The sequence below is a fragment of the Gadus macrocephalus genome, chromosome 1 (genome assembly GCF_031168955.1).
Source record: "Gadus macrocephalus chromosome 1, ASM3116895v1".
Lineage (NCBI taxonomy): Eukaryota > Metazoa > Chordata > Actinopteri > Gadiformes > Gadidae > Gadus > Gadus macrocephalus.
Window position 1 is genome coordinate 11,753,983 of NC_082382.1, and position 55,998 is coordinate 11,809,980.

The 55,998-nt window shown below is 44.6% G+C and overlaps 3 protein-coding genes and 1 non-coding gene across 16 annotated transcripts; 3 read left to right on the plus strand and 1 right to left on the minus strand.

Moving 5' to 3' along the window:
* Nucleotides 1–2,740: 2,740 nt before the first annotated feature.
* On the minus strand, nucleotides 2,741–12,141 carry zgc:113278 (Translocating chain-associated membrane protein 1-like 1-like). 3 transcript variants are annotated; one of them, XM_060039786.1, is made up of 12 exons: nucleotides 11,755–12,141; nucleotides 10,759–10,819; nucleotides 10,496–10,614; nucleotides 10,011–10,127; nucleotides 9,855–9,913; nucleotides 9,357–9,441; nucleotides 8,944–9,014; nucleotides 8,351–8,455; nucleotides 8,112–8,255; nucleotides 7,232–7,392; nucleotides 6,918–7,016; nucleotides 2,741–4,597 (listed from the first exon to the last, which is right to left on the minus strand). In XM_060039786.1, the coding sequence occupies exons 1-11, from the start codon at nucleotides 11,872–11,874 to the stop codon at nucleotides 6,943–6,945; spliced, it is 1,116 nt and encodes a 371-aa protein (XP_059895769.1). In that variant the 5' UTR covers nucleotides 11,875–12,141; the 3' UTR covers nucleotides 2,741–4,597; nucleotides 6,918–6,942. The 3 variants fall into 3 exon arrangements, with proteins under 3 accessions (XP_059895769.1, XP_059895856.1, XP_059895683.1); XM_060039873.1 differs by having other exon boundaries at nucleotides 2,741–7,016; nucleotides 9,366–9,441; XM_060039700.1 differs by having other exon boundaries at nucleotides 2,741–7,016.
* Nucleotides 12,142–12,857: 716 nt separating this feature from the next.
* Nucleotides 12,858–28,499, plus strand: LOC132446410 (MYND-type zinc finger-containing chromatin reader ZMYND8-like). 11 transcript variants are annotated; one of them, XM_060036911.1, is made up of 22 exons: nucleotides 12,858–13,125; nucleotides 14,482–14,546; nucleotides 14,636–14,871; nucleotides 19,528–19,598; nucleotides 19,998–20,161; nucleotides 21,420–21,641; nucleotides 21,968–22,081; nucleotides 22,192–22,290; nucleotides 22,383–22,470; nucleotides 22,567–22,622; nucleotides 22,710–22,787; nucleotides 22,916–23,031; nucleotides 23,166–23,644; nucleotides 23,799–23,927; nucleotides 24,065–24,214; nucleotides 24,576–25,088; nucleotides 25,226–25,735; nucleotides 26,238–26,416; nucleotides 26,583–26,663; nucleotides 26,779–26,857; nucleotides 26,977–27,228; nucleotides 27,393–28,499. In XM_060036911.1, the coding sequence occupies exons 3-22, from the start codon at nucleotides 14,858–14,860 to the stop codon at nucleotides 27,572–27,574; spliced, it is 3,576 nt and encodes a 1,191-aa protein (XP_059892894.1). In that variant the 5' UTR covers nucleotides 12,858–13,125; nucleotides 14,482–14,546; nucleotides 14,636–14,857; the 3' UTR covers nucleotides 27,575–28,499. The 11 variants fall into 11 exon arrangements, with proteins under 11 accessions (XP_059892894.1, XP_059892978.1, XP_059892826.1 ...); XM_060036995.1 differs by lacking the exon at nucleotides 14,482–14,546; XM_060036843.1 differs by lacking the exon at nucleotides 12,858–13,125 and having other exon boundaries at nucleotides 14,272–14,546.
* Nucleotides 13,888–13,960, plus strand: trnak-cuu (transfer RNA lysine (anticodon CUU)). Its single transcript has one exon. It is a non-coding gene; the product is annotated as a tRNA-Lys (tRNA).
* Nucleotides 28,500–28,709: 210 nt separating the features above from the next.
* On the plus strand, nucleotides 28,710–42,860 carry LOC132447391 (death-inducer obliterator 1-like). The gene is made up of 6 exons (XM_060038145.1): nucleotides 28,710–28,843; nucleotides 30,239–30,298; nucleotides 30,426–31,545; nucleotides 31,635–31,899; nucleotides 32,258–32,482; nucleotides 32,657–42,860. The coding sequence occupies exons 2-6, from the start codon at nucleotides 30,244–30,246 to the stop codon at nucleotides 33,173–33,175; spliced, it is 2,184 nt and encodes a 727-aa protein (XP_059894128.1). The 5' UTR covers nucleotides 28,710–28,843; nucleotides 30,239–30,243; the 3' UTR covers nucleotides 33,176–42,860.
* The last annotated feature ends 13,138 nt before the right edge of the window (nucleotides 42,861–55,998 follow it).

The window sequence follows — 55,998 nt, forward strand, 5'->3', positions numbered from 1 at the left end:
GAGACACACACACACACACACACACACACACACACGCACACACCCAAACATACTTGTGCACAGTAACACACACACACACACACACACACACACACACACACACACACACACACACACACACACACACACACACACACACACACACACACACACACACACACACACACACACACACACGCTCTGGTAGAGCTAATTGTTGGCTATTAGCTTGTGAGACTTGGATTACATGTCTTATTAAATACAGAATTTCAAATGAGCTTTGTTAAATAAGAAAGTACTCCCCTTTTAATGAAGGTAATTTATATGGAAATTGCACATAATACTGATGATACAGAGAGATTCAAGCTCATTGGACGAAGGGCTGGAATCCAAAACAGTGGGATCCAGAGTTTCCATAGTCGGTCAATTGACTTGGGTTCGGAAACTCAAATGTACTTTTTTTATTTTACACAGACGCACAGTTACGGCTGCTAATGTTCCGTACCTAAACAGACACACAGAGAAACATACAGAGCCAGGGACACAGAGAGTGACACACCCACACAGAGAGACAGAGTGAGAAAGAGAGAGACATACACACAGAGAGAGAGAGAGAGAGAGAGAGAGAGAGAGAGAGAGAGAGAGAGAGAGAGAGAGAGAGAGAGAGAGAGAGAGAGAGAGAGAGAGAGAGAGAGAGAGAGAGAGAGAGAGAGAGAGAGAGAGAGAGAGAGAGAGAGAGAGAGAGAGAGAGAGAGAGAGAGAGAGAGAGAGAGAGAGAGAGAGAGAGAGAATCTGTATTGACTGGTTTTCACTGATCCACCATGCTGGTTTGATTCGCCCCAAGAAGAAGACATTAAACTAACAGGATGCATTGATTTGCTTAGAGGTTGCAGGTGTTTCTTTGTCTGTCTCCGTCTACCATATGCTCTCCTGTTTGTATCTGTTCTAGATCAGATGACGCAGAACCCTTTGGTGCGATCCTAATCCTATCTCACCCTAATTTGATCAAGTGTATTTTGACCTACATGTTCCTTATCTCTAAATCACCAAGTACAGCTTCTACATTATTTTTGAGCGTGAATGTTGTTTTTTCAGAATTATTATTTATTATTGTGAATTATCTGAATACAATTTGTCACTGCAGCCTTGCCGGTTGCTCCCAGGTACTAAAAGCGCGACGCTACCCCCTGGTGGCAGGGATTTGTGTGAAGTCTTGTAAGTATTAATAAGTATTAACTCATTTTCATATTGAATATTACATTTTTGCTATAAACTGGTCATGATAATCGTGTGATCATATAACAATGTTTTCACATGGGTGGTAAATAAAATATCACCAATGCCTCTGGAAGTCGAAGTTTTCAGTTGAAAAGGTACATTTCTGACACTGCCTCAAACTATTGCCAGCACTCTCCATGTATTATCATGTTGTGCCATAAATCCCTTGAGGGAAATAAACCTAAATATACAGATTCATGCAGGATTTCACATCAAGGCGTTTGTATATCCCACAAATACTTTATTGATACACGTAACAAAAGATAACAAAAAAAAACAATAGAACCAACAAGAATTTTGCATACATACCATCAAAGCATTCAAAAAACAAAACATCTACAAAGCTTCAACCTAAAATAAAAATAAAGACTGTATGACAACGAATATTCATCCATTCTGCAAAGCAGTCTGGGTTAAATATGTTTAGGATAAGACAACCGCTCACCGCCTCTTCAATAGGTTACCAGAATAACTATGAGGAGGGACCTAATGCAGAAATGGATTTTGAATTCATGACTGCAGGTGAATAAATAAATATGGGTAAGTCAACCCAACTTGACAGTGCTTTGACGTGACATGCACTACACATGTATTATACAACCAGTGCATTTGTGTGCTGTGGCGGCTCATCAACTGTGTGTGTGTGTGTGTGTGTGTGTGTGTGTGTGTGTGTGTGTGCTGTACGAGCCAATACACAAGATTTCTTAAATGTTTTTTCTCTACTTTTCAACTTGAATTAAACAAGATAAAGTTGAGATTTGAAGAGGACTATCGATATTTATCTTATAAACGCTAGTTTCCCACCTGCAGTGTCGTGTTGAGTCTCATCCGTTTCTTTGTAACTTTGTTGAATAATACCTTCACCAAGCTAAATAAATGTCTACAAAGCAATGTGCACCAAACATCAACAGGTCCGCAAGCTTCGTTATATATAAAATACTGTCTCCAAACAAATATCCACACATACTGAACAACAGTATTTTTCCCCCTTTATAAAAATAGTTAAAAAATCTGACACATTTGTAATACAGTGTAGGGTTGAGTCAACTTCTCCATTAAATTTAGACAGACTGGTCGGTCGGTCCTTATTCCCCTTCGATGCCACACTGCTATACACAGACCCAGGGCTTCCATGATACTGGACCCCCGATAAAAACTAAATCCTAAACCTTCTGTCTTAATACTGAAATCACTTTGGTCCAAACTCTCTCAACTGTGCAGAGCATTGGGTCATGCCAACTTAGGACTTTACGTGCACAGTGGTTAGGAAAGTAGAGTACTTGACCCACATAAAAAAAGAAATAAAAAAAAAGAAAGAACGGGGCATGGGGTAAAACATTTCGTAGCAATGACAGGATCACTGGCCAAGGTCAACAGGAGTGGCTGAAGATTCCTCCCATCCAAATTCACTATTTGGCAAACAAGAAATCAGAGTCTCTCCCATAGGACACTGACACGGTGCATACTTTACACACACACACACACACACACACACACACACACACACACACACACACACACACACACACACACACACACACACACACACACACACACACACACACACACACACACACACACACTTATAATAATTAACCAATATCTTACAGCAAACATCTAGCCTTTATTTAGAGTATAATTTTTGTTGTTGTTTGGTATTTGAGACCAGGCCAAAATAAATAATAAAATCTGATTTTTCAATGCCGTCAACAGTGTGAGCCTATCAGCGAAGCGTGAAGTTTGATGCGATGCACACGGGTAACAGTGTTTTAACAAGACACGCAGGAATTATACTCATCTTCTGCACTCAGAACACTCATCTCTCAAGGCCATGAAACAAACACATTAAGCATAACGAGACAAGCTGTAGTAACACACACACACACACACACACACACACACACACACACACACACACACACACACACACACACACACACACACACACACACACACACACACACACACACACACACACACACACACACACCAACAACATAAAGTTAACTTTTCCCCTGATACACAAAATACAAATAAAAAGTCCATATGAGAAGGCAAATTAAATACAATTCTCTTATTTCATTTAACTTGTGTTGTGGAGCACTGATATGGTAAGGACACTTGAAGAAGAATCATGTGGTCTAAATAAAACCCAACTGTGGCTGTTGTGGCAGACCCCCACTTGCTCCCCCGTGGTCCGAGGTCCTCCTCCTTTTTAGCCGGGGGGGCCGGGCAAAGGAGATTCTCACCGACCAAGTGTCCTGTTTCAGGTCCCAAGTTTTTTACGCAAAATATTCAAGAGGCTGAGGGTAAAAAAAAAACTACAAACTGCCGTCAATCACCCCCCATAAACAATGGACTGGTAGAAAGGTTCAACCAAACACTGAAGCGAATGATTGAAACAGACGAACACATGGGAAGATATTATTCTAAATCGTGAATGCCCACATGGTTGAATATGATCATGGATAAATCTCATCTGGCAAAGTGGAAGGCTCTGAGAATTTCCTCTGTCGGTGTCTTATGCTCCCCAGAGACCAACGGCCTCATCTGCTGTCAAGAGCAGTCTCTTCCAGAGCCTGATGGATGGGGAATGTGTCAAAACAAGAGAGGATTTGTGTGACTGAAATGTAGACAGCGCTAAGGTGATGGGGCTCATACCCGAGAGTGAGTGTAAACTCCTGGCTTATCAGTATGAAGAATTAGAAAGGTGGAAATGGCTCTGCTGAATTTCAAGGTCCGGCCACCTGGCTGTCACAAGGCCCGTCAGGTCTACCACATGAATTGATTGAAACAGTGGTATGTACCCAAATACCCTCCCCTGTATACATCCATCATCCAAATCCTCCAAAAGGAAGGGCTTCCAAAGCAAAGGAGTAGTTCTCAAACCCTATCTGTCGGCCTATTTAACCAAATACCACAGGAAGACAAGTCTAGCTGCAGCCATCTTGTTCCAAGTGAACCACCCATAATAAAAGAAGTAAAGGTTGAGGCTTCAGTGGAACTCTTGTCTGAACAGAAAGAGGATAGTGAAATCATCAGAGTCCTCTTCGAAATGACCCGAAAATGTGAACTCTAAAAAACAGAGTCTTCTTTTCTGTTGTTCTACTTTAAGATGACTGGTTTGGTTTGTTGGATGAGGACTGTGTGAAGTGAAAACGCCCTCAGACTGCATGGTGGTGCTGTGATTCTGTGAGTGTATGTGGAGCTCCAGAGGGAGGCAATCCAATGGACAGTGAGCCCATAGACTGTGGAAAGAAGACACTACACAGAACAGGCCAGAAACCATTGCTCCCTAGGCATCATCATGGACCTGCCCTTCGAGAGCAAGCAGAATTCCCTGGAGCGGGAAGAACCTGAGTTTAGTTGCGTCCCCTCAGCATTGATATTTACACTGAAATACTTTGTGTTACACTGCCTCCTTTGTGCCTGGGTCGTATTATATCAATCACCTAGTACACCTCTCTCAAGGTGCCCAACACTATCAACTATGGTCTTTGCTGGTTGTAGTGGTTTTTAAAAAGCATGTCAAATAATATTCCCCAGATCCATATTGAAATCTGACTTGAATTCTTGCAGCAGTTTTAAAAAGGCCACCTAACACGTTAGTACGTATGAAACACAAACAGCAGTACTAACCTAACCAGCAAGAAACACGCTTTTACACCTCATGCACTGACTCATTGACAAAAATACACTTACTCACAGCCCACCAGTAATCCTGAGCACATTTCCCACAATGGCATCACAAGGATTGAACTGTATGCATGCTATACAGCGCAACATGCTACATAGCAGCTTCCACTTGGTAGCCTCCATTACCTTGATAATACTGTTGATTGCCAGGCGAGTAGCAAACAAAAACAAAAAACAATTAATGCCCTCAATCCCATGAAAAGTATGGACTTCATATGGCATTACCAAGAACGAAAGTGGATGTAAATAATGCACTATAGACCTCACTTTAGCTATCTACATGTTATTTTCAGTTAAATACTACAGTGATTTTTCAAAAAGCAAGGAGTCATTTTTTTTTTCAAACAGAGCTAGTGGTGATCTTTGCAGGTATTAACCTTAATAAGGGGATGTTTTTACATGAGTTAATATAACATTTTAATTTCAGCCATTAATTTTGTAATAAATATTTGAAATTATGCATACATGTACACAGCCCATACATACTTTCAGCCCATACATACAATCTAATAAAAATTTAAAGATGGGTCACGTTAATCCCTCTCCCCATTGAAAACAATACCCTCTGTGTTTTTTCTTTACTGATCAAATTGATTCCGAGCAGGAAGATATCTCCGGTTTGATTGAGCCTGGCTGGCTGGGTTTCTTTAGACACATAGCCATCATTTCAAATAATTTTGAATGAAGGTGATGGCCGAAATTAAAATTGTAGGTTTCTTAACCCAGAAAATAAAGTATAATACACTGCCCTGAAGTCAAATACCATGATGTAAGGACAATTCATCAACGGTGTATCGTTGGAGATTTGACATGTCGTGTCAAAATGTCACGAAAGTGTCAACACTTACTTGGAACAATGGAAATGACTCACTGTTATATTAAGCCCCTTTCACACATAGTTCCAGGTAAATTACTAGGATAACATTGCAGGCACCGCTAGTGATTTACCTAGCAAACTAGCAACGCTGGAAAAGATGGGCCCAGGGACACTCCAGCAGATGGCGGTAATTCCATCTGTGGAAGCCAGTGGAAGCCAGATGGCGTGTTTATGGTGGTCGAGGAGCTGGTTTTTTCCCATTGCCAATGTTGCTATTAACTTGTTTGCGAGACAATTAATGTTTTTGTGAATTATTTCAATCAGAAACGCGCGTTGGATACAATTAAAGGGATATCAAAAGAGCGTTGGGTGCATTGGCGGTTTAAGATAACAGTAGATAGATACGTACGTGAAATGCGTCATCAGCGGAGTCTTTGGTTCAAACTTGTCCTACCTCACACCGACATAACTTCACGTGCCTCTCCCGGCAAGGTCACTGCTTCAGTCACAACACAGCCGTACCGGCTGGCAAATGGCTAGGGCAGATATCCTGGAATATCGATCCCTGTTCCCATTGACACATGAACCCATGCAGGAAATGTTCAGGAACATTGCAGGGTAACAATGCATGTGTGAAAGGGTCTTTACCCAACAGCCAATGTTCAGACACTTACTTACTGAGCCCCGCCCACCATGTTAGAGCATCGAAGCCAGACTGGACAGTAGCCCCCCCCCTCATCACATCTCTACTAGTCTTGGGGAGTCAGAAATACCTTCAATTGATTACAAAAAAAATGTAGTATAAATAATTGATTACATATGTATTGTAATCCCACCATTCAAGGCGGCATAGTCATCTCTGGCTCCGCAAGACTACATCAACAGAGACCTCAAATGAAGATCATGATATGGACCATATCTAACGCACCTAAATGTATGGATACTGAGAAGGATCAGGTAGGTGGGAGATGGTAGTTGAGTGTGATTAAACGGTTGTTGTTGTGAAGTCACAACATGGAACCTGAAGCAGTAAGAAGCTATAATATCTCTAGAGTGCATCCTGATAGTGGATCGTTGAACTGTGTACCGATAATAGGTCCCGATAGCGTGTCACCACCACATCCGCCACATACACACCCATACATACACACAACCACCGCTCCTCTGTCTCCCTATGACGCTTTGGCTTTTCTGGCCCGCGGTGATGTCCTGTCGTCTGACTTCACGATGCCGTTAGTAGCGCCACCTATGGAGACGAGGGGGAAACACAAATATCACACATCTTTGAAAAAGAGCGGAGATAGGCCACACAATTATTTTGGTGGTGTAGTACGGGACATGGCCATGGCGATAATAAATAATTCTGAATATAGGTGGTAGAAAATAAATGAAAGAATGCCTTGTTATGTTTAAGAGGACGGTGATTGAGAGTGGAGGGACGGAGGGTCCTAGCAGACTCACCCCTCGCCGGCTCCCTCTTGTAAGGCTTGCTCTTGGGACTGGTTGTCTTCTTCTTGGACCCCTGGTTCTGACTGTGCTCCCTCCACTTTTTCAGCTGAAAGTTTATAAATTTCCACATCATCCAGGCCTGTGTGAGGCAAATCGCAGCCAGGCAGGTCATCCTACGGGAAGAAAAAAAGGTGCCAAATGTCCACCGACGTTTCGAACCAAAGTTCAAATTAAAATTAAAAATGCAATTAAAATCACACCGACGGTCGGCCAGATTAAGCCGACGTGTGGCCAAGCAAAAGAGCAGTGTTCGAAATCGTTCCCTATCACGGATATTTTTTTTGTGGTGGTGTTCAAATATTGAGTATATATATACACAAAGAAATACCCAGAATTTGAGTGTATAAAAAAATACCGATGTACATACGATGTTCCCTACATGTTACTCCCGTATACCACAATGCAATGCGGCCGTGGTTTTCCGGAGAAGAAGAAGCTGAATAACCGCAAAAACAAATACATTTAATGATGTAGTCTCCGGCTTTTGTTTAGAAATGTCAACAATTTATTTGGGATTTAACAAAGAAAATGTAAAATTCAAAATTAATAAAAAAAACCTTGATCAAGGAAATGTAACATTCAACATCAATACAACCTCCAGCTTTCTTCGTGAGTGCCCGGTTTGTTTACATGATGTGGGCGCATCTGTCTGTGTCACCCAAATACCCGGCGCATTTACTGACGCAAATGACGTTTAGCAATGTTCAGCGTAGTGTCCGAAATCTCGTTTGTTTTTTCACTATATAGTGCACTATATCATGAACACTATGTGGGGAATAGTGAGTGAGTGAATAGGGAACGACTTCGAACACAGCTAAGGAATGAAACCTACCTGATGGTGAGCACATTGAAGTTCCCTTCAGCCAGAGAGAAGCCCTGGTTGTCCGTGCGGGGGAGCCCAAATCCAAACGTCAGAACCGAGACGGTGAGGGTGAGCAGACGGGCAATCACGAACAGCAGCGCCCATAAGGTGAATCTGAAAGCACAGGATAGATAGTGTAAAGCTGAATGCAATGATCCATCGGACAGCAACGGACCCAATCGTATTGAAGGTGGGGTGGAAGTACAAACCCCTTCTGCTTGTTCTCGTCACTGAAGTAGAAGAGACGCGAGGCGTGAAACAGGAGCTCCACCAGGTAGTGAGGCACCAGCAGCACCAGGCCCAGTCGATGGAGGCTGCACACACACACACACACACACACACACACACACACACACACACACACACACACACACACACACACACACACACACACACACACACACACACACACACACACACACACACACACACACACACACACACACACAGAGTGAGAACATTAGCTGAGGTCAACCCAGAGTCCAAGGGAACAAAGTAATTTGTCCGTGGTATTTTTAGTTTCTGAAGTGAGGAGATGAGCTGAGAGGACGTGATTAAATAATCACAAAGTCAGTGGTGGGGGATAAAGATACTGCCTGGGCTCCATCTTACTTTCAGAGCGATGTATTCACTTCAAACGAAGGACACGTTGCACTTGCATTATTCCATAGGAATGTGTTTTACAGACATAATTACTGTCTAACTATTATCCAGACAATTCAAATAGTGTAAATAACAACAATGCAATAGAAAATAATAATAATGCCGTCTCATGGCTCATACGCCTTGAGGGGTGACTCACTTTAAGACATAGGCACCAGTGATGTGGACAACATAAAGGCAAATGTAGTAGAGTTGGCGAGGGATGTCCTCCTGCAATACAATAGAGAATTGATAATAAAAGGATTATCTAAAGATATCACACAGCTATTCACAGCTAAAGACAGTTGTTCAGCGTTTTACTTACACCCTGGTACGAAAACATAATATGCTATTTGAGAACTGTGAACCATTTACAATAGATCACGGTAAACATAACACCTTAATAAGCTCAAGCAAAAAACAAATACACTCAGTATTCTGAGACACTTTGGATAAAGCAACCGCTGAGGATTGTGTTACCTAATTAAATCGATCAATGTAAAAGGCACTACAGCGTTACACATCATTTGCATTGTTTGGGGTATTTGGATTTGATTTACAAACGAACATTACCTTTCGTACTTTTTGAAAGTATAGTTCAGGAAGTGCGTGTAGCCAATAGGCAATTTGGCAAATGTAGAAGAACTTCACCTGAAAGCTGTCAAGGAGATACATTCTTAGATAGTCATACCACTAAACACAATAACATATACATAACACATATTGTCTACAAAAAAAGCCAAACAAAACAATATGACAACAGCAACCTGTGAGAGCAGATGATAAAGCGTAACGCATATATGACATTTTAAAAGATGATAAACAACATCAATGAGGCTAAAGCTTCGCCATATATCTGTGCTCCGTTGGGTCTTTAAATCTCTTGATGCGGGCGCCTTCATACACATGGGCAGTAGCTCAGCAGACAGAGCACCTGTTCGCTCGCTAGAGTGCTGTTAAGTTGTTGCTCTACATCAGATAAATCTGCATAAAAATGTCAAAGTGCGTTGAAGAGTAGTAGTAGCATCTTAAGAAAGGCTCTGGGCGTTCGTCTCTTGAGGTCCAACTTACCCCATGTGGGTGTGTGGGTAACCTTCCCACAAGAAGGTGGGATTTGTGGCAAACTCCGCCTGGAGAAAAAGAAAAAGAAAAGAGACAACAGCATGAATACTACATATGTCATTGTGCCTCACTGGGTTTCCAGTGGTGTCAGCTGGGTCCTCTTACTGCCGTCAGGATGCTGCAGCCCCACGCGAAGGAGAACAGGTAGAAGGCAGCCAGCTGTCCAGATTCATTAAACTTGCTGTGCTTGGTCTTTGAGAGGTGTAACCTCCGGTTCATTTTCTTGAATTGAAAAGAGGGGAGACATTAGGGGAGTGCATTCCTTAAAGAATAATAATATCAATGCAGAGCAAATATATTCCCACACGGTTCGATCAATACATGTTATCTCTTACGAATGCATTTTACTTGCCAATTAAATTGAACTATCCAAACCCTCTTATCAAGTTGAGAGTACAGTAGACCATGCATTCACTTAAAAAGTATGTTTCAATTTGTAAGACTAAATGCTATATTGATTAGACTGGGCGAACATGTGGCTAAACGACAGAAGTTACTTGTCACTCTGCCTGGATTAGATTCACTCTTGCTACAAACACACACTAAAAAAACTAAACAAATGTGCATTTTGTATTTGAAATTATACATACGTCGAGAATATATTCTTGTATCAAGGCATGCAGTATGACTGCAATGAGCAGGTAAAAGACAACTGTAGCTGCATCTTTGGGGCCATACTGGTAAAAGTTCACTGGCTCCTTCTTTCCCTCTATTCCAAAAATGAATAAAAACACAAAAAAAGGATTGTTAAACAGTGGTTCACAAAACGAGGGACTCTTCAATAAATTACAGAAGTATCCTGCCACAATGTTAATGCCTGAATAAAGCAATAAGATCCAACATGATCCCTCACCTAGAACTTGTGTAACATTATACTGGACCGTAATGAACATGATCGCAAACTTGGCTGTCACCTGTAACAAAAAGAAAGTCAGAAACAATTCATTGCAGACACTAAAAGGGGGTATCACATTAACAGCTCCATTACAATGATATAGCTTATTATAGAATAATTAAGAGGGTCAATAGCAGTTCATGTAATTTTATTCACATTTATGAATTACAATGGATGAATACAATGTGGCAGTACATTTTTGAATAACAAAGGTATTATGGTAATATATTTACGATTTTTTTTTATTATTATCATATTATTATGTATTATTATTAGACATAGCAATGACCAGCAGCTGCACACTCATTAGGGTATACTTTCATTTGAGTTAAAGTGATGTGAAATCAGTGTACTTGGAACATTTAGACGTGCTAAGCCTCTATCATGTAATGTTGAATGAGTTACAAATTAAACAGTCCACAAGATTGCCAGTGGCTTCTGTGCTGCAGCAGGTTTCATGCAAGTCTTTGATCATTTATTTTTTTTAACTCAATAGCTGACATGAAGATGACCTACAGACATGACAGGGGAAAGAAACGACAGCACCATGCCTCTTGTTGCCATGTCAGCTAGCTAGAAGTGGCTGGTACCCACAGATATATTGGTGCACCTGGCCGCTAATAAACAGTGCATAGGATGAGAGAATGTCATCAATTGTATCGTTATCCCGGTCTGCTAATACTCCACTTCCGGTCACTTACTTCCTAAGAGCTGTGTACGCTAGTTAAGTCTCCGGAGCGAGAATAATAAGAACATGTCATAACAAGCAACGACATGCAGAAAAAATGCTTTTCGTTGGATGATTAATTTGACAAAGCAATGTCCGAAACATGCTGGTTAAACGTAAATCTCTCAATCGAAGTCCCACCCCCTCTCTCTCTTGCCCACAACGCCAATTTTGAGCAGCCCGTTACAGGCGTTCAGTCGTGAGATGAGAACGAGGTTAAACAGTACCTCAAACATCAGACCAAGCAGGATGACCATGGCCAAGCAAGAAACCATGTCGGCGTGGTTCTGGATCACAAACTCATGGCTCAGAACCGGTGGGCTCTTGTTCTTCTTGCGGAAACCCATCTTAGCGGCACACTTCTATCTTCCTCTGGAGCTTTGAACCAACGTCGGCGTCTGGTGGTCTAGCTAGCTGTTCCTACAACGCTGTCTTAAACAAATTATCCTTTTGACTGCTGCTTTCTGAAATGCAATAAATGAAGAAAATGTTCTGCGGATAAAAATAATCTAGTAGCTGCATCGAGCTAGTAGTACGAGTATCCCAAAACACCCACTTTTCCGGGCAGGTCTCGATGACGCGCCCTCCCTCTCCAGAACCAGAACCCATTCATGATGAACTGCCCATCATTGATGACACTTATTGGGACTCTTTTTTAGAATGGCATTTTTGGGGGGATTATCGAATATGATACTCAATTGTTTTGTCAATTTTTTTTATTCTAATGTCCCAGCCTCCTTTTTTTGTTTATATTTTTGGTGTATTTACCCTCTGTTATTGTGTTTTGGAATGTCTCTTTTTTGTATATTGTGTACTATAATTATTTCATATGTTATTCGTCAATGCTTTTCATGTGAAAACTCGAATTTGTTTGGATTTTTTATTTGCAAAATTAAAAAAAGGAAAAACATTAAATTATATGAACCTCCCACCAGCTAACCTCGTTCCCAGGCGTCCTCGTTTAAAGACGGAAGGCCTGGCAGAGGTTGATCCAAACGAGCGTTCTGTCGAGAGAGGCGGGACTTTGAGTTTATATGGGTTTAACCCATGGACAGTTTAGACCCCCAGAAAGTTTAACCAGAAACGGCTAGAGGCGAGAGAGAGGGAGGGACTATATATTTTCATTTATGGTACATTTTTCGGATATTGCTTTGTAAAATTAGTCTACAAAACTCTCTTTTCATTATTCTTGTCGTGGACGTGGTGGTTGTTCTTGTCATGTTAGTATTATTTGAACTCCGGGGAATGTTAACTTGCGTAAACGGTTAACAGGAAGTAGAATACCGGAAGTTCAGTTATCGTGTTGCGTTTCAGGATAGAACCGCCCACCGGCGTCACGGAGACCAGAAACACTCGTAACCACCGAACGGTTATCCCGAACCGAACACAGTTCCCATTCCCAAAACTTTGCAATCAGGTTTCATGAGGCATAATAAGGGCCTGCATTAACAAATTGATATAGAAGTTAGTCGTAATGTTTCAATGAGGAGAGGGATGCAAGAGGAAATGTTGATGCTCCTTGTGTTAAAACAAACATATTATTATATGACCCGACTGCAAACAGATGTGTCACCGATCATCTGAACGGTTACCAAAAGGTAGGCCTACGTACTAACGTTGCATGCTAATTGTATTGCAATGTACAATATATACCGAAATATGTATCCTTACCAGCATTATAACATGAACTTTGTACATATGTCAGTACTCTGTTACTACGATGGTTAAATTACATTTGATGTGAAACTGACACTATTGTGTGGACCAGGCCCTCGGGGTCAAGAGCTTGTAACCCCCGCTGATACGTCAGTGGACCACCCGAGAGAAAGATATGCGATTTCAAATGGCAACAACTCTAATACAATGCAACTTAATAACCCGATTATTTCATTCACTTTTAAAATTCGTTTTAAGGTCTTTGTAGCCCATATTTCTATCTGCAATATCGAGCCATACTATCGAGGGCTTTAGCTCCCGTTTATCTTTACCTTTATGTTTGATTATGTGCAGAATCAACCAAGGAGCCTACATGTGGATGATTAACTTGCAGGGACCAATTAGGTGAATTGTTTATCTTGTACACAAGAAACTGTTAACTATTATTATGTTATCTACCTTGCAATTCAGGGAACACTTTGCTCATACATGCTTTATAGCCGTTTGGACACTAGAGGTCAGCATTTTACAGGGTAGGCCAGTCTATGGGCTTACAACAGGATGTGTGCACTCGGATAATGTAGGGCAACGATGCAACGTATCTGTCTTGCAACGGTCATTACTTGCCATGATCGACATTTGTGTTTACATATTAATCACTCGAATGTGGAATTAAATTGAGAGTTACATTCTTAAGTTTTCAGGCCCGGCTAGCTCAGTCGGTAGAGCATGAGACTCTTAATCTCAGGGTCGTGGGTTCGAGCCCCACGTTGGGCGCAGTACTTTTCTCACCCCTATGAAACAGTGTGTCTTGTTATTCCTCCCCTCTCACGTTAAACGAGTTAGATAGGATACCATAACAGCAAAGCTGACATATTCATGGCACACACCCCTAATGTAAAGAGAATTTGATGAAGGTTATACACACAAATCATTCAACAAAATCATTCGATTTTCTGTCCTTTAATGGTGAATATGAGATTTTTTCTGAACATGTAGTTTACTTACTCATTTATTTTATATGGTTATCTGAGGTCTATGGGTTTTTAGATCTTATACATAAAATATTTATTGTACAATTGTAGGCTTCCACATAGTGGGCCTTTTTAAAACCTCGTATAATTGGACATGTTTGGTCTTTGTATATCGTGTATAGCTGTAACCTCTATTTCCTCTGAGGAGTGAGAAGGAGGGAGGAGTTAGACAAAGGCCCTATCCACACACAAAAAAATGGAGGCTTGTGCAGTGCATGGTGTCCTGTTTTCACATTCTACATGCTGCCAATTCTACCTCTGTAGGCTCCCAAATTAAGCAGCCAGCACCAGATGCAACCTTGGAAAGCGTCACAGTAATGGTTTACAGGGTTTGTATACCAATACTCTGTCGTTTTATGTGTTATTTTGTCATTTAGGCCTCGCTCATTCTTTCTCTCCCTGTCTCTCGCACTCACAGAGCTGCCCCTGCCTGCGCTGAACAAAGATAATTACTCAGGAAACACAGCGGCCAATGGGGAGCCGCCTTGCATTCTGCCTGTGAGGGAAGCAGCCAGTCAGAATCTGGCTAACATCACTCAGGCCTGATCGCCTTGCCTGAAGAGCGGAGCCTTCCCCGGCTGAGGGCTGAGAGTGTCCTCCATGTTTTATAAGTGTTGACATAACAGTGTGTCAGGCAGCCATGCATCCACAGAGGTAAGCCCCGTCTTTTTCATCTCGATTCCTATGACAACAGGGCTTCTTTCTCTTGCTGTGACTGTGTTGCTTCTGAATACTATACCGAAGAACTGGGATCTTGATATCCCAGAAGGGAAGGGGAGGGGGAGGGGTGTGGGTGGACTGAAGGCCTTGCAGGCCTCAGCTGCACACAGTGCTTAGTGTGGGGGGTTGGGCGAGGACTCTCACCCCTTGGTCTCTCTCTTGTTTGTCAGGGTCACATGGGTGGCCCAGACGAATACACTGACCTGCAAGAGGCAGAGTGTACCATGGCCAATCATTTATTCGTCTCTTTTGATAATGCATAGGGAGTGAAGATTTTATGTTCATAGGGAAAAGGAAAATGGCCCCACAGTTCTCCTTGTTCTGCTTTGGAAGCCTTGGTTTGCAAACTGGCAGAGGAGACGTGGGGGATGGGCACTGGAGGAGCAGGGGTGTGTTGTGTACTCTTTGTAAGCAGGTCTGCTGTGTTCTTATCTTCTGTACCATTCTGAAGCCAGGGAATGGACATATGGAGGGGCATGGGGCCAGGGGGCAAACAGATGTGCCTGTAAAAAGAATATGGTTTGTGGTGGCCTCAAGTCATTCTCTAAGAGCTGTACCTGAATACTCTTAGTATTATAGTTATACTTTATTTTTAATGAATACCTGCCGTGTGCATGGAGATTTTGGCTGTTTGGATTTTTCCTCCCTCTGACCGCTGAACCGAGATGAAAGGGCATTGTTGGTTTTTAGTCATTGTTGGAAAGTGACTGTTTATCTTGTTCCATTGGAATTTAATGTACACGTCTTCTTTATATTCTCCCTTTCTTTAATTTTTCCTTTCAATATATCGTCACTAGGCCGTACAACGTGCTGCTGCATGGTTCTCCGGTCCTGGCACTATGAAACAGCCCCCTGCTACATTGTTTCTAAAGCACCATCCACCATTAAAATGTTTCATCGACATTATGTTCACCAACACATCTTGTTCCATATTCAAAGAAGCTTCATAGTAAACCGTCATTTGTTTATTTATCTTCCCTGGGATCAGAGCAGATCAAACTTCATGATCTGTTCTCTCAACTTCATGAAAGTGTAAAGATGAAAATTGAAATGAAGAAAGCCAATAGAGCCATTACTCAATTTCACTCTCACTTCCTATTTTAAGGGGAAAACACAAGAGCAATGCCAAGCTTTTTCTCTTCAGTTTCAGCAACGTTATTTCTGACACCATTTTAATTTAACCTAAATCCTTAAAAGATAAACCACTCGCATTCCTATGACTACCTTAATAATTAGTCATCATGCGTGGTATTTTACAGGAATGGCGTTCGACAAGTAAAGAACAAGATACAGTCAGATGAGTGTGTAGATAACCACCCACAGGTTGACAAAACGACCCTCCAACATGCTCCACAAAACCCTAGATATGATCTACAAAGGAATTTTCCTGGAGCTCTCTGGTTAACGTTATTCATGTTCAATACGGGGTGAGCTAAACTGATTGGAAATAAACAGATGCAGGGGAAATCTCTGCATTGCAGCAAAATGCTTTTTAAGAGGAAGAGGGAAGCTCGCACACGGGGATCTGTGTGGCACAGCACAGCCGACCAATAGTGTTCCACCCTGTTAGACCCGCAGCCAATTGCAGCTGTAGTTGAGGTTAAAGATTGACAATCGGAGGGAGAGCAGGAGGGAGGGCAAGGGCCTTCTGGAAAATTCCACAGCCATCTTTGAATCACCTTTTTTTTCCTCCATGATATGAAATGAAGGTTGCAAGGGTTTCATTTTTGTTTTCTTTGCGTAACAAAGGTAGATTTGACGTGTTGGAATATGTGAGCCATAATGGCGGAGTAACATTATCGGTATGTTTTAAACAGACATTAATACATTGTCCAACCAGTTTTCTTTTATTGACATACTTTCGATTTAATGCAGGACATGTACTTGACCACGAGTAGACACGCGTTACTGATGTATTTCCTAACAACTTGGTAATCCAAAAATGCACGGGTGCATTTGTGTGTCTGCATATGAATGTGCAGTTGTCACGGACGGTTGCATTTTCCTCCTGTTAGTTTCTCCATTCCTATTTATACAAGGACAATGCTTTTTCTTTGGGATGTGGTTGTACTGATCCTAACGGTTGTTTAGGCGGATAGGCCTTCCTGAAAATAAGAATGCAAGTTCGCACCTCCTGCTACATTTATGTAACTAGGTTATAGGTATGGTGTACTAAGATGTTACTAGGACGGTATCCAATACAGGCAGTCAATCATTCTCTGAAACCTCAGCATCTTTTTTTTCCTAAACGTTTACTAGTTGTTTTATATGGTTTTCATCCAATTGTAGTTTTTCTCCCTCTCATGCTCATCGGTTCCTAGGTTTGCCCGGTTCAGCGTTGAACTGTAATCTCCACCGAGCGGTGGTCCTCCTGCATGGATGTGCCCGAGACTGAGCCTCCGAGTGGGGGATGGGGGAGAGTGGGGGAGGAGGAGGAGGCGGCGGAGGAGGAGGTGGTGGTGGTGGTTGTGGGGGGGGGGGGGGGGGGGGAGCAAGCTGTGGCCTCCATTTTCTGTGATGAGAAAACCCTGCTCGGCTCTCACAGGAGTGGAATTTCAAGGCATCGAGTCAGTTGTTGTTTCCCCTCTCCTTTTTTTTGTCTCTCAGGTACTCAATGATAGGGCTATGCTGTCAATGTTTTGCTGAACCTGGTCTTTATGGAATATTCCCAGAACCTGCAGAGGATTTATTTGGTCTACCACCCTTATAGCATTACGGGCAGTGTTAGTGGAGCATAGGTCCTGGTCTGAGAATGTATTTTGGAACAGCCCACGTCTTCTTCACTTGCGTCTGTTTATTCTGTCTATTTTCCTTTTTTCGACAAGAAGATTAACGTCACCGTTGCATTGGTACGTCCATTGGTGATAAACAAGACGTTCTGTGGGCGTTCTTGCAACCAAAGGCACAAGAGTGCTGTCCCTGCTTTAGTAACGCGTAGCAGAGGAAGCTGGCTAACGTTTTCTCATTTTCATGTGGGCCTCGTTTGTTCATTCGGTCTGGAACAGGAAGGCCCTGGAGCGGTTTGTGGGTGTGCATGCATGCGCGCGCACGTTTGTGTGTGTGGGTGTGTGTGTGTGTGTGTATGTGTGAGTGTTTGCCTGTGGGTGTAAGTAATAGGTATGTAGTTTGATTCTGGTTTCATGTTTTATGCTCTATAGGTGATCCTGCTGGTGCCTGAAAGAAAAAAAAACAGTTTCTGCGTTTGCCTAATGATGAGAGGATTGGTAAAAAACGTTTGGAACCACAATCCTGGTGACTATTAATCAGGTTGTTGCTGAGTCAGGCTTTCTGTAATATAGTATTGTATTTCCCTCCATATATATCATATGTGTCAAACAGATTGTACTCGTCTATTGTTTACAGCTTTGGATGCATTCCAGCTTCTCAAGCTACTATTGCTACTAGCGCTTATTTTTCTTACCCTTCACTATCTGTGCCTTTGTAATCAGCTAGTTGACTCGTTTGATCATCGCTTTGTGGAATTCCACCCTGAAAAAGCTTATGGAATCTCTTTCTGCCTCTCTTTCAATGTGGTTGAACTTTTTTGTCGGTTGACCATACGACCCATGTCTCAACTGGAAACCAGAGCTCTGAGGACCCGGGCCGATGCCTGGCGAAGTGTGTGACCTGTCAGGGGTCCTGCCTAGGATTTTTCTCTTAAGGGTCGTCTCAAAGAGAGGGACATCCTTGGAACACGGCCCTCTGTGACTCTGACAAAGGAGGAGCCGGACTCTGAAAGAGCCCCATTCATCAGCAGGCGTCCCCTTTGTTCTCCTCCTCCTCTGCTCAGGAAGTACGCAGAGAAGGGGTGACTCCAAAAAAAAAAAAGAACCAGGATTTATAACCACTGCTGGGGTTGCGTTTTTGTGCGTGTATGGGATGGTAGGGCTCTATCTTCTTTTGACAGATTCAATATTGGATGATGCAGATGAAAACAACCAATCTGTATGAAAGTAATGGAACACTCCTTGTTGTTGTTTAGTCTCCGACCTCATTGTTTCAGCCAAAGCCAGAAATGTTTACCAGTGCCAGGGTTTTAATCCCGGGAGCCTATTTGAGCGTTGTGTTGCTATTTGTCTCTAAGAACAGCCCCTAGAGCCCTGAGGTCGAGCTGTTGTTGGAGACGGGCCGCTGGAGGCGTCACAGGTGACTGCTGTGAATCACTGTGAGACCTTGTCGGCTAGGCATGAATCCAGGGCTAGTGTTGCAGACTTTGGGGATTTGACCAAACAACTGATTCATACTATTGAGGAGGGACATGTGGGCTGCGGGCCTGTTGTAGTGTTGTCATGGAGAGATATACTTTTTGAGGTGGGATATGTTGAGGCTTGAGCGGTGGTTACTTGTGATCAAAAGAGAACGATGCGAGCCGTATTCATAATCCTAAAGACCCAACCAAACGATCGCACTGACAAATAACCGAGAAGTGTGCAATCGCTCTCTAGTGACACCTCCCCAGGGCATGGGGGGTGCCTAGGGTGATGTACTTGTTTACTGTGGCTCTCTTTCCTCTGTGAACGCTTGTTGACTTTGTCCCACCTCCTAATTCACCCCCTCCCTCCTTTGTTGCACTTGTTCTCTGCTTTGCAGCTTGGCTGAAGAGGAAATCAAGACTGAGTCCGATGTACTAGAAGGGATGGAGGTGTCCGTGCCAACCAAAGGTAAGCCCCTCACATCACCTCCCTGTGCTTGAGGTCTAGGGTCAGTGGTTTCGTTTTTGTTAATTTAGAGATTGTGTGAAAGTTCCAAGGTCAGGGTTGCCACACTGGTAAACAGATAACATTGTTCCTGAAAGCGTGTTTTTAGAGCTTGTGTCAGGAGTCAACAGATATGCCGCCTGGTGGTCTGGGTGCATCTCTTAAGCCTCTGTTGACCTTGTATAGAAAAGCTGCAAGCCAGTAAAGACGAATGTCTGCAATCAGCCAAATTGAGTACCGTTCTGTTGTTGAATGAAATAAAATAAATCCTTTCCAATAACATTTGTCCCGATGTTAGGAGAGCGGTGGTGACATTAGTTTGGTGTTTGATCAAATATTTGATTTCCCCTCGTCCGTGTCCAGTCCCTGACCCCCCAGGGTCAGCGGAACGGGTGCTGGTACCTCAGAAAAGGAAGGTGTCGAGTCCCACCCATTCCTCCAATGGCCACTCCCCGACCGACACCTCCCCAAGCCCTGTGAAGAAGAAGAAGAAACCTGGAGCCATGAGCTCTCACAACAAAGACCAGGTAAGGATGGAGAGACCTGTTTGGTTGAAACTCGCTGGGCAGTGTTGAGTGGTTTTTGAAGAGTTGTACTTCCTGCACCTACTCACAATGCTTTTTCCAGTTGATTTTAATGAAGTGTTAGATTGTTATCGTGGTATGCATGTTGTATGCATTGCTTTTTAATCACTTTACATATAAAGATCCAATGTTCAGAAAGCTGATTAAAAGGACAATATTCACAAAAGGTTTTCCACTGATGCCCTATGTTGTCTCTTTGTAACTTGCATGACAAACACACTTGCATAAAGGATGATTCCATCTTTTTACATGAGGTACTGCAACAGGACTACCTACGTATCAATGGGCTTATTTGTTTTTTAATTGGCATATGAATACACAACACCGCCACGACCACCACCGGCCGCCCCCTCTCTTGAAACATGACTTGTTTGTCATGATATCAGTGGGGGAGGGGTTGGTGTGTCGTGTGAGTGATCGTTAGTGACCATTAGTAAACTGATTAAGCATACTCCCCATGTTCACCAAAACCGCTCATTTGCAACACAAAATCAGGTTTCACTAACAGTATTCAGTTTCATTAGTTTCAACAGTTTCATGCCCAATGAACGACAGTAGAATGCTGCTCATGCTCTGTTTAATCATCGCCATGGGGCCAGCTAGGCTTGAACTTTGAACTTTTTTTTTTTGTTGAAACTGTTAACGTTTACAATATGTTGTTGCAGTGGGCAGATTTGGCTAGAATAATGAACAGATTATGACTGTTCCGCAATGTCTTATGATTATTCTGCAAGGTCTTATGACTACTCTGCAATATCTAGCCAAATCAGCTCCATTTTTCCCAATGCTTAAACTGAACCAGTCACATGATCAGGGCATTCAGATGTGCTGAGGTGTTCTGATCACTAAGTTGACTTGTTTATTAGAAGACAAACCCACCTCACAGGCCTTTTCGTTCTATTGACTCCACAAAAAGATCAGTTGCTTGGATTCTCAAGTTTATATTCCACTATATCGTGGAAAAGCACAATTAAATAACATACAGCTTTGCCTCTCCATAGTCCAAAGCACACCACCAGTTGAACCAGCCTGTGGGTCGGGTGTCAGCTTGGTTGCCCCTTTGTTCCTCCTAACCCTGCCTTATTGACACTTGTTGTTGTTGTTGTTGTTGTGGTTTCTGTTGCACTGCACCTCTTTTGTTTGTTGTTTCGGCCTGTGTTTTTGAAACCTGCCCCCTTGTTTCTTCTCACCCGCATTCCAGTCAGAGCTAAGGCACGGCCCCTTTTACTATGCCAAGCAGCCGGCACTCACCACAGACCCTGTTGATGTTGTACCGCAGGACGGCAGGAACGACTTCTATTGCTGGCTGTGCCACCGCGAGGGTCAGGTGCTCTGCTGTGAGCTCTGCCCTCGGGTGTACCACGCCAAGTGCCTCAAACTGCCCGCCGAGCCTGAGGGCGATTGGTTCTGTCCAGAGTGTGAGGTATCTCATCAGAGATTTGTGCACTTGTGGGTGTTTGTGGGTTTGTACTGTGGGCGCGCGCGCCCATGTGGGTGCGCACATCATTTGCACGTGACCTATATGGTGGATGTGTGTACTTGCAACGCAATTGATTGTAGTCCTAATGTAAGGGTATTGGGCCTATCCCTTTACAGGTTTAAGCTACATACCGGTACATTTATTATTTTATTACTTTTACTGATGCTAACTATTTGTTTAAAGTATACGTCTGGTTTTGCGGGGGATGCTAGCCTAAGTTATACTTTTGTTGTTGCCATATTGAAATTTGTCTGCCCCTCCTTTTACAGAAAATAACCGTGGCAGAATGCATAGAGACCCAAAGCAAGGCCATGACCATGCTCACGATAGACCAGCTATCCTACCTGCTTAAGTTTGCCCTCCAGAAGATGAAACAGCCAGGGGTATGCCCAGAGACTTCATATTTACACTCTTCAGGCATGAACTGTGGACATTTAATGAACGGACAACATGACTCTGTCTAATGGCTGCATGTGTGTTGGCCACTGTCTAGACGGAGCCCTTCCATAAGCCTGTGGCTTTGGAACAGCACCCAGATTATGCAGAATACATCTTTCACGCAATGGACCTTTTCACCCTAGAGAAGGTACTTGTATGTACACGTATGAACTGAAACTACTCTTCACATTTTTATTTTCTTTATTTTGTGTTAATCACACTGATTCTGTTCATGTTCTTCTACAGAATGTCAAAAAGAAGATGTATGGCTGTACTGAAGCCTTTCTGGCTGATGTGAAATGGATCTTACACAATTGTATAATTTATAATGGAGGTAGGCAACCTGAGGCTGATTTCGTGTATACATCACTGTGTTTTACTGTGAAAGAATTGGAGTTCAAAACGTGTCATTTTTTTCAACCCCTTCTAGGTAATCACAAACTAACCGCAACAGCAAAGGTCATTGTTAAGATTTGTGAACATGAGGTAAGTGATTTGTCCCTTCCCTTCATCATGGAAAACTCAAGTTGTTGTGTTCTGTATGTTAAACATTCCTACTTCTATTTCTTACAGATGAATGAGATAGAGGTCTGTCCAGAGTGCTACCTGTCGTCCTGCCAAAAAAGGGATAACTGGTTCTGTGAGCCATGTGTGAGTCTCTATCCATATCCAACCGTGTGTATGCGTGTGCGTAAACCCGCCCTTAATATTTTTTAATGGAAACCATATGGACTGTAACTAACCGTGGCCTATCGATTCCTCTCCCTTGGTCCCTGCAGAGCCCGCCCCACCCTCTGGTGTGGGCCAAGCTGAAGGGCTTCCCGTTCTGGCCGGCTAAAGCACTGCGGGAGAAGGACGGCCAGGTAGACGCACGCTTCTTCGGTCAACACGACAGGTGAGTCTCATACACCATGAGGGTCAGACTGATGGATCTACTCACACAAAGCTTAGAGGATCAATGTTTCTACCTCCACATCGTCAAAACGCTGTTGTGACATTTCTTTTTTCTGCATCTCTTTCTGTTTCTAGGGCTTGGGTGCCGCTCAACAACTGCTACCTCATGTCCAAAGAAATCCCGTTCTCGGTGAAGAAGACCAAGAGCATCTTCAACAGCGCCATGCAGGAGATGGAGGTCTACGTGGAGAACATCCGCAGGAAATTCGGCGTCTTCAACTACGCGCCGTTCCGCACGCCCTTCACCCCCAACAACCAGCTGCAGATGCTGCTGGACCCGTCCAACCCCGGGGCGGGCACCGTGAAACTTGAGAAACCGGAAAAGCTGCGCCTCAACTTTGACATCACCATATCCCCCAAGATGCTCCTGGGCAAGAGCTCGGCGCCCAGCGGCATGAGCCGGCGCATCTCCATGACGGACATGCCGCGCTCCCCCATGAGCACCAACTCCTCCGTCCACACGGGGTCGGACGCGGAGCCGGACGGCAACGACAAGCCACCCCGGAACCTGCCGTTCCACTACAGCACGGGAGAGGAGTCCATGGATTTCAGCGGTACTTCATGTTCCTTACGCCTTAGGTTGAGTGTGTATGTTGGTGGTTGGGGGGGGGCCTTACCTGTGGGGGGGCGGGTATTATCTGGTGTGTTTACATGACGTGTTCAAACGATGGACGATCATGACCCGGTTTGTTTTCGGTTTATCTCCAGCATCCCCCGCCTCGTCGAAGATAGGCCCAGCAGGCAGCGCGACGGGCAGCCCGAAGCCCTTCAACCCTGGGCTGGTGCCAAAGCAGGAGAGGACGACAGGCCCAGGGAGCATCCTTAATCTGAATCTGGGTCAGTCCTGTTGTATGCTTGTGTGCATAACACTGTGTACATTTACAATTAAGGTTGCATCAGACTGTTGGGAGTTCAGGAAGGGCTGAAATGCTTTCAAAGAGGTTAAGGTTGTCTGTTGACCGCTCGCTTTGTAGACCGGGTGAAGGCTGAGATGGATCTGAAGGAGCTGAGTGAGTCTGTGCAGCAGCAACAGCAACAGCAGCAGGGTGCGGCGGTCCTACCCACACCGAAGAGACCAATCAGAAGCCTGGACAAGACCATAGAAAGCTGCAAGGCCCAACTGGGTGAGATACCATAATACTTTATCGTCGGGATAGTACTGAACTTGTAGTGTTCTCATGACGGTTTGCGTTTGGTTTTATAATGAAGCGATGTACAACATTGACGTGTTCATCTATTGTTCTGTTTTACGTATCCAAAGAGTTATTTGATATACTGAACATGACTCGAAGACGTTCTCACTGAACATGGCACAAAGTTTCTGAATTATTAACGACGACATCAATACTCTGTGGAATAAGCCGTACTGATCATGTTGTGTGGTTGAATGTAGGGTCAACCACACAGCTGCCACATAAGCTGAAGTACCCTTAAATTGTTATTTGTCCTGGCAAAAACATTTAATCTCTTTTTCCGTCTGTACAGGCATAGACGAGATATCGGAAGATGTCTACAAAGGTGTGGAACACAGTGACTCTGAGGATTCAGACAAATCCGACTCCAGCGACAGCGAGTACCCAAGCGATGAGGAGCACAAGCCCAAGAGCTCGGCCCATGAGGACAAGGAGAAAGCTGAGAGAAGGAGGCCAAGGTCCTTAGGCCAGGGGGAGGGCCCGGAGGGAGGGTCGGACACGGGGGATAAGGTCACCCCCGATCCCTTGGTCACAGAGAAGCAGGGCAGCAACGGCCAGGATAGGGACCCCCAGGACAAGCCCAGGGCGGCCGGGGGTCAGCCCCCTCTGGATACAACCAAGGCCCCAGAGGAAGGGAGGTCGGCTGCCCTTGCATCCTCGGCAGAGCAAGACTCTGATTCTGAAAGAGAGCTGGTGATCGACCTGGGTGATGAGAATGGAGGCCGCGATCGCAAGAGGCCCAAGAAAGAGCCTGCAACTTCTATGGCCAAATTGGTCAAAGATCCTTCTGCTGTCAAGATGGAAGGTGAAACTTTATGAATTTATCTTGGCCCTATTCCTCTGTTGATATGAACTGCAATGATAAATGTCTCCAAGGTGAAGGTTAAATATTGCAATATTAATATTTGTTTGTCTGTCGATTTGCTTTAACTTTGGACCTAGGTAAATTTCCATTGTCTGCTGTAGCAGCCTCACCAGCACAGGAAGCTTTGAACCAAAAAGACTCCTCCCAGCCCCCCACAATGGCTGCCCACAGCCTAGTGTCTGCAGCGGCTTCCGCTCAGACCACCACAGCCCCTGTCTGGAGCCCCCCCGCCCCCTCTCCTTCCTCCACTTCGGCGTCCACCACCAGCAGCACCTCCACATCCGTCGCCGCCGCTCCTTCAGCTGCAAAGAAACAGCGCCCTCTGCTGCCCAAGGAGGCGGGTCAGGCTGTGCCCCGCGCGGTCGTGTGGAATCCCACGAGCAAGTTCCCCACCTCCTTCAAGAAGGTGCACGTGCAGAAAGTTCAGAGCCAGCAGCATCAGCAGCCGCCGCAGCAGCCTGCGGAGCCGGCAGCGGTGGCGGCGCCGGCCCCGGTGGCGGCGCCGCTGCAGGCCCACAGCCCGTCACAGTCACAGCAGCAGAACTCCTCGTCCAGCAGCCGCTACCAGACCAGGCAGTCCGCTAAAGGTACACGCAACTGTGGAACAGGAGGACGTGAACACATGCAGACACGGGGTGATAGGTTAGGTTAAAGTCATTCAGAGCGTATCTTATGTCCGTCGTGGATTGGGGTTTAGATTGGCGACAAAACACTTTAGCTTGCTGTGCTTTAAGGCACTGCAGGCCTTATGTGAGGAAACATTTTATATTAGCAGTGGAAATATTTGCTGCATGGACAAGTTGTTGTCATACATGAAACAGTTTGGCTGTAGACTACAGGAAGGTTGGTTCAGTTCGGGTTTCAGTTTCAGTCACATGTGGGTGTTAGAAAATATGTCCCCCAAAGTTTGCTGAGCGCTCTGCGGCCATCTCACAGTGCACCGGATTTGATTTGGATGTTAAATTAATAAAGACCTTTTATGTATTATATTGTTTAATAGGCAAATCATAGGACGATGAGCTTTTCAGGTCCACTAGTCAATTTGAATTTCTTGTGCTGAATATTTAGTAATTGTATTTTGTCCATCAGTGAAAGACCCCCCTCATAGCACTTCAACCTCGTCTGCTACGCCCACCACTGCTGGCGGGGCCAGCTCCACCTCCTCCTCCTCCGCCGCCTCCTCCTCCTCCTCCTTCCTGATTGGAGACCTGCAGATCCCCACAGGCTCAGCTGACGTGGCCGCAGACATAGCCAAGTACACAAGCAAAGTACGTTCAACCCAGAGTTGTGTCAAATCACCAAATAAACTAATGACGACTACCAACATATTTGGTAGTCGTGAATATATCACAAAGCACATATGCACCAGCCTCAAAAGTGATATCCTCTTCCTCCTGGAGTCTAAAATGCAATACCATTGTCAAATCTTCTCAGATGATGGACACAATAAAAGGGACAATGACGGAGATCTACAACGACCTTTCCAAAAGCACATCAGGAAACACAATCGCTGAGGTCGGTGCTCTGGTTTCTACATCGAAACTAGCTACTTTTAATGAAGTAACCTTGAATTAAACGTTCCACTTTCCTTTCCACTGCTATTGGTAATCCTCTGCCTTTTTTCTCACAGATACGACGGTTACGGATAGAGATAGAGAAGCTGCAGTGGTTACATCAGCAAGAGCTGTCTGAGATGAAGCACAATCTGGGTGAGTAGGCTTCACACGTGCACATGTAACCGCAACCGCACACGCACACACGCACTCGGCACACGGGTTTGCAGCAATGTTAGTCTTTAACATTACAAATGCCTTTGTAAACTCCACAGAGCTGACTATGGCGGAGATGCGCCAGAGTCTGGAGCAGGAGAGGGAGAGGCTGGTGGCCGAGGTGAAGAAACAGACGGAGTCGGAGAAACAGCAGGCGGTGGACGAGACCAAGAAGAAACAATGGTGCGCCAACTGCAGGAAGGAGGCCATCTTCTACTGCTGCTGGAACACTAGCTATTGCGACTACCCCTGCCAGCAGGCCCACTGGCCGGAGCACATGAAGTCCTGCACTCAGTCAGGTCGGCCCAACTGTATGAACCTATTGTCACTTCTACTTTCCATCCATAACATATTTTGTTTGTTTCCTTCTCTTTGCATAGTCATAGCTTCACTGCAGGCAAATTCACAAATCTTCACGAGCGTTCCATTGGCTATTTTTTAACACGCACGTCCCCTTTTGCCCTCGTTCAAACAGCCACAGCTCCACAGCCGGAACCCGAGACAGAGCCCAGCTCGGACCCTACGGCCAAGCCTCCGCCTCACCCCCCCGCCACGCAGACACTTCCCTCCGCCGCTGGCTCCATACCAGACAAAAACTCCTCCCCCCGATATTTGGAAAAAAGCAAGGACAGTGCGGCTGGAGTTACTGTAACCTAATTAGACACTATGTACACATACGGTTTTTCCTTTTCAATATGGCCGCCGCCGGCACCACAAGACGAAAAAGCGCAATGTGTAAACGCCACGCATTGCATCGCTGTAAAAACGGAAAGAAAAATTTGTTAATTTCCCCAGCTCCTGTGTTGCCTGTTTTGCTTGGGGATTGAATATTTCAAATCATCCAATAACTTGGATTTTCACAAATGTTTGTAAAGTTGGGCTCACTTCGTAAACTCTCTTAAACATGTATGCTTGTATATTTTTGGACAAGATATTTTTTGGGAGATTTAATGGCTTTGTTACCAGCTCATTTCTGACCTAAGAAGGAAGATTGTATCAAACAATTGAACATTCATTACATGTCATCAGTGCAGTACCAGTGTACTTAATGGTTATAAAACAAATGTTTTCAAAGCAGCCAAAATAAAAGTGAACCCAACTGCTGGGGTGCCAATATATATTTTCAGTAATGTAACGTTCATCCACTTTCTCATTTACCAATATTGTCTAATAACATTTACATTGACTCATGTTTTCCAATGTTGTTCGCCTCTGTACACATACAATTATGTGATTATAAAAATAATCAAAACATTTTAACTGTACAAAGCTTTTTTGTAATAAGAAACATGAACAATATTTATAGTGTTATGATTGTTATGGGATGTTTCATCAAATCACATTTCTGTGTCTAAAAGCAAAAAATGTTTAGGATATACGTTTAATTGAGATGATTGTCACCACAAAGAGCAAAATATTCAACGTTAAAAAAAAGTGTTAAAGAGTCTTATAATGGGGTAAGTGGATACTGTATTTGTGAGCATGTCTTTTTATATTTTGTCATGTTCTCGTTTACATATTGTACATAGATTAAATGAATTGGTGAAGTATAATAAAACTGGGCAGAATGGCTCTGACTACCTTTGTGTGTCAGGTAACAGTTAGTGAAAGAATGTTATTCTGGTCGAATAGGTACGATTTGTTTTTATTACTTGTATGGTGGGATTTAAAATAAAAGTTCAATCGACATATTTGAATGCAATATTCACGAACAATTATTTAACGGTCAGTAATGTTTTAGTCTTCACTCACGTCAACATGTGATCAGTTCACGTGTGAACGAGACTGACCGTGGGATTGTGATCAAATCACGTGTGAACAATAATCTTACCGCGAGACTGAGCGCACTAAGCATTGGAAACGGAAGGCGATGCGAGCTAGCAGAAGACATTTGTGTGTTTCGGAAATGTAACATTTGTACTTAAGGTATGGGCTTAATTTAAGCGACTATTTCTGAAACACAGCCTAGTGTCCGGTACATGTTTTGAAAACCCGTGTTTGCAGAGCAATATTGGATCACGGGAGCAACTCCAACAGTTAGCCTTGCTGCTGAGAACAATGTACTACTGCCTACGAAGAACAGTCGGCCAGAGGACGCAGCTCCCTGTACTAGGACTTTCGTATTTTACTAGGTGTGGCGTGGTTACGATATAAAACAACATTGCTAACAATTCATGCCTTTTGGTTCAAACTAGTGCAGCAGGACGTTAGCCAACTGAGGTAAATTATTCACTCTCGATAGCGTCTTGCTGCCAAAATGCTTCACGCAAACCTGGTTTGGGAAAGTACAAGGCCTTGCTGACATTGCATCGCTAAACACCTGGCTAGCTTGCCTTAAATACAAATAAGTCTGTGTCCGAAGTTTAGATGAATTCTGGGACTTGTTAGCTAATGTTTAGCTGACTGGACGAGAGGAGTTCGGATGAATCCACATTGTAGCCCGGACGCTCCCTTCGGAGTTTACATCTTATGTATCTTTTCGAAATGATGGACCACGGCTGTTTGCGCGTCTTTTTATTTGAAATGGCATATTGTCCATTTCTTGGTTAGAGGAAAATATATAACAAAACGCAGACATGGTTAGCAATTGTCTCGTTTCAATTTCATAATAGTTAGCCTAACATTTATATCCTATAACGTTAACTAGCTTAGATGTTGAAGGCTACCACAAAAGACGATCCAGATTATATAACGAATTTATTCATACGGAATCCTCATCTGTTATAACAAATACATAATTTATGTCATGAACCGCAGAAATTGTTAATATAGTCCTCATAACATCATAACATATCCCTTTCTGAATCATATACGGTACATCACGTGCACATGCAGTGTAGGGTTTTCAATTTCATACTGTTAGCCTAGCATTTATATTATATAACCATCTTAGATGTTGAACACCACCAGGGTGGAAATATATTAATAAGCCCTACAAATAATTCATGCATCTCATCTCTTTAAAACAAATACCCAATCGTAAAATAGAGAAATAGTGTATATATATATATATAATATATCCCTCATAAGACTGGATTTCCCTTTCAGCAACATGTACATCGAACAAAATCATGCAGAATATTTTTAAATGATCTTGTGATATAAATTAGCAAATACAAATACCCAATCTAGTATTTGTTTTTTATGTTACTTACTTCCACCTTTTTGGCCTGTGTCATATAAAGAACAATTGGTTTATTGTGTAGTAACTGAGCAACAACTATGTACACTAACATACAAAACGTATAGGGCACAACATACAAGTACATTACATTTATTGAACCTATATGTTGACAAGCATGCCTTTTTATAATACCTCAGCTGCCATGGATGCCAGTCTGGAAACAGAACAAGACAACATTGCTGGTGATCACAAGTCAGGTAAAATGTCAGTTGATAAACAACAAAATGAAAATATTTTACTTGACAAGGTAGAGCTAGATCAAGGTATAACTCTTGTGGAATATAAGCGAGAAAAGAGATTAACTTAATTTCCCCTGTTCTATAGAGCAACAAGGTGATCTGGAACACCAAATTGGGATATCAGAAGATACAGATAAGACTGCTCGTCCTAGCCTCTCAGAGTTTAAAAAGTCTTGGGGCTTCAGGCGGACAACTGTAGCCAAGAGGGAGTTCATGGAGGAAATCATTGACCTGGACCCTAACCCCATTCGCAGGGGCAGGAGTCGCCGCACCAGGCAAACACGCCAGCCCGCTGTAGACCCTGAGCCCCCCCCAAAACCTAGCCGCTCAGCCAGTTCAGTTATAGACAACCTAGAATGGTCCGCTCCCTCCTCGCCTGTGGATACAGCAGCCGCAGAGGCCTCCACGGGAGGGGCGCTAGACCCCAGCTTATGGCAGGACTTTGGCTCTGCTTTCCACACTGCCTTCTCGCTTCTCGGTGGGAATGAGGACACGCCCATGGACATGGCAGATCCCCTGCCAGGCCCTGATGATACTTGCGCAATGGATTTTAGTGAAACCCTTAGCTCAGCCGGGGCCGAGCTACCCGAGATGGGAGCAGACGGTTCTGACAGTGTGGAAGGGGCTGAGGATCCTGACCCCCCTGAGTCTTCTCTCGTGGGCGTGGTGGGGGATGAAAACCAGGAAGTGCTTATGATCTCCAGTCAAGAAGATGACAGCGACAACTTGACTCTCCTGCAGCTGAAGGAACAGCTGACATCCAAAGGCCGAACCGGCCGAGGAGGGAGAGGGAAGGCCCGTGGGAAAGGTAGGGGGAGAGGGCGAGGTAGGGGCAGAGGTAAAGGGAGGGGTCGTGGAAGGGGCAGAGCAGTGGAACTAGAGTCCAGCACTGCAGACGATGATGAAGATCATACTCTAGTGAGTCAGAAAGCACTGTCACTGCTGCACGAACAACAAAAGCCAGAAGGCAGTCCAAAGGAGGTGGTGGTGTTGGACTCATCCAACAGTCCCAGCAAACTTATAGACTCTGACTGCATAATCTTGGACAGTGACCCTGAACAGTCTGCCGATGGCACCCCAGGCCAATATGACGATCGAGAGGACGGGAGAGTTGAAGAGGAGAGGGGCTATTCGAGTATTTCCGACAGCGAAGGCTACGACCCCAACGCCCTGTACTGTATCTGCCGTCAGAAACACAACAAAAGGTACTCGTCACTCGTTGCAACGTAAGCGTCTTTAACGTTTGTAAGCCCCTCCTGGCTATCATTTATTTTCTCGTGTCCACGTCTCCTAGGTTCATGATCTGCTGCGATGGCTGCCAGGAGTGGTTACACGGAGACTGTGTTGGCATCAGCGAAGCACAGGGTCGTTCCATGGAGAGGCGAAGAGAAGAGTACAACTGTCCTACCTGCTCCAACAAGAAACAAAGATCACTCCTTGCTGACGTCCCGTCTGAAGATTTGTCTGAGAAAGCAATTCCAGCAGGCTTGCCGAATGTTCTCGCATCTACTGCTGCTGTCGAAACAGTGGTAGAGGTCCCCAAGCAGCAGGAAAGCAAGGTAGGAGGGAATAGAGCCCTGGCATATTAGTTGAACTGCTGAAAGTCTTTTTTTGCCAACAATGTATATCTTATTTTCTAATGTTTTGAGTTCTGTGTTTATGTAACCAAAGAAGAATGAAAAGAAGATTACCATCATGATTGTGAACATGGGAGATGTCGCTTAGAGGCATGTTGTATGCACCTATTGTACTTCTCTTCAGACAAAAGCGTCAGCTAAATTTATGCAACGTAATGCATGTGACCATATTGTCGACATGAACCTCGGCTGGGTGTGACTGCCATCCATCTCAGGTGCTCTCTAGCTGGATATATGATCGTAGTTTAGAACATGGCCTAAGACTGAACTCTGCTTTCAGGGGGCTGCTGAGGTGACGCCGGAGCAGGCCGGGCCAGCGCCTGATATTAAGACGGAGACGGGCAGCTCGTTTCCTCTCTGCATCGGCCCCAGTTGCCCCAAACAGGCCTTGCAAGACTCTGTGTACTGTGGCACTGATTGTATCCTCAAGCATGCAGCAGTCACCATGAAGTCCCTTACCGAGCCCAAGCCCAGAAGTCGACCACAGAGAAAAGCTGCCGCCAGGGTAAAGAATCAAACATGATTTGAACATCAAACAAACTGAACGTGCTCTTTCTGTGCTCATTTTCCCTTGTTTGTGTTTGATTCAACCTTATCATCCTCATTTCCCTGTAAGATACATACTCTGGTCTCGTGAGTATTGGTTCTTTACTCTTTGTTGTCTATGTTTTGTCCACAGGGTCAGAGGTCGGGTGGGGTGACTCAGAGTGTGGCAGAGCAACTGAAGGAACATGAAGAGGAGCAGCAAGGTGATGGGGGTCAGAAAGAGGCAGCGTCTCCCCTCGCCTGTCATTCCAGCCTCAGTGCAGTTGAGGCTGCTCCTGTTGAGGCGTCGCCTGTGTTGTGCATGGCCTGTAGGTATCTTTCACTGCACAAACACATCCAACTGGCTCACGACAGACCCTCAAATGAATCAGTGAAATCACAAACAGGCCAACACCTCCAACTTGTAGTCCCAGGCAAGGGAACACACACACACACACACACACACACACACACACACACACACACACACACACACACACACACACACACACACACACACACACACACACACACACACACACACACACACACACACACACACACACACACACACACACACACACACACACACACACACACACACACACACACACACACACACACACACACAGAGAGAGAAAGATTTTATTTAGCCGAGTTCAGCAATGGGTAAGTATGTTCGCTTTTTTATTTTGCTTTCTTCAGTGAATGTACATCTATATTCAGTACATGTCAATCTTGAGGGGTCTGCATTTCAGTATACCGGCCACACTCAATTTGGTTGCAAATGTGACTCAAAACCACGTTTTCGAAGTACCGATACAGAAGCTGAATAGACACAAACCACCCCGTACAGCAGGAATTGGTCTGAATACTCCAGTTCCCAATATCAATGTGAACACCATCAGCACTGCCACACTACTGCCAATGTAAACGTTACAAAGCATACGCTGTACAATTATTTTATTGAACAGTGAAGAAAGACAGGGCAAATTGGAAGAACTTGACATAGAAGAACCCCCCCCCAACACCTTAACTCGTAACCTAACACCGCAGATTTAGTTATCTTCTTTCACAATTCTCTGGAAATGACAGTTGCATTCAAAACTTGTGAGTGATTTCTCCAGATTGTTAGTAGGCAAGCCCTTTTATTTAGTTTGGCCCTTTCTTGTGGTTTCTGATCAGCATATATTTGTATATGCAATTGTATACTCATCCTCTCAGTAAACCTTTTTAAGTTTTGTACTATACTGTTACTATACTTTTTAGCCCACAATTTTAGTCCATACAGTACATTCAGTAATGATCTGCTATCTAACAGATAGCCGGCATCAACACACTTTCTTTTTGGGAAAAGGTTTAAAAGCTGGGTTGGCCTTAATAGTGCCCATCGATCCTCAACCTTCGTTCCAAACCCTATGAGAAAGCAGACACCCCTGTATACTCAGCATTTGGTGAACACATGACGGGTTGCTTAATGAGGTTGAGTTCTGGGGTGATAACCTGCCCTTGAGGAAGAAGAACATTCAGCGTTGTCCTACTCACCACTACCACTGAATCGGTCCATGGCCTGTTGCTTGGGGATGTAGCAGCAAAACAACGTTGGTCGGCTTTGGATTTCTCTTCTGCTCACCAGTTGTTGTTTTTTTGCTTGACACACAAATTGCTGTGACCTACATAGCATCTGCACCAGGAGAACAAACTCACAAAGCAACTTTCTTCTATATTTCGAAAGGAAGGACACCCACGACCATACACACTACATTCAATATCAATCACAAAACACTTTCCTTGTCCGTTGGAATCTGATGCACAAACTTTTCTGACTGAAGGAAAAGATCATGGATAGTACAGTGCAGCTCTCAGGGCTTTAAGTCATTCATCCTCTTTCACACACAAACATTGACACGCATACACCATTACTCTCTGGCCAGCCATCATACCATACAACTGTCCGTAATAACTTAGGTAAAACTGGGTCAATCGGGGCGAGGGGGGGGTTCAAGAATGAATGACAAGCCACGGTGCTCCACCCCGGCCGTGGAATGGGAGGACTGACATCTGGGTGCACAGACCGATCCCAAGGTGTCAACAATGAAGATGATGTCAGAGAAAAGCATCAGCGGCCTCCACCCAAAAAGCCGTTGGTACCATTCCACAAAGAAAACTGGCAGTTAAAGACGTAGCAGGCCTGAGTGAGTTACATGTTCCCAATTCCTCAGCCCCTGTGGAACACAATCATTTTTTTGGGTTTGGGGCTGCGAAGGTTTTATCATCTAGGATTCAGGATTCAGGAATCATGCATACATACGACCTCTACATGTCATTGCAGGAGCTATCAGGATTCAGTGGTCAATAGCACTTCTTTCTAAGGAACAAAAAGAATGTTTCTTAACACCAACATTTAGGGAAAAGTTTGGATTTCTTGCACAACTTGGCCAACAGCAACAAACTATTCACCCTGTAGCAGAGACTCCAGTCATCTTAATGGTTACATGTTATACCACCAGGTGTGAGTGTGATTAGCAGTTACAAGCCGTTTTGAAAATCTGCGTCTTCTGACATCCCAAGTGGGCGTGTCCACCTAGATGTGTGCTGGATAGTCTACCAGCCTACCCAGTGGACTGAAGCAAACGTTGCTCATCTATCCAGCATACATCTAGGTGGACACGCCCACTCGTGATGTCAGAAGACACAGATTTTCAAAACAGCTTGTAACAGCTAATCACAATCTTACCTGGTGGTATAATATGTCTCCTTTAACTGGTCATCTAGTCCTAACTTCTCTTCCCCAACCTCTGAGCACTGATACATTTTGCATCACCAGGTTTCATGTGTAGCAGAAAGAGAAGTAAATATTCATTGCCTTATAGATAGGTAGTAAGTGGCTTGCATTGTTTCGTGCATCATGGCACATGAAGGTTTCCTAAAGGAGATGTGCAAATTTAAAAAGGCAAGAGTAACTATATTTGCCTTTGGGTCGAACAAGCAAGGGCTATCTTAATGATTTGTGGGTTATGATGCATGGATTTGTCTCAGCAAAACCACATCTGAGATCATTTTATAAGGTGTTATAATAACAAATTTTAGGTAGATTTCCCTTCAGTCAAAGTGAAAATCCTCCTGTGATGCACATGGCATGTGCACTTACATTAATTTGTTTGCAGAGATACAACTCAAACATGCATGCATACATACATACATACTTGTCGTCTGCATACAATGTGTGCGTCATGACACGTACGACTTCTTGATACCACAGGAACGAATTTATGCCATCCAAGTTTAGATTTTTTTATTAAAAAATAAATATACCATGATTACAAGGTACGACAGCCGAAAGACTAGTAAGGGACGAATTACTGCGAGGGATGACCATACGAGTGAGTCAGAGGACACTGGGTTCCGTGGGCCCTGCAGTGCTGTGTGTCTTGTCAGCTCGCTGTAGGAGGAAGGAGAGTGAGAAAGTGCAGCTGGTACTGGGGTATCGATACTGCAGACATTTAGTCACTCAAGAATTCCCCCCCCCCCCCCACACACACACACACACACACCTAGGGACCACATAACATGTATTCAGGTTACTTTATTTTACGACCTCATATCAGGGTCATATGTGGTCCTATATCAGACACTTATCTGATCTCTGGCCATTTAACAACAGGTTGGACTGTTTCATTTCATGTGTTGCTGCTGGCTCCTCTCTCCCCCCCTTTACACATTAATATTAGCAATAGATGCTAATACTTTTTATGCAAAGTTGCAATTAGGATACTTTCTGTTTGATGAAACATAGAAATAGTAATTGTAACTGGCCGCATGTCTAGCCATTCAGGGCAGAGATCTGGTCACACTTTGTCAGATATTGGTCATCTACAAAAATGTATGTAAACGGTGCAAAAGATTGATCGTAGCACAAAGATCTGAGGCTGCACATGGGCCCCTTGGAGTCCAGAGTTTACCGTTGCCCTGTAGCACACAGCCTACTAAATTAAGCATTGCACATGGTGTGACCGTACGTTATTAATGTTTTTATTGCATTTATGATCGTAAAATCGGTGCCAGAGCAGCTTCTTTCTCACAACTCCAATCAGCAGACATCTGACCAGACTTGCTGCCTTGTCATTTCTGGCCGTAGTCAGCTGTGTTCGGACTGGAAACACACACACACACACACACACACACACACACACACACACACACACACACACACACACACACACACACACACAGTTCAGATTGGCATATTGGGATATTTTTGCAATGGAACCTTTTTTTACAGAACTACAACATGCAGACATACACATTGGACACATTGATTTGTGGCTTTAGTTTGGGTTAATGGAGTAGGAGAATATTTACGTCCTTTTAGGTCTACAAGATGGTTGGCTATACTTGGCAGTGGAGGAGATGGTCAACAGTCTTATCCTTTTTCAAAAGCAATTGGCTGTTTATTACGACCGAAACCTTTTGTTCGCAAATACATGTTGGATGTCGTTTTATTCGATGCAGTTTTGAGTTAAAAAGGTCTTGTCAGGTCGTCGTCGGGGATCGTCATTTTTACCTTTTTGTCTTCTCTATATATGTAGTGCATAAGCACCCTCTGCTGGCCGACTGAGAGCTGTACGACCAAAAAACTTCTGTTCAGAGGCCATTATTAAAAATAGTTCCTGCTCAAAGAAAAAACGTTGGAATACAATTAGTTCTGCAAGGGTACATCTTTGACGCATTACTAATGATGATTGAACCTTTCTTTTTTTTCATAATTATACATAAACAGACATCAAAGTAATGTAGCCATATATTTTCTAATGGGAAAACTAGGAGCCAAGAGTTTCTATTTAATCATATTATGTATATTTTACAAATGATTACACAAAGAATCATATATATATATATATATATATATATATATATATATATATATATATATATATATATTTTCTAGCTACCTAAATGTTTGGTAGATAAAAAATTTAAGAGCTTTAATTTGAGTGCAATTGGTTAGAAAGGCCCGAGCAATCAATAAGCTATTATATCTGAGAGGGATGTGATTTTTTTTCTTCTACACTTTCAAACTCCATTCTCATTTCTGCCCTCTCTTTACAACTATTGAATGTTTCCTGCAGCATCTTAAAACCCTCCATCAACAAACGTTTCTGTCCATGCCATTAAGTTCCCTTCATCACCACAGTAGTTGATTAAATCATCAGAGACGATCCATCCAGTCTTCAGCCAGTGTTTTTTTATGAGTGAATCAACTAATTTAACAACACACCCGTCAAACAACCAAAAGGAGTCCTTGTGAATTTGTCCAGTGAAGATGAGTCTCAGAAGGTATATTGAGATTTTTTAGCACTTGGTCGAGAAGGCACTTGGTCAGTTTGGATCCATTTGCATAACAGTGCAACACTTTTCAGCCACAACAACCACCAAGCCTTGCAGTGGCTGTGGAGGATTTGTTCACATCTCTCGAGATGCAGGGAACAGCACAGCTTCACCACCTTTTCAATTTTTAAAGGGATTACGGGTTTTTGCTTAATAATCAAACTGAACTAATTCAATTAAGTTAAGCTGTTTTGAATAATACAATGGAATCTTAGTTACAACAAATATAAAAGTAATTTACGTTAACATTAGTTTCAGCCCAAAAATGTCCTGCCAATTAATTTCTTTCAATATCTATAATATTGACTATACAATATATGTATATACTATACCAATTACTTATTTAAGTAGAAATATCTTCGCACACAATGTACCGAAATGTGTCCTGGTCCTCTCAGTTAAAGAAAGCACAATAGTCTATGATGGCAGTGTATTTCATTTCATATTCGTGTCATACTTCAGTTTACTTTGACATAATTACCATTAATCCTTGTCAACCTCTTTATCTCTCCCTCTTGTCACACTAAGATCAACATGTTAACACTGCACTCATCACAGGTTTCAGAGTTTCCTAGGTAGCATGATATTGTGGAACATTTAGAACTTCATTGAATTCTGGTCCCTCAATCATCTCTGGCTTTAGGGACGGTGTGCTACCTAAACCAACTATTGTCATTGGGGCTCCTCTCTGACATTCTTAACTCTAGTTCTTTGTTGTTTTCTTCACCAACAACCTTCTCAAACATCCATTAAATCACAACATATGTTCTGTACACACAGAAGATCATGCAGAGGGCTGCTCAGCCAATCGTTAAACACAAGCACCAGAAATGCTTTGATAACATCCAAGGCATGCACACTATTCCCTTAGTCCTGGGGTGAAGTCCTGCAGAACAGAGACCATGGCAGAGTAATGTAGGCCTACAGACCAATACACACACCCACAGTGTTTGTGGGTGTGTTTCCCCCTCCCCCAATTCCTCAAACAAACGACTGTGTCCCGTTTCTTTCCTTGACTTGTTTTTTTTAATCAGATGTCAAAAGTGTATGGCAAAATACAAACATTTCAATTGATTAAAATACAGATTTACGATTGATTTCAAATCGAGGGAAAATATAAGTATAAATACTTTTGGTGTTTCTACGTCTTAAAGGTGACACATTATACCACCAGGTGTGAGTGTGATTAGCAGTTACAAGCAGTTTTGAAAATCGGCATCTTCCGACATCACAAGTGGGCCTGTCCACCTAGATGTATGACGGATGGATGAGCAACGTTTGCTACAATCCACCAAGCCCCTGGGAACAGTGAATACTTCCGCAATCCTCCAGTGCTCAGCGGCCAAGCCTGTTATTGCAGCTGTTTAGGTCGGCTGTGGACGGGTCCCACGATTCAATGGGCCCAGAAGTAGATATCCCCGTTCCCCACTCAAGTGGGGAACAGGAATGTGTCTCCGCAGAAAAAAAATTCTGGATATCAATCAAAGGCTCATTATTATCTTTATACCATGTACTTATGTCTGGATATCAATCAAAGGCTCATTATTATCTTTATACCATGTACTTATAAAATGTAAGTTTTTCTCTTTTAAAAAAAACGCCACCTCAAGCGTTTTATAAGCAGTAGGAGGGGTGGGCAGCTGAAAGGAGTCGTAGTAGAACGCATGTTGTTTCGGCCCGGCCTCCGAGAGGGCTCAGTGCACGGCTCCGTTAACTTCTCGTGTCCGGATTTTCCTTTTACTTAACATGAATGACGTCGATGGTTTTTAGGCACTGTGTTGACTTTTTATTACTTAAAGTCGCCGAGGGATGTGTAGACAGACCTCTCGCTTATGATGCAACAATGCTAACAATGCTAGACAACGAGAATATTTCTACATCCGGCACGTCATGCACTAGGGCGTGGCGGGCTCCCATGATGCGGAAGCAAATCTCTCCCTGATGTTGCCCTGCGCCATTGAGCAGTTTTCATAGGAATGAATGGGCGCCATTTTTTTATCCGCTGTCCTTTCTTTAATAGGTCCATGCAATCCACTGGGTAGGCTGGTAAACTGATATAGAGCTCGTAAGTCTGCCCTTGCCGGGAGACCCCCATGGAACCTCAGGGCTAGGAAAATTAGAATGGGTTTCAATGAAGAGAAAGTAATTATTTTCTGGTCCCGGTCTTTATGTGCCCTGGATTACCCATAGGTGGTTTGTGGATTTAAATTATAATTTTTCATGTAAAGAAAACAAAAACAATTAGTGGGGAAGTTTGATAATGTTAGGTTTTGTGTGAGGCCGCTCTTGTACAGACATGGCGATCTCTCTGCTCCACTTCACCGCACTTTTCCAAGGGGAGGATAACAGCATCGAAGGAGGTGAAAACCATTATAAGTCGGGGCATGTGTCGATTTTCAGTTATGCCAATGGGGAGATTGACGGTCTTGTCCACGCCAGTTTCAGGGAGCGTGACGTCACATACGAGACGTGTAGTCTTTCTCATTGTGTTTCCTCTACAGCCTTTAACTGAACAATTGCACAATAAATGGTCAAACTCTTGACATGAACAATTATCATTTAAATCCACAATCAATAATCCAGGGCATATAAAGACTGGGAAGGGAAAATAATCACTTTCTCCATTGAAACCCATTCATATTTTACAATCTCAAAGGTCCCATGGGGGTCTACCAGAAGGGGCGGACATACGAGCTCTATATCCAGCATACATCTAGGTGGACACGCCCACTTGTGATGTCAGAAGAGGCAGATAATGGGATAATCAAACTCACATCTGGTGATATAATATGTCACCTTGGAGGAAAGTCCATCGAATAGCCAGACAGCAGTCACAATACTTTTCCCATAAAGGTACTTGGATTGTGGGATTGCGATCCAAAGTGGGTAGCCTGAAAGCCTCCATTAGATTAAATCGTTATACCAGATCACAATCAAGTCCAGCACACCTTTAAATCTTAGGGTTAACCCTTGATGAATCGGTGATGTGAACGTGAAATGCTACTTTTGGAAGTAACACCAATTGTAAACCTTAGATAAAACTAGAGTAGGGTGATTCTGCTCCTATAGATTTGGTATGGTTTGTTATGGTGAGAACGGTATCCTTGAACCCTATTGTGGCCCAAACGGCCGCGCCGAGGCTACCTGAAATGCTGCTCTCCTTCTGTGAGCAGTTTCATTATCTTGACATAAGAAATGCTGTTTTTTCTCCAAATTAATGCATGGGGAAATCAGACCTTGGATATTCAGAGGTTTAGTTTGTTAGGGCGGCCATCGTTGAAACCATATAGTAGGATATTTAGATAAATTATTTATGTATGGCTTGATGAATATCTAGTATTTATTTAATAGCATACAAAGGCTCAGTTTGGAAGTAATTGATTACTGAGTGACTTTCTTTTTGCCGGACATTGCCAGAACGATTCGCATATTAGTATTAGTCTTCAACTGCTCAGTTAATTTTCAATTTCCAAGGGGTGTTATTATCAATGGCTTCTGGATGCAATTGAATAGACCTACAACCAATCAGATCAAACATGTGACACATTAGCAACAGCCTTCTTGGTTCTAATCGCATCACGCCTGTTCCAATATTGGAGTGGCTGTGATTGGGCCGATCCCGAGCCATGTCTGGAAATCTGTCTGAACTGGAGGGGGGGGGGCAAACATACCAGAGTTAACAAACACGAGCACACAGTTACAAACTTTTATTGGTATGAAAAAAGCAAAGATTTCTGAAGATTGACCATGCACTCAATACCGCAGGCCTGAGTGATGTTCCCAATTTCTCAGCCAATTCCTCAAAGACTTTTCGTTTTGACTAAAGGGTAACCGACCCAAAATGTTATTTTAGGTACCGTAGTTTTTTTTTTTTCAAAACGAAAAGGCAACTGTGATTCACATGGCACTTGCATTATTTTTTTTTTGCAGAGATACAACCTACATGCATACATAGATACATGCATGCATGAATGTATGCATGAATGTATGCATGCATACATACATACATACATACATGCATACATGCATACATACATACATGCATACATGCATACATACATACATACATACATACTTAAATACATAGATCTTTTTACTTTGAAGTATATAATATATATATTAAATACGACCTCCCAAATCAACTGGCTCCAAAACTTTAATTTGTATAAAAAACAACGATTTCTAAAGATTGACCATGCACACAATATCGCATGTGTATGGAACCATATATGTAGCAAAATTCAAATGGCAATGCAATTTGCAATTTGCAATTCAATATGTCATTACATTATGCAATTGACAATTCATTTTGCAATTTAATAATGTAATTTGAAAATACGTTATTCAAAGTGTATGCAAAGTGACAATTAAATCCTAAATTCCATTTGAAAAAGATATAACAATAGAAATAGAATAGCATGTCACATTTTTTTAGTGCCTTTATTAGAATGGAAAAGCTATAGCGCCCAGGTAATTGCAATGCACTTCACCACGCTCTGTGTGTTGCAGTATTCAAGTGACATTTCAATCTGCCAAAGATTTTGCAAAAGATTTTGCAAAGCGTATCGTGTCTGGGCAGGAACTACGTCACTTCCTCGTCAGCCCAACCAAATATTAGACATTCTCTGGTAAAGGCCGGTTTATACTCCTCCGTAAAGTGCTTTACATAGACACGGAGAGCCCTCTCCCTCTCCGTAGCTTACATGCTCATCCTATATTTTTAAACTATCTGTAGACGCAACGGAGATGGCTAGGGCTGTGATTGGTCCTCTAACAAAATCAATTCCGGAATCACTTTGCACCTTATTTACTTGCACCTTGTTTACTCTGCACATTAAGGACCAATAAAACAACAAATAAGATTTGTTATTGTGAAATAGAAATGTTATTCTATTTTTATTGTTATAACTTTTTCAAATTGAATTGACGATTTCATTGTCACTTTGCATATTAAAATACACTTTGAATAACGTATTTTCAAATTACATTATTAAATTGCATAATGAATGGTCAAGTGCATAATGTAATGACTTATTGAATTGCAAATTGCATTGCCATTTGAATTTTGCTACATATATGCTTCCATACATGTGCGGTACAGATGTGCATTGAATGCACAATGCCAACCTGTCGACATTATGTTTGTCAAATTGAGGCACCTATAGAATGTAAGGTCAGGTATTGATTTTAGAGAAGAGGAATTTCGAAAGAAACTGTTCAACACTGTATTAAATCTTTCAGATATAGCTATACAACAAGCTATACTGGACACAAACGATACGGTCCACCATTCCTGTTCATACAAAAGTGTAGCACTTTATCTTGGCACATCAAACACAAAGTGATACCTCTACAGGCAGTTTCTGTTCCTGTGCTTTTCGGAGAGAGCCTTGTGAGACCACCTGATGTTGAGAGTTCAGGTTCTGTTCCTCAGCAGTTCATTCTGGCCTCAAGCCCATCAAAAGCCTCTTTTGAAGATGTCTGATAGGTCCAATGACCGCTTGGGGGAGGGAGTTACGGTTCACAATGAACAAGGAGGATTGCAGTCTGCAAAATAAAAACTAGAAACAATGGCACCACCCAAAACAAACCACGGAGCAATCTTTTTTTTTTTTTTACATATTTTGAAATGAATTGCTGCCCAGCCAAGATATATATGCTTATGGCAAACTTGAATCTTGAATCTTGATCTGGATAGTATCACAATAAATATCTGAGCCGTTTTATAATTATTCTTATTATTAAGAGGGCTGGGGTCATTGATGGCCTTTGCACTAGCTGTAACCCATCAGCAACACCTTTACACAGTAGCTCTTCCTTTCTGTTCAATAGCTCTACAATGTCGGTGTCTTCTGGTCTTTCATACAGACCTACTTAAACCCTTCATCATTTAAATGTTGCATTTTCCACTCAATTACAATTGACTATAACGGATATTGTCAGTAACGCTCTATTTATAGTCGCTGTGAGCTTAATGAGCCCATTATGAGCATAGCCAAGGCATGTGTTGGTCTTCTGTCGGTAGTGATCATGTTGTTATGGCAACTGGCTGTAGCAATAACACACACACACACACACACACACACACACACACACACACACACACACACACACACAGTGAAAATGTAGAGTTCCAACAACATCACTTTTTTAGCTTTTCTTTCAAACAAGAATAATAATTAATTACCAAAACATGTTCCTTCCTTTGTTTCAACGTATGAAGCACTGCTCTGATAATTGAGCCATTGTGTACGGCTCTACAAAGATGCAGAAGTGCTCGGCACAGGGACATTTGCAAAGCACACGTCATGAACCTGCTACTTTACATATCGTCCAATTGTTGCCTGCTTTCTCTTTGTTGTAACCCTTATTACCAGTGTAGATGCTGTACAGAGCCCTGGGCTCACATTTTCACACACGCATGATGGATGTGGTGATAATGCACACTGCACGCGTATCCTGTGAATATGAGATTCCCCACTAGGCATGAAATATTAATGTATCCAATAACCCCATCACAGGGGGACACTCGAAATAGGAATGTTATCAGAGCCAAAACATTTATAAATCGATTTACTTATAATACATTTGGTAGCACATTAATGATCCAATGAGGACTCGTACCGTTCTAAATGCCCTGTTCTCTCATGGTTTTCAGCAAACAAGGGCCCTGAACATATGGAGGCAAAAGGGGAATCTGTACCTTCCGTGCCCCAGGAGCCCAGCACCGCCACTTCCTCTTCCATTCCCGTCACCGCCGACACACCCCTGCCTCAGGGCAGCACCCAGGGCAGCACCCAGGGCAGGACCAAGAAGACACTGACCACTGGCGGTGTCGCCAAGAAACAACGGCTGGGCTCGCCTCAGCACAAGCTCGCCAACCTCAACAAACCCAACGTGACACCAACCCCCGCGGCGCCCAGCCCCTCGTCCTCAAGACCTCTCTTGGTGCCGCCCCTGAGGCTGGCCAAGGGTTCATTCATCATTCCCAAAAAGCAGCAGCAGCAGCAGCAGCAGCAGCAGCAGCAGCAGCAGCAGCAGCAGCAGCAGCCGGCGGCGGCAGCAGCTCCGCCCCCGCCCAGCCAGGGACCCGGCCCTGCGGCGGGCCCTCCGCCCTCCTCTGGCCCGGTGGCCGCCAACGAAACGCGGACTCTGCCTGTCGCCCCCGCCCCCATCGCCCCCTCCTCCCGCCCCTCCCAGACCAACAACCAGGTCAGGCAGAGCATCCAGCGCTCCCTGACCAGCATCCTGTTCAAGAGGTGAGGACCAAAGGCTGCTCGCTGGCAGAACGGTTTAGAACCCGTACTCTCAAAATGTGTGTGTACAGTTAATGCTTAATGTTTTGATCTTTGAATGGAAACAATTTGTTCTTCTCTTTAGGGTGACCAGTTGTGGAGAGTTGGATATGTCAGAGGGTGACGTTGGCAAGCTCGTCACCAGCATTGAAATGGAGATGTTTGACATCTTCCGCAACACGGACAGCAAGTACATGAACAAATACCGAACCATAATGTTCAACCTGAAAGATCCCAAGAACAAGGTCCGTAAAAAAAATCCTTTAATGTTTATGTTAATAATTGAATTCCTCTTAATTATAGCTGGAATAATAAGTAAACATTTTTGTTGAAATAATTTAAAGGTGTAGCAAAATCCCATTATTTCTTTACTTGAGTTTAAATTAATTGACTAACTGATTAGCTACCAGGTATTAGCCCATCCCCCGAGATTCAGCCTTGCCTCATGAGTGCATCCTGTTCTCCGTCCCCTCAGGGTTTGCTGTTCCGGGTCATACGAGGAGAGATAAGTCCCTTCAGGCTGGCCCGGATGAGCCAGAAGGACATGCAGGCCACCAAGGTTCCTGAACCTAGTGCCAAAGAAACCCAAGAGGTACCGTTACAAAAACTGAACTGAAAAACGTAACATTTGAAGTCAGGATGATAAAAACCCTGAACATGTCGTTCTGCTGGTGCATCTCCGCACTCTAGTCACCTCTGTCAACATTCAAATAACGAGTATAAAAAAGTGATGCCATGAAATCACTTAAAATCCCTGATGCCTTGATTAAACAAGTGCATATATATAACCCATCCCATTCCGACCAAGTTTCACACGTATACATCCACATATATATGAAACACGCCTGTCACCAGCAAACCATAGTCCTATTTCCTTTAAACACAAGCTGAGAATAAGCTGTGATTGAGATCTGTCCTGAGTGTTGTGTACTCTTGTCAACTCTGTTTTCCCTTTTATTTGTTATGATAGGTTAAGGAAACGGATGGCAAAGCACCACAGTGTTCCCTGCAGAAGCCAGATGCAGTGAAGGTTGACCTGCCTAGTCTGAGTACTCCCAAGTCTGAGAAAACCATGGTGCGCTCCTCTCTCTTATTTATACTTATGCTGTTATGTAATTCACTTGGGCTGTATTGTTTGCTAAACGAATACTAACATATGGTGATTATGCTTCATTGTGTGCGTCTGCATCATAAGGAGCAGAAGAGAGGCATTCCCCCCGCAGCCAGATCCAGACCAGTCCAGCCTGGGAAAACAAGTTCTGTTCCGGACATGCTCAGCTGTATGCTGAAAGACACAACTTCAGAGCACAAGACTCACCTGTTTGACCTTAAATGCAGGATATGTACAGGTGAATGATCTCCCTCCCTACATTATAGGAGACTTAATAGTACACACACAATAATCATTACATTCAGAATTGTAGTAATTCATTATTAGTTTTCATCGCTGATGCTGGGAGTTCCAATTGTACCAACACTTCTGCTTATAGGTCAGATAACCGAAGAGGACGATGAACCAGCGCAGAAGAGATCAAAGGTTTCTGACCCGAGGGACAAGCGTGACTACGGGCGCACCTCATACAGCAAACCCCCAGAGAACCCCTGGAGAAGCTGTGCTGGAGACGAATCCCCTCTGCGGGCTCCACCCGACTCCCCTGACATGGACTCCCCTACCAACCCCCTGCTGGACCCCTCATCCCGCCTCGTTATCGACTCTCCAGAGCTCTCCATCGTTGAGTCTCCTGCCTCCCCGGTCATGGAGTCTCCGGCCTTGCATGTCCTAGAGTCCCCAGCTTCGCCCGTCATGGATTCCCCCGCGTCCCCGACTGCGGATGGCTTCAAGGCGAAGCCCCCCACCAGAGCCTACTCACCTGTCGTCATTCCAGCCGTCTCCGTCGTGACCATCAACAGGCGTGACCCCCGCACGGCTGCCAACAGGTCCTCAGCCCTTTCCAGCGGACCACCCGGTCCAAGTCGCCCAGCTCAGAACCAGATGGCACCCTACGCCGCTCTGAGAGTGGCTAGCTCTGAGAGGACTATGCCACCAGCCATGCCACTTCCCCCGCCACCGATGCCCAGGTCTATCCTGACGAAGCCCTCTCCATCTGCCGATCTCAGGCTCTATCAAACGTCTGCAAGGTATGTTGGAACAATGAGCCCCTTATCCCGAACCTTAGTGTAGGCTAGCAAACATTTTATGCTCTTCCTGCTCATCGCCCTGCTTATTGCACTTACTTACTTTTGTCCTGTACTTCAGGCTGTGAAGCCTGAATTTCTCATCCAGGATTTATATAGTAATTGGCTTACAACGATTCTTTGGCCCTGTTTCCCTTGACACAAAAGTATTAACAATGTTGATATTTTTCAAAGGTGTGTGTGCTCATATTCGACATGGTCGTCCTTGTGTTTTATTTTCTCAGGAACATGCACTCCCATTCAACTGCTGATGGTGAAACGACTCAGTTTCTGGCCAAACAGACAATCTTGTGGAAGGGCTTTCTAAACATGCTGAGTGTGGCCAAGTTTATGACAAAGGGCTACGTGGTGTCTGGATCGGGCGAACTCCTCAAATCGGTATTTACTTTTTATTTTTGTTTATTTATTTCATCCATTCTTCACTAGCCTCACATGCTGTATGTTTTCATGTCGGTTGACAGCTACGGTTGACTGATAAGTGTCAATTGAGTGGCACATTAATGTTGTTGGACTTCAGCTGAAAATTGTAACATAAACACTAACAATAATTGAAGAGTTATATTATGAGTAATCTTTTGCTTGCTGTAGGAACTACCTGATACCATACAGATTGGTGGACGCATCCTGCCTCAAACTGTATGGGATTATGTTGAGAGATTGAAAACCTCAGTTACCAAGGCAAGTTATGTTTTGCTAATTCCAGTGTTTTTGCTTAATTCTGAAATAATCACTGATTAAATGTTGAACTCCGACCTTTAAAATGATTCCACTAATTTGTTGGATAGGAGCTCTGTGTGGTCCGCTTCCTCCCTGCCACTGAAGAAGAGGAGGTTGCCTACGTGTCCCTGTTCTCCTACTTTAGCAGCAGAAGGCGCTTCGGTGTGGTGGCTAACAGCACCAGCAACATCAAGGACATGTACCTGGTTCCGATCGGTGCAAAAGAGGCCATCCCATCCATTTTGCAACCTCTCGAAGGACCCGGTGTGTAAATGCTTTAACTTGTTTTTTAATTGTATCTTTTGTGTGTTAAAAACGTAGGAAAACATAGGGTTTATGTTGAATGCTTAAAGTATCAATCTCGAAGATTTTTTTGTTTTGATCGCTTTGGTGATAAACTGTAATCTTTCCCAGTGATAAAAACAGTTTGGCCTCCATCACCCAGTTCTTAAAACTACAAATGCAAAGGCTTTTATCTGTGGGGCATAGGCTCAGTCACCATTTGGTTATGTTATTCAGCGATACATCATGATTAAACCAACATTTATTTACATGAAAATCTTTGAAATTGCCAATTTGACTTCGAGCTAAAATCTATCAATCTCAAAGTCACTTTAGATAAAAGCATTTAAATTTATGTAAAATGTATTTATATTGCGTAATATTTTTTCGTAGGACTTGAAAAGAACCGTCCCAATCTCCTTCTTGGTCTTGCAATTATTCAGAAACCCAAGCGACCGGGATGCTTACAACCAGAAAGTGAGGAGAAAAGACCCAAAGTTCAAGTGGTCAAAGACCCCATGTGGATGCCCAAACCCCCAGTTCTTTATGGCTCTGACAAACTAGACATATTCCAACCCTATGACCCAGAAACCCCTATCCCCTGTTCACCTCCTCCCTCTCCTGCTGTCTCTGGCACGTTAACCATTTCGTCAAACTCCTCAATACCATCAAACAGAAGGACACTCCCTGTTCCTACCTCAGGCCCTGCTTCTGCTAATCAATCTATCATAACGGCAAATTCTGAAAATAATCCCAGTGCAACTTCAGCTCATAAAACACCATTGCAGACCATCTTAAAAAGCCTGTTTGGAGGTAAGCCATCTGACGCAGCGGGGCTTGCTGAGAGCAGCTCTGTAGTACCAACAGTCTGTGCTACTATGCCTCTTTATAAATCTCAAACAACTCGCCCAATGGTTGATCCCATTGTTCAACAGTACGGGCAGAAATCTAAAATCAAAGAGATGGAGGAGGAGGACCACGACTTTGATCGACCATATGATCCTGAGGAGGAGTATGATCCAGCAATGGGATACGGAGCTGTAAGTACTGCAATGAAAGTCCATGCAGATCCACCGGTACCGTCCTCATTTGCAGAGGATGATGTCGCTTATGATCCTGAAGATGAGACTATGTTTGAGGATGTCAAAAAACATAATACGGTAGCAAAAGGCCAAGTTCCAACCTCCATACCAGGCCCGGCGCCAGCTCCCACCCAGGCCCCTGCTCCAGCCCAGGCCCCTGCTCCAACCCAGGCCCCTGCTCCAGCCCAGGCCCCTGCACCAGCCACAACTCCAGAAACGGCCACCACTGCCCCTGTCCTGCAGAACCTCCCCACCGGCATTGTGGTCGTCTCTGCTGCAACGCTAACGGAACAACAGCGGATGCTTGAGGACCTGAATAAACAGATTGAGGAACAAAAGCGGCAGTTGAAGGAGCAAGAAGAGGCCCTGCGCCAACAGAGAGAGGCAGTGGGCATGTTCATGGCTCACTTTTCCGTTTCTGATACATTAATGTCTCCCCCTCAAAAACTAGCAGCGGCCGCTCTACTTCCCTCTCAGCCAAGTGGTACAGCGCAGTCTGGGCCAAAGAATTCAGAGTCGACAGACACGAACAATACGACTTTAGAAATTGTCAAGAAGGAAGAAACAATTACAGCATCTGCCATTATAGAACAAGATGCAACTGTTAAGGACACTGAACAATATTTCTCAGCTGGAGAGATTGAAGACTCTGATGTTGCTTATGACCCAGAGGATGAATCCCTCTTTAATGAAATGCAAGATGATATATTCCAAGGAGATGGCACAAAGCCTCGAGATGGCTCATTGTCCCGTTCACGACCTGGTTCCCCCAGAAAAGGGTCCCCTTCAAGTTTACACCGTGGTAGAAGACAACGGCAGTCACCTAAGAGGCGGAGTCGGCGAGATAGAGACCATCGTGGAAGTCCTTCAAGAAGTGCTACCCAGCGATCTCCATCTCATTCACGAAGACGGAAGGATCGAGAAAGACACAAAAGAAGTGAACGGGATCGGTCAAAACATAGCACCCGGGACCAGTCCGAACGCCAGGGCCGCCATCGCAGAGAACGGGCCTCGCGGCGCCATTCAAGGGGACAGAGAGAATCTCCGTCTTCCAGAAGAAGAGATTCTGCATCATTTTCACCAAACCGCCAAGTGGGAGCTTCACCTCAGCTCCCTCAGGAATCACAAAAGTTGAGTGCTCAGAGTGATCCTCCTTTCGGTCCTGTTTCAGAACCACATGAGGGAATTAAGACAACATCACATACCCCGGTTGCTATAACAAGTAACCATGATGTGAAAAGCAGTCCCTCCCTCAACAAAGAAGAGCGTCCACTATCTCTTATACCGCTCAAATATGCAACCTGGCATCAACAGGGCTTCAACCGTACTACTCTGCAATTAGAAAACGAATTGGCCCTTAATAGCAAAATTGAGTGTACTATCCCTCTGAGAGTACTTGAACCACCCACTCGGGATTCTCCCCAGAGCCCTGATCCAGAACCACAATTTGTTACGCAAAGTAACACAGAGCAGGGAGATCTGGACGGAGTGATAAAGGAAGAAGAGATGGATGACGTGACTGGTCAAAAAGTGCCAGGTATACAGATTGAAACAAAAAGCATTGGAACAAAACACTGTGATATTTTGAGTAAAGGTCAAGCAGTTACCAACAGTATGGGCTTGGAGATAAATAATTCTAGACCAGATGTAAAGGTACCACCAATGCACACTATTGCAAGCCTAGGGGGGGACTTTTCTAAAGCTCCGGTACCCATTGGACAAGGGGTTTCGGGGGCTAAGCAAAATGTGATACGGCCAGGGACTAATACGTCAGGGTCAATGATGAGAGGTCTTTGGCAGTTCATGGGTGGCCCAGACAGTTGGAAAACTGGACCAAACATGTCAGATGTGAGAATGAGAGTGCAAATGGAAAACCAAGAAATCCCAGTCATTCAAAATCCAGATATAATCAGTTTGGGGCAAGCCATGCAGGATCCAAGCATAAGGGGTCTGAATTCCAACGTGCATGGGCCCAGCTCACAAGGTGTTAACCCAGGAGGAGGGGGAACACTAGCTGCTACAAATCCACAACTTAAGATTCAAGACAGCAGAGGACTAGCGATGATGGATGTGAAAGGAGGCCCTGGTGACAGTGCAGCGATAAGAGGTATAGGAACTGATGTTCGAGGTAGAGGTCAAGGTTTGAGTAGGTTTGGGGATTACAGTCCAATCCTTGCACCCAATATGAGACATTCAAGTCCTGGTGTTATAGCTGAAAGTCCTGATTTCAAATCTCATTCAGATAAAGGAGGATTTATTGAAGAGAGACGGAGACCAGATCCTGAATCATGTTTAAGGGGTCAGAGTCAAAGCAGAGAAGGTGCTGCATCCAATTTAGGCAAAGGTGTGAACAATGACAGGCAGGGTCCTCCAAGAGCTCTAGGTCCAGAACTGGGGAGACCAGGGCCCAGCTTTAGCGATGAAAGGGCTGGTTATAATGTAGGTGGTGCCAGAAAAGACAATAAAGGCCTGAGATCCAACCCCATTGAGCTGCAATTAAACGTTAAACAGGAAATGGGAGAGCCATACATAGGATCCGATGGAGGTAACCCAGCCATACTGTGCCCAGACATGCAGAATGAAAATAGAAACCAAGAGGTCAGGAGTGGTCCAAACACTGGTGGCCCTGGTTGGGAAGGGCGTTGGGTTGTGCATAAGCCAAGAGAACCAACATTGATTGGTCCAGGATTAGATGTGAGAGATGAATGGAAGGGGCCAGAGAGAGTGTCAGATTCATCCTTCACTGTACTTAATGTACAAGATGAATGGAGAAACATTGGGCCAGGGCTTGATAGGAGAGGGCCAGCCATTGAAGGTACTGGGCCTAATATGAGTGGGTTTGGTGGTCAACCTTTCAAAGGGGCAAGATCTGCTATAAAAGAAACGGATTGTAAGGGACAGTTGCCAGAAAAACCAACTTCAGAAATCGAGGGCCAAAGGCCTGACATGAGCAGGTCAGGTGGTCCAGACATCAGAGAACCAGGTTCTTATAGAAGAGGTCCAGGTGTATGCCCAGGCCCTGAGGAGAGGGGTCGGGAAGGTCCACATTTCATGGAACATGGAAATACTGGAGGAGGTGCAAATATGATGGGTCCAGGGCAGGATAGGCGAGCGATGGGACGCCCACATTTAAGGGACCCACGGCCTGATAGAAGAGCATCAGATATGGACGGCCCAGGACCTGATAGGAAAGGACCAGGAGGTTCGGATTCTAGGGGACCAGGGGATGAAAAGAGGGGCTTAGGTATGGAAAGCTCAGGGAGGGCCTTAGGCTGTCCAGATGTTGGAGGAACAGCACCACATATGAGAGGGCCAAAAGATACAGATATCAGGGAGGTAGGAGCTGATAGGAGAGAGCCATATGTCGAAGGCCCGGGGCCTGATAGAAGAAGGGAAGGAGGCCCAGATTCCAGGGGCACAAGGTCAGATCGGAGAGGAGCACGTATGGATAGCCCAGGACTAGATAGAAAATGGCAAGACGGTTCACAATACCGGGTGCAAGTACCTGATAGGAGGGAGACCGATATCAAAGGTCCTGGGCCTTCTATGAGGGGTACTGACTCCGAACCAGGACGCGATCGAAAATGGTCAGATCTAGAGGGACCGGGGCTTGATAGGAGAGGCAGGGGAGGTCCACGCTTGAGGGGGCCCGGACCTGAAAGGAGAAGATCAGATATAGAATATCAAGGACTTGATAAGACGGGGCCAGGCAGGGAGAGTCCAGGTTCTGATCGAAGAGGGCCAAGGAGTCCAGATTTAAGGAGGTCACGGCCTGACAGGAGAAGGCCTGATTTGGACCCTCCAGGGCCTGGTTGGAGAGGGATGGAAGGTAGGAGAGGCCGAGATAAAGAAGGCCTATCAGTTGATAGATCAGGACCTGAAGTCGGAGGTTCAGATCTTAAAGGAACGGCACCTGATGGGAGAGGAATAGATTTGGAAAATCCTGGGCCTGACGTGACACGGGTTGAACGCCCAAGAATCAGTGGTCCATACCGTGGGCCTGAAAGGAGAGGTGCACCGGGGACAGACTTGAGAAGCGATGGGCTTGAAAAAAGTGTTCCACAAATTGAATTTGAGCCTGTTATTAGAGGACTTGGCAATATAGATTGTGGGGAACAGGAACTGGAACCTGATAGGAAGAGACCAAGAAGGCCAGATGGTAGAAGTCTTGGACATGATATGCGAGGGCCAGATATCGAGGGTACAGAACCGGAAATGGAGGGATATGGCCCTCGAATGAGATTGTCTTGTGGCCCAAACTTTAAGGGGCCAGGGCCTGACTGGAGAGGGTCAGGTGGTTCAGATTCTGGGGGTCCAGGGCTTGACAGGGGAGGACCAGGGGGTCCAGATTGGGGATTGATGGTTGATCCAGACTTCCTTGAACCAGGGTCCGATAGAAGTGGGTCAGATGGTCCAGACATCAGAAGACCAGGGTTTGATAGGATAGGGTCAGATGGTCCAGACTTCAGGGAATCGGGACCTGATCGGAGAACGCATTTCAGCCCTGTTTTCAGTGGTGCAAGGTCTGTTGTGAGGGGGCCAGTTGATCCAGATTTCAGTGGAACACGGCCAGACAGGAGAGGGCCAGGTGCTCCCGATTTCAGGGATCCAGGACCTGAAATAAGAGGGCCAGAAGGTCCTGACCTCATCGGACCAGGGCCTGATGGGAGAGGGCCATGTGGACCAGATTTCAGGAGACCAGGAGCTGATAGAAGAGGCCCAAATGGACCAGATTTCAGGGAACTAGGGCCTGATAGGAGAGGGCCAGATGGTCAAGACTTCATGGTTCCAGATCATGATAGGAGAGGTTCCGCTGGTTCAGACTTCATGGGACCAGGGACTGATGATAGAGGGCCAGGTGGTCCAGATTTCAGAAGACCAGCACCTGATAGAGGGCCAGGTGGTCAAGAATTCAGGGAACCAGGGCCTGATAGGAGGGGGCGAGGTGGCCCAAACTTCAGAGGACAAGGACCTGATAGGAGAGGACCAGGTAGGCCTGACTTCAGGGGACCAGGGCCTGATAGGAGAGGGCCAGATGTTCCGGATTTTGGGGGACATGGTCCTGATAGGAGAGGGCCAGATGGTCCAGATTTTGGGGGACCAGAACCAGATGGGAGAGGGCCAGATGGGCCGGACTGCCGGGGACCAGGACCTGATAGAAGAGGGCCAGGTGGTCCAGATTTCAGGGGACAAGGTCCTGATGGGAGAGGGCCAATTGGTCCGGACTTCAGGGGACCCGGTCCTGATAGAAGAGGGCCAGGTGGTCCAGATTTTGGGGGACCAGGGCCTGATGGGAGAGGGCCAATTGGTCCGGACTTCAGGGGACCCGGTCCTGATAGAAGAGGGCCTGGTGGTCCAGCTTTTGGGGGACCAGGGCCTGGTAGGAGAGGGCCAGATGGTTCAGATGGCAGGGGACCCGGTCCTGATGGGGGAGGGCCAGGTGGGCCAGACTTCAGGGGACCTAGTCCTGATAGGAGAGGACCTGGTGGTCCAGACTTCAGGGGACCCGGGCCTGATAGGAGAGGGCCAGGTGGGCCTGACTTCAGGGGACCTTCCCCTGATGGGAGAGGGCCAGGTGGGCCAGACTTCAGGGGACCCGGAACTGATAGGAGAGGGCCAGGTGGGCCTGACTTCAGGGGACCTTCCCCTGATGGGAGAGGGCCAGGTGGGCCAGACTTCAGGGGACCCGGGCCTGATAGGAGAGGGCCAGGTGGGCCAGACTTCAGGGGACCCGGGCCTGATAGGAGAGGGCCAGGTGGTCCAGACTTCAGGGGACCCGGGCCTGATAGGAGAGGGCCAGGTGGGCCTGACTTCAGGGGACCTTCCCCTGATGGGAGAGGGCCAGGTGGGCCAGACTTCAGGGGACCCGGGCCTGATAGGAGAGGACCAGGTGGGCCAGACTTCAGGGGACCCGGGCCTGATAGAAGAGGACCAGGTGGGCCAGACTTCAGGGGACCTAGTCCAGATGGGAGAGGACCAGGTGGTTCAGAATTTGGGGGAGGGGAACCGGATAGGAGAGGGCCAGATGGGACCGATTTTGGGGGACCAGGGCCTGATAGGAGAGGGCCAGGTGGTCCGGACTTCAGGGGACCTGTTCTTGATAGGAGAGGGCCAGGTGGGCCAGACTTCAGGGGAAGAGGTCATGAAAGGAGAGGACGAGGTGGGCCAAACTTCAGGGGAAGAGGTGCCGTTACAAGAGGCCGGGGCGGTCCAGACTGTATAGAGCCAGGGCAAGAAACGAGAGGAGGGGGCCCAGGGTCTGGTAGGGGACCAGAATTTACCAATTTTGAAGACTTCAGGGGTAGTGGTAATCAAGACTGGCCAAACAAAGATTCCTGTAGTGGGCCAAGGCCTTATAGGAGGGGTTCAGCTATAGAGGGACCCATGCCTGATGGGAGAGGGCCAAATATGGAGGGGCCATATCGAGGTGGAGGTGACAGTGAATATCCAATTGAAGATTGGCAGCAAGACCACCGTGAATCAGAGCTTGAGGGTTCTGACAGACAATATCATGGTGCTCGTGGGACAGGCAGTAG

What these genes read in the sequence shown, in the direction of transcription:
- zgc:113278 (XM_060039786.1), bottom strand. Translation starts at nt 11,874, where the DNA reads ATGGGTTTCCGCAAGAAGAACAAGAGCCCACCGGTTCTGAGCCATGAG. An exon ending in ACTTTCAAAAAGTACGAAAG is followed by an intron (nt 9,015 to 9,356) that starts GTAATGTTCGTT and finishes ATTGTATTGCAG; the next exon opens with GAGGACATCCCTCGCCAACT. An exon ending in GACGAGAACAAGCAGAAGGG is followed by an intron (nt 8,256 to 8,350) that starts GTTTGTACTTCC and finishes CTGTGCTTTCAG; the next exon opens with ATTCACCTTATGGGCGCTGC.
- LOC132446410 (XM_060036723.1), top strand. Translation starts at nt 17,972, where the DNA reads ATGCATGCGCGCGCACGTTTGTGTGTGTGGGTGTGTGTGTGTGTGTGT. An exon ending in GGAGTCCATGGATTTCAGCG is followed by an intron (nt 23,645 to 23,798) that starts GTACTTCATGTT and finishes GTTTATCTCCAG; the next exon opens with CATCCCCCGCCTCGTCGAAG. An exon ending in CATCCTTAATCTGAATCTGG is followed by an intron (nt 23,928 to 24,064) that starts GTCAGTCCTGTT and finishes CTCGCTTTGTAG; the next exon opens with ACCGGGTGAAGGCTGAGATG.
- LOC132447391 (XM_060038145.1), top strand. Translation starts at nt 30,244, where the DNA reads ATGGATGCCAGTCTGGAAACAGAACAAGACAACATTGCTGGTGATCAC. An exon ending in CGTCAGAAACACAACAAAAG is followed by an intron (nt 31,546 to 31,634) that starts GTACTCGTCACT and finishes CACGTCTCCTAG; the next exon opens with GTTCATGATCTGCTGCGATG. An exon ending in AGAGAAAAGCTGCCGCCAGG is followed by an intron (nt 32,483 to 32,656) that starts GTAAAGAATCAA and finishes TTTTGTCCACAG; the next exon opens with GGTCAGAGGTCGGGTGGGGT.